General features: G+C 42.2%; 1 protein-coding gene and 1 long non-coding RNA gene across 5 annotated transcripts; both read left to right on the plus strand.

Annotated features, from left to right (window-relative positions):
* Nucleotides 1-228: 228 nt before the first annotated feature.
* On the plus strand, nucleotides 229-22,941 carry LOC141492578 (uncharacterized). 4 transcript variants are annotated; one of them, XR_012469963.1, is made up of 8 exons: nucleotides 4,888-4,913; nucleotides 5,322-5,344; nucleotides 8,125-8,359; nucleotides 11,078-11,207; nucleotides 18,209-18,301; nucleotides 19,625-19,896; nucleotides 21,623-21,810; nucleotides 22,636-22,941. It is a non-coding gene; the product is annotated as an uncharacterized LOC141492578 (long non-coding RNA). The 4 variants fall into 4 exon arrangements; XR_012469966.1 differs by lacking the exons at nucleotides 4,888-4,913; nucleotides 5,322-5,344 and adding an exon at nucleotides 229-316; XR_012469965.1 differs by lacking the exon at nucleotides 18,209-18,301 and having other exon boundaries at nucleotides 19,825-19,896.
* Nucleotides 22,942-46,305: 23,364 nt separating this feature from the next.
* On the plus strand, nucleotides 46,306-48,196 carry LOC141493690 (pancreas transcription factor 1 subunit alpha-like). Its single transcript, XM_074195069.1, has 2 exons — nucleotides 46,306-47,101; nucleotides 47,912-48,196. Exons 1-2 carry the CDS (start codon nucleotides 46,306-46,308, stop codon nucleotides 48,112-48,114), a joined length of 999 nt encoding a protein of 332 aa, XP_074051170.1. The 3' UTR covers nucleotides 48,115-48,196.
* Nucleotides 48,197-56,947: the final 8,751 nt, after the last annotated feature.

A 56,947-nucleotide genomic window follows, 5' to 3' on the forward strand; every position in this document is an offset into this window, starting at 1 on the left:
TTCCTCATCTGTCAAAAAAAGGATAAAATGTAAAAGCCCATGTAAGCCTTAAAGTACTATATACAAATGTGAGCTACTGCTTTTATAATTCCATGATACTGGGCTATTTTTCACAGAATGCTTAAAGCATTTAAAAATATTTCTTATTTTCTTTCCAGCTAGAGACTCCTTGCCTCTGCCTCCCAATTCCATCCCAACCAAACCCTTCAACTGAAAGGCAGCTGAATCAGGTTATCTTCTTACGTCTACTGCCCTGAATACTGTAACTCCCCAGACCTTCATCTAGGAATTCTGATGCTGCTTATGATCTATTAAGGTGAATGTTCCACAGAACCAAAACCAGAGTTTTAAATATCATCTATATCCTTTATGACTAATTTTATTTTGACGTTGACCCAATTTGTTTAATGGTTTGATGAGATACAAATAATTTCTGATGATTCCCGTACCAGAAAGAAGCTGTTTCCTGTCTCTCGAGGTTTATTTAATTTTATATTTTGTGAAATTGACTATTTTGGAAAGCAGTCTGGCTCTGGCATCAGAAGACCTAGTTTTAGAGCTTACATTTGACACTTGCCAAGAGACACTGTCTTAGTGTCTCTCTCTCTCTCTCTCTCTCTCTCCCTCCTCTTTCTCCTTTCCCTTTTTCTGTCTCTACCTTCCCCCTTCCCCCTCTACTCTTTCATATATACCTTAAAAAAATATAAAGTAGGTGAAATTGTTAGGAGCCTAGATTTAGAGCTTAAAAGAATCTTATACGGTCAGATCATCTGAACGAATAGCCCCAATATGCAAAAAATAAAATTGAGTCACATAAAGGTCAAGTGATTTGCCCTAAAGATAATAAAGGAATTGATGGTCCTAGAGTCAATTTCTTTATTCTTTGGGACTAACTTATCTATACTTAAGTGATAATAGGGCCTATTGACTAATATATTATTTCCCAGGGAATAAATTTTCATTAAAACATTGGTTTTGGGCAATGTCTTATTTCAAAGAAATAAACCAAAAAGGCTAGAATTTCAGGATAGGAGAGGGGGATTAGTCCAACAGTCCAACATTCTGTTACTGAGCAGTTGTGAGAATTTTTTCCCCCAATTTGCTGTTTTTCTTTCAATTTTTATCATTATTTTCAGTTTTAAATTCTCTCCCTCCTTCTATCCCTTTCCCAGTCACTAAGAAGGCAACAAAAGGTAGGGAGTATGGTAGGCTGCTCTTCACAAATTCTATGTCAAAAAGTATGATAGGCCACCCTTCACAAATTCTATGTCAAAAAGTTAGGAATATACTATGTCCTGAACATCGTACATTCCAATAGTTACTTGCTGTGGTTTTAAAACTGCATGCCTTGATCTCATCCCCCAAATTATAAGCAAATACATACTCACAAGGCCAAATTCAGAATAAAAGAAAGCCTTGCTTTGGAAAGAGTGACTTTACAAGATGATCATTTTCCTTTTACCTGCACCTGCTCTGTTCCTCCTTATTAGGTATTGGTTCACTGATTCCATTTTTTCTTTCTTCATTTCCTCTTTCTCTTCCAGGGTAACTACTGGTTTACACAGCTACAAAAATAAAATGAGTATATGGGAACCTGAGAAAATATGAAAGAGTAAACTCAGAAAAATACTCATCATCGCCCTGACAGAGTATTGCCATTAGGCCTCTGGTGTGGCTGTAACTTAAGACCAGGGTGGGTTTCCCCAAAAGAAAGGAATGTGTTGACAAGCCCTGATATCAATATCATTGGGGTGGTTCATGCCAGTGTTACTCCTTTCTCCCTCCCACCTTGATCTCCACCATCTACCTATATATTTCAGTTTAAATGCTTTTTTCCCTCACACACTGTCGCTTTTTTCCTGATGCTTTTACATAAATTAATTTGCACAGTATTTTGCTTTATTTTTTTAAATTTTCATGGAAGTTCTCTTAGAGCAGTGCCTCCCAGTTTTATCTCTTACTTCTGTATGATCCAATTTATTTTAATAATATTTTATTTTTCCAAATTATAATTTTAACAAAGTTTTGAGTTCCAAATTCTGTACATCCCTCTCTCCCCTTCCCCTCAATGGTAAGCAATCCAACATAGATTATACATTAAAATATTTTCATATTAGTCATTTTGGACAAGAGAGAAAGAAAGGAAAGGAAGCAGGAAAGGAAGAGGGAAGTGAAGAAAGAAAAAAAGAAAGTATGATTCAGAATTTTTAAGACAATATCAGTTCTTTCTCTGGAGGCAGATAGCATGTATAAATCATGAGTCCTTTGAGATTGTCTTTGATCGTTATATTTCTGAGAATAGCTAAGTCATTCACAATTCTTCACTGAACAATATTGCTGATACTATGTATACAATGTTCTTTGGGTTCTGCTAACTTCACTTTGTAACAATTCTTGTTAGTCTTTCCAGATTTTTTAGAAGTCATCCTGACTGTTATTTCTTGTAGTACAATTGTGCTATAAGATTTTATTTTAAAAATGACTATCAGGGCAGCTAAGTAGTGCAGTGGATAGAGCACTGGCCCTGGAGTCGGGAGGATCTGAGTTCAAATCTGAATTCAGACACTTAATAAATCTGACTTCAGACACTTAATAATTACCTATCTGTGTGACCCTGGGCAAGTCACCTAACCCCAATGCCTTGCTAAAAAAAAGAAAACAAAACAAAAAATGACTATCATATACCATGACTTTTTCAGCCATTGCCAGACAGATGAGCATCCCCTCAATTTCCAGTTCTTAGCCAAGATATTGTGATTCAGAACAAAAGGGATAAAATATGAAAGGGGAAAAAACAAAACCTATAACAAATTTTGAAAATTGAAAATAATATGCTTTGATCTGTATTCAGACTCCATAGTTCCTTCTCTGAATGTGGATGGTATTTTCTATCACAAATCCTTTAGAACTGTCATTGTTCAATGTACTGCTGAGAAGAGCAAGTTCATCATAACTGATCACCTAACAAAGTTATTGTTAATGTTCTGGTTCTGCTTATTTCACTCAGCATTAGTTCCTGTAACTCTTTTCAGGTTTTTCTGAAGTCTAATCTCTCCTAATTTCTTACAAAACAATACAGAACATTCACATACTGCAATTTGTTCAAACATTTTCTAATTGATTGACATCCCCTCAATTTCCAATTCTTTGCCACTACAAAAAAAAGTTACAAAAATATTTTTGTTCATGTGGTTTTTTTTCTTATGATCTTTTTGGGATATAGGTCTAGCAGTAGTATTGCTGGATCAAAGAGTATATATATATATAATTTTATTGTGTTTGGGGCATAGTTCCAAATTGTTCTCCAGAAAAGTTTGGTCAGTTCACAACTCCATCAAAAATGCATTAGTACCCCAGTTTTCCCACATTCCTTCCAACATTGATATTTTTCTTTCTTGTCAAATTGGCCAATCTGATGTATGTTTGGTGTGAAGTGGTGACATAGAGTTGTTTTAATTTTCATTTCTCAAATAATGATTTAGAGCATTTTTCATATGACTATTGATAAGCTTTAATTTCTTCATCTGAAAAAACAGCCTGTTCATATCCTTTGACTATAGATCAATTGTGGAATGACTTATATTCTTATAAATTTGACTTACTTCTCTATATATTTTAGAAATGAATCCTTTATCAGAATCACTAACTGTAAAAATTGTTTTCCAACTTACTGCATTCCTTTTAATTTTGGTTGCATTGGTTTTATTTGTAAGAAAAACTTTTTTAATTTAATGTAACTCAAATGATATTTTTTGCATTTTATAAATGTTCTCTATCTCTTATTTGGTCATAAACTCCTCTACTTTACATATATCTGACAGCTAAACCATTTCTTGTTCTAATTGGCTTATGGTATCACCTTTTATGTCTAAATCCTATACCCATATTTCAACCTTATTTTGGTATAATTGGGATCTTTGGGTTTATCAAACAATAAGTCAGTATAGTCATTTACTTCTGGTTCTTTTGTACCTAATCTATTCCATTGATCCTACAACTCCGTTTCTTAGGATTACCAGTTTTGATAACTATTCCTACTTGATAAATAAAAAATAATTTTAGAACTAGTAGCTAGATCATCTTCCTTTTGCATTTTTTCCTATTGTCTTAATGTACCCCCAAACAGTGCTGGACACACACACACACACACACACACACACCCACACACTCTTGAATTTTTTGATCCCAGAATAATAATTGAAGAAACAAAGAACTTACAAAATCTTTTTCTTGATGACATCGAGGTAAAGTCTTGGCTGTAAAATAATTAACTAGGTGTTGGTCCTTGTGAGCATGGTAAGGAGGAATGACACTATTCGGTCTTGGCAAGAAATTGTGGGGCCCTTTTGCTAAGTTGTCCACTGCTATACAATCCAGAATGAATCCTTTTTCCTTATGCCACAAGTCAGAGGAAATAGAAGGTGTGATATGAATATCTTTGACAGATTTCATTTCTCTCCTTTAGATATCAGCTCAGCTTTCCAAGGAATTGAGGTTGGGATGAGTTGGGTCTGTGAGGGGATAAAATTAAAAGTCTGGAAGTTGAGGCTGGGCCAGCATAAGTGTGTCACTTGCCTCCCTGCTGCACTGGACAGTCTGCACGGGTGACAACAAAAGGAATGGTCGGTGTGTTAACAAGCATGTTTCCTGAGTCGAATGCTCTTCACCCATGAAAGAGGTTCATCTAGACCCAGCAGTTGGTATGATGGATAGGATAATGGACATCCCTCAGTGGGTCCTGCCAACCTCATCTCCCCTTCCTTTTGACCTTTGTTCTCCCAACAAAGGGGGCCTCACATGACTTCAAAACTGAGCCAATAATGTTCCTGTCCGATGTCACTAGGGGCCTGGGAAACAGCCAACCTGAAAGAGTAGGGTATAAGATGGTGATAGGTTAAGGAGGTCTGATGTGGGTAAGAGTCTGCTGTTGAATTACCACATGGAATTAGTTGGATCTAGTATCATTCTGTGGGGAGAATTGCAAAGAAGGGGAATTTATATTTTTCCCCTTATGATGACCCAGATTTTCCCTTACTGGGTAGATTGGCAGGGGGGGCTTTTCTGAGACCTTTAGTTCCAAACTTCTATGAACTCATGACCTTCCTGAGTGACCTTGAGCAAGTCACTCCAAAATATTCCCCTGCTTCTGGATTGCAGATAATCACCACTTTCAAAGCTGCTTCATTGAGATATTATTTAAATAGCACTGTGTTCTCTAGTTTAAAAAAAAGGCACTGTGGAGTTCAAAGTATTAGTTATTGGTTAAATCAGCAGGCTCCTTCTGTTCCCTTTCTAAAGATAAAACCTAGTTATCTTCTAAGGAGATCAGCTAAACTTTTTTCAGGTGTGTTCCTTCAGTGGTACTTCCTCAATAAGTTCCCTTTTCCTTTCTTAGCTTTCAGAAACATTTGGTTTTAATGCTTGGCTCAGTTCTGGCCATTGTAACAGGCTGGTAGCCCCTCTCTGAGAGAGAAGGTGAAAGTTAGACCTTACCTGCAGGATCTTCCCCCCTGCTATGAGTCATGGTGGAAAGAGTATTGGATGTGGGAAGACAACAGTCAGGAGGAGAGGACCCTTCCACTCATAATAACTTCTGTAGACCTGGTGAATACCAGAAGTCCAGAGAAATCTAAAGTCTCAGGGCTAGAATGACAGACAGTGTCACAATGTGAGAACATTGGATCAAAACTGACCTCAGACATTTTACAAGTTGGGTGAGTGATTCTGGGCACCTCTCAATCTCTCAGAGCCCCAATTTCCATATTTATAAAATGGGGATAATGAGTATGTTGCTGTTGCTTCCTATAAGAAGAGAGATTGTTACAGGGCGAAAAAAGTGACCCTGATACTAAGCCCTGGATCTGGTTCAAATCCATCACTAACCTTATCCATCTGTGTAATCTTGGACCAGTTGCTTAGCCTCCATGGATCCCTCACTGGATAAAATGAGGGTTGTACTAGATACATTTAAGGTCCCTTCTAATGCCAGATCTGTGATCTTTCATGGGGGTGGGGAAAGAACATTATGTATACAAATGGGAACATTAATTATTCTCTCCAGTTGACCATCAACAATTCTCAAACAAACACAAACATGAAATAATCCATGTTTCTTTAGCTTGATCATTACCTAATTATGCCACTCTGCCATTGTTGTACACTGAGCTTTTGTGGCTAATGCTGGTTTCTAGTAGAAAGGTCTGGGTTTTGTCCCAGAATAAACATTACCCAAGGACTCCTTAAAGGAAGGGTCTATTGCATTTTTTTCTTCACATTCCCATGGTCTAGCTCAGTCCCTAGCACACAGTGGAATTTAATAAAATACTTGTTGGTTGGTTGATTAGCATATTGTTAAAAAACCATCAGCCACATTTCTCATTTCCTCCTTAGGAAATGGTAGCCTTTGCTACAGAAGCAGCTGAAGTCTCTTCATTTTTCTTTAGAGACTTTGGTCTGTGTCTGGGGTTACTAATAAATCAAAAGCTCTAATTGTCTGTCAGAGATTGGTGGGGGGGAGGGGAGAGTGGGTATTTTTCAAGGATGCGAGTTGCTTGACGGCATTTAACCCTTTCTGACCTCTTACATCTTTTCACTGTTCATATTATTTGTTATCTCGCCTCCCTGCATGCTGGGGGCCCAGCTATTCTCCTCCAGCCTACATGGGTGATGGTGGGTAAATGAATCCTGCAGGGCTGTACAGAGCAGGCTTTCAAGCATATAAGATAGACCCAGAGATAATCCCAATGGGCACCAAGAACTGCTCTTTATTTCAAATTGTAACTAGAGCCTTGTCATACTTGGAGGTTGTCCATTTCTCCCTTTCCAATGATGAAAACCTGGGCACCCTGAAACTATTTATGAAATTTGGACTAATTACTTGAGAAAAGGAAAATTTTACTAGCACATTCAAGTATGAACTTGCTTAAGGTGATGATTCCTGTGACTTTTGAACCGATGCGGAGTGAAGTGAGCAGAACCAGGAAATCAATGAAAATGCAAATAGTAAAAACAGGAAGCTTAAGAGGACTTAAGAATTCTGATCAATGCTCTGAGACCATCCATAGTTTCAAAGGTTCTCTAAAGAGCTAGGCTAACTACTGGGGTAGGTCAAGAAATAGAATGGAGCCATGTTCAATATTAGAATTTAGTTGTTTTATTTTATTCTGATGTTACTAATTTCTTGCCATTTTTTAATGAGAGTGGAGCTGGAAAGGAAAATAATTTTTTTGTTCATCCAAAAAAAGTCACCTAGCCTTCCTTGGCTTTAGTTCACATATATAAAATGAGAAAGTTGGAATAAATGAACTCCAAGAACCCATATGTAGCTCTCCATCTTTAATTATGGCATTTCAAGGTAGCCTTGTTGAACTCATGTAATCTGCTCATCTGCTATAAGGCTCCACAGAGATGGTGCTTCAATGTTTCTTAAAAACCAATGATAAAAATAAATAAAAATTAAAATTAAAATTAAATTTAAAAATTAAATTAAAAAATTAAAAAAATAATAATAATCTGATTGCCCTCAAATTCTTTTTTAAATTATATAATCCCAGGGGCAGCTAGGTGGTACAGTAGGTAGAGCACCAGCCCTGGCTTCAAATCTGGCTTCAGACACTTAATAATTACCTGTGTGACCTTTGGCAAGTCACTTAACCCCATTACCTTGCAAAAAACCTAAAAAAACCAAAACAAATAAATTATAAACTATTCCTTGTTTTTTTCTTTTGTATTTTGTATTCCACCTGTCTCTCCCCATCCCTACACAATGTTCTTATAAAAGGTACTTAATAATCACTTACTGAATTCAATTTTATATTGGTATCTCTCCTTCATGACCTAATTCTCCTCCAACTGAAGTACAACTCTGATTATCATTCTTTTTTTTTTTTTTTAGCTTTGGCAAGGCAATGGGATTAAGTTGCTTACTCAATTTACATAGTTTATGCAGCTGGGTAATTATTAAGTGTCTGAGATCGGATTTGAACCCAGGTACTCCTGACTCCAAGTCAGTGCTTTATCCATTATGCCACCTAGCTGCCCCAATCTGATTATCATTCTTGTTAGAAAGCATGGGTTCCAAAGATAGGATACCTTGAGAATTATTCATTTTTATATTTTCTTCAGCTATTGAAGATGGGACCTGACAGTGTGCCAGTGGGAAGAGGGCACTAGGAGTCATCTTCAGAGGACTGTATTAGCATTGTAAGATTTGGAGTAGGAAGAGATCCCCAAAATCATCTCATCCAAATTCCTTGTTTTATAATGTGAAAAGACTCGAAAAGTTAGATGATGATTAAAGTGTAGTAATTTTCACAGATACTGATTCTTATTTTCATCCTCTCACTACAGTCAATAATCAGTAAGTATGTATTAATTTCCTACTATGTGCTAAAGTGCTGTGGTCTTTCCACAACATATGATGCCTATCTTTTCAATCGATAATCAATCAATCAATAAACATTAAGGGTCTTATTAACTTTAGAATGGGAAAATAATATCTGCTTTGAGTCTTCTCCTGAATAAAGAGAAATGAATGGTCCATTCTGGTCTGTCTATCATGTAATAGTCACTTAACCCCATTGCCTTAAATAGTCTATATATAGGTGTTACCAGATGTCAATGAGACCATGTTACAAAAATTAATTATCCTTGGTAAAGTTAAGAATGATTATAGAATCTGATAATTATTTAATACAATCATTCACAGCTACAACAAAGGAAAAGGGGATATGAAAAAATGCCATCACCTGGACCCCTGGATAGAAAAAAAAGTCTATTAATTACACCTGTATTTTTTTTCAATTCATTTCCTCTCTCCCAATAAAATTTTTTTTCAGTGATGAGTAAAATCCAACAGATTGTGACTTCATAGACCTAATGGAAGATCCAATTCATTCTTGTGCCTTATAGAACACTTACATTTATGATTCGACACAGTAGAACATGGTAGTTAGAGAGTGAGTCAAAGTCCATATAGACCTGGGTTCAAAAGCAGCCTCTGATACATTTAGGCTGTGTCATTTTGGGCAAACCACTTCATCTCTTGGTGCCTCCGGGTAACTAAGACTATATGTTACAGAAGAGTTGTTATTCTGTTTGGGGGGAGAGAATTTCCTCCTTGGGACATCCCTCTACCAATGAAATTGCAAGTCTTATTATCTAAAATTTTAATGATGTGCTTATTGCAAAGCCCTGAATCCAAAAGGAAACCAAAAAATGGCAGCCACCTAAGACAAAGATGTCAAACTCCCAATCAGTAGACTGCATGCTATCTGAAAAGTGATCCTGAGAGACTCCTCAGTGAGGTAGAATCAGATTAAAATAGAATTAGGAAATGTTTGCCAAAATAAAAAAAAGCATAATAAAGATAATGTTAATGGTCTTCTAAGTCAATCTATGGCTTTTTATTGAGTTTGACACCACCATATTGGAATATATGTGGCAAAAGAAGGGGTATAGAGATTTTTTCAAATGCAAATATTTTTAATGCAAGTAGAGTGAAACTCTGGATCTATTCCACTAACTCACAGTGTAGTAGGTTAGGCCTTCCAAGCTCAATTATCAACAACCCCACTTCAGAGTTCAGGGGAGGCGGTATTCCTGAGATACAATGGAATGATATTCTAATGTTATTTCCTAGAGTCCTTATTTTCCATTGTGTGTCCTTCCAATTTCAATAACCTGGGATAAATGTATCCTAATATCATATAACCAGTTAACATCAATTAGCTTTTAGAAAGGGAAATTTACTGAAAAGATATAAGAAGAATCTAAGGACAAAAACATTCCCTGCTATGGGGGTTTACCCTCCCCTCCATACATCTATACATCAGCCTCTAGATAGAGTGGATGTATTTAAAGTGATCACTAAAAAGCATTGCTCCTAACAGAATAATTCCTCTTACATAGATGGATGGATTCCAGATGGACAAGTGGCTCAATTTTTCAGGTCAAAGTCTATCTACCCTTCTAGGTGGACATTATCAGGTCAATCATCTCTTGGCTCCTTCCCAAGTTTGACCATTAGATTTCTGACTTTTTGAGATCTCAAAAGGCCTTGCATCAAACAAAAGAACTCAAGAACCAGACTCATCCTTTCCACAGGCTAGCCTAGGTAGCTATGGGCTCAAGAGCTAGCCTGTAGGGAAGACTCCCCCATAAAAGGCCCTTTAGAAGCTGGCATCTTATACTTTATGGCTAGTAAGAAGATGAAAAGATTGGGTCTATTTGTGAGTTTTGTATGTACCTGCAGTTACAACTGATCGGACAAATAAAATACTTTTGTTTATTATCCTCCAAGTCAGGAGTGAGAAACCTTTTTCCTGCCAAAGATCATTTGGATATTTATGAAATTGTAAATAATAATAATAATAATAATGATGATGATGATGATGATAATAATAAATTGTATTAGATACAAATTATCAACTTAAAAATTAGCCTGCTCTATTTGGGCAAACATTTAATCAATTCATCCCTAGAGCTCTAGATTTATTGGATTTTGAGTCCTGCCTGTGGTTGCTATGGCAGCAGGAGATCAGATGATTTTGAGGACCATTATACTACCTGCAGGCTGGATGTTTCCTGCTCTAAGTGGATGGTAAAGAATCATAAAAACCTCTGTTTGCTCTAAATGGAAAGGCAGAGATCATCTTGCAAGCATGTTTCTCTAAGATCATCTCTCTCTAAGACACAAGACAGAGCAGAATGCACATGGTCTGGAGGAGGAAGAGACTCTCATTAACCAGAAAATTTTTAGCTCTTTGCCACAAGTCACATGTGTAAAGGCTCGAATACTCCAAAGGACAGTAATATCATGGTGGGTTTGGGGGGTGAGGGAGTCTGCTTTCAAAACTTTGACTCAGTGCAAGTCTGTTGTGAAATGCCAGTTTGTAGTTTGCTTTTCATCAACCAACTTCACTTTATTTTTAAATATTGGTTTATATTACAATATTTATTTAACATATTATTAAGTAAATAGATTTATATATTAGTGGTACCATAGTGACTTCTCCCCAGCTAGTGTCAGACACAAGTGAACCACACAGTTGATGACGCTTCCTTTACTCCTCTACAGAGTAAAATTCAATCAGTAGACTTTTGCTGTGGTTTATTTTGGACACATTACCCTAGATGTTTGAAGATGAAGAGAAAACATTGGAGGGACACCAGAAGTTTCTGACAGCCAGATTGCTTCTCATGCTAAGGTATTTTATTAGCATTTTCTTTCCACACTAATATTGCATGGACTGATGAAATCATGGCAAAATTTCCCATCCTGGAGAATGGTGCTTCTGAAGGTAACAAGTATCCTGAATCCCAGTATTCCCATGAATTTGAAACCAGATGAATCACAGAAGTTTCTATAACACTTTCTAGATTAGGAGTGAGTTGAATGCATGAATATTCTTCCTCTTCCTCCCTCTTCCTTTATGGGAAAGAGATGTCTTTAAAAGAGAGAGACTGAATTTCTAGGTTCTCAATCTCATTTCAATGACAAGGTGGGGATAGGGGGCAGAGAGGAGGAGAGGAATGAAGGAAAAGAGAAGAGAGACTATAAAGGAGGAGGAAAGAGGAAATGTTTGTATTTTAGGGGTGGGGAGTTTGGGTTAGACAAAATGGAATAATAATGTTACACACAAGTAACTTCTGCTCTCATTACTTTTTATTCTAATTAAACTGCTTACTAGGATAATGATGCTGGAATATGATTATATGATTGATATCTTGAAAGTAAAGTTATTGGTTTATGGATGGAAGGATTAACTGAGTGAGACAATTGGTGAACATACAAATACAAATAGTCTGAATTCAATATCAGAACCTTAACCTAACACAGGAGAGATTGGAGCCAGAAGATGAATGACAGCAGGTAGACCTTAGGGGGTCCGACTGAGGAGATTGGCCAATAGCGGCGGTATCCCTTGGTAGCTACATTTATAAATTACCATGCTTTGAATGCTTGCATTGCTTTATTAATACTTCAAAAATTGGTATTTTTCATGAAGACCACAAAGTAATTTTGAATGAATTTAGGAAAAAGTGCCCAAATATGTTAGTTAACATTAGTAGACATGAGATTTGGCTATTATCTTCAGTCTAATTGTATGCTTAATTTTCAGTTCATTCTCCCCATTCTTCCCATCCTCCCTCACCTCCCATCCTATGCTGTCTAGGGGACAGAAAACATTGGCTATCTCCTCCCTTCCTCATTTCAAGAATAGTTTTAATCCTATATTATCTTTTATTCTCAAATCTCAGCATCCTTTTTCTATCCCAATTATCACTCCTTACCAAATCCCCAATCCAATCAACATCTATTAAGTACCCATTAGGCATGGTGCCAAACTCTGGGAATATAAACTTTTTTTAGACAATTGGAGTTTTGCCCAGGGTCACCAGTAGGTGTCTGAGGTTGAATTTGAACTCAAGGCTTCTGGACTCCATGACTGGTGGGTGTCACCTGGCTGCCCCTGGGGACACAATAATAAGAAAGTCAGTCACTTTCCTAAATCTATACTTACAATCTAATTTTGGGGGGGGAGGTAATGGACTCAGGAAAGAAATGGGGGGGGGGTGACTTATTCTGTGACGTTCAAACCAGGATGAGCAGCAGATGCAAAATGGAATGAGCAAGCCCAATTTCTGCTCTCTATAGTTGTTGGTCAGTTTTATCCAAATCTTCACAACCCCATTTGGGGTTTTCATGACAAAGACACTGGAACAGTCTGCTATTTCCTTCACCAGCTCATTTTAAGATATGAGAAAACTGAGGCAAAAGGGGGTTTGCAAGTGACCAGCCTGCGGTCAAATAGCTAGTAAGCATCTAAGATTAGATTTGAATTCAGTCTTCCTGGCTCCAGGCCCAGTACCTATCCTTGCCATCTGGCTGCTCTCTTTTGAAGTGTCATAGATGGTAGTAGTTAGAAGCACATCTCACAAACCTGAGTCTTCTGATTCCAAATCCAGTATTGTTTTCAGGACATTATATTGTCTTTTACTAAGAAATTGGGGGGAGGAGTTTAATAAAAGCAACAATAGCAACAATTGCTATTATCACTACAACTACTACTACTAATAATAATCAAAAGAATAAAATCATTCGGTATTCAAAGTGGCAAAGAAATTCCTTAGTTAACCTTCTCTGATCTGTCAAGGGGAATTCTATTCTTAGGCATACTACATATCCACATCAAAACATAAAATGGCTTTTTTCCTTAGATGAAATAAACTTCTTTAACTCTTACCTATGTCCAACAGACATCATTTAGTTCTAGTCTACCTGGGTACTCAATAGCTATACTCTTTTAAGCCATGGACTTCTCTCCTGATTGTTTTTTCTTCTTTCATTCTGTCTGACTTCAAAGAACAGAACCAGGCCCAATCGCTGAACAGTTTAATGAGGTTTTTCTTCTTCATTTTTGAAGAAGACCAATGACATCTTGGGGTGACATCTTGACTCATGCATGAATTGGATGTGAGGTCTGATTCACAAAGTCACCAGCCTCATTCTCTCTTCCAGAATCAACAAAGTCCAGTGGCCAGATAAAACTAAAGGGCTCTGTCAATGCCCAGGATACTGTGGCTTACCTTGGTGTCTTTGTATCTGATCAAGCTTTAAGCAGATAATACCTGTTTTAGCCACCTTCATGACCAAAGGAACAAATTGTTCTCATCCACCCATTCCAGCAAGGGAAGACTTGGGATAGACATTCTCCTAACTCACCAATAGTTTAGGGCCTGTTGGTTACCTTAGCTGCTGAAATGGTTTTACTAGGGTGCATCTTCTCTGAATGCTACAGCTTCTTGTATCCATAGGTGAGGACAGAGGAGTGTAATAAAGAAAATTTAGAGATGATATCAGGAAAAACTTCTGACAATTAATTAGGGTTATTTGAAAGAAGAGTGGTGTGAGGTGATGAAGGCTGTGCCAGAGAGGTGACAGTGTCAGAGGAGAGGATGGACCACATATAAAAGATGATAAAGTGAAGTTAACAGACCTTGACAACAGTTTGACTTTGGGATAACAGATGGTGAAGAATTCAGGATGAATACCAGGTTGTGAGTCTGAGGGTCTAGGAGGATGGTGTTGCCCTCTATAGAAGTAGGGAAGGTAGGCAAGGAGGAAGGGTTAGGGGGAGGAAGAATGAGTTCTGTTTTGAATATATTGAGTTTAATATGTCTATTGGAATCAAATCTGGCCTGTGAGACTTCAGGCAAGTCATATATCTATAAATTAAGACCAAAGTAGCACTTACATCACAAAGTTCAAATGATATCACTAATAAAGACTTGTTCCCTTTCAGCACCAAAATCTTGCAATACTTGGGTTGATGACTAATTTTGAGGTTGCTGAACCCTAAGGAAATGGTCATCCCAACGACTAAATCCTTGTCTAATATTAGACAAGATCCAGAACAAGAGAAGATAGGGATTATAGATTTACCATTGAAGTTGCCATTTTACAGTTGAAGAAACTGAATCCCAGGAATTTGCTATGGTCACAAAAGACGAAAGAAACAAAACTGAGAATTGAACCCAGGTCATCTGACTTCAAATTCTGTGCTCTACCATAACAAGTCAGGTGACAATACCCCTGTGCTCTGCTCAGGTAAAGTCACACCTGGAGTTTCTGTCTAGGGACAACATTTTGTGAGCACTTGCAGAGAAGGATGACCAAACTGATGAAGGTCCTGAAGATAATGTGAAATTATGAGCATTTGATCCTCAAAAGATATCCAATAATGCTTAGCCTGGATTAGAGAAACTATTAAAAGAGGTTGGGTTCAAGGATTTGAAGTGCTATCAAGCAGAAGCTGCAGATACCCTTGTTCTGCTTGGTCCTTAGAAAGAAGACCTTTTCTGAAATTGTTTCAGAATCAGTGTAAGAAAACACTTCCTAAAAGCTAGAGTTGTCCTAAAAATTGGAGTGATATGGGCAACTCAATGGATAACTGACTCCCTGTCACTAAAGGACAATAAATTGAAGCCCATTGGCAGGATATACTAGAAAGGACCCTACTTGGGTATGAGTTAGACTAGGCAGGCTTTCAGTTATCTTCCAAGTATGAGATTATTATTCTGTGATTGGGTATAGCCAATTCTAGGACTAAGCAAGCAGATCAAATGATGTTCTCACTTTCTAAATCAAGAAGTCATTGCTAGTTTTATTTTAGAAAAAAAGTTCCATAGAGTATTTTGCTTAGTGCTTTTAAATAACATGCATTATTATGTATAGATGTATATCACATATGTGTGAATGTTTTTTATATAGGACCATGGCTGGTAGGTGGTGCAGTGGATAGAGCATGGGCCCTGGAGTCAGGAGTAGCTGAGTCCAAATCTGGCCTCAGACACTTCGTAATTACTTAGTTGTACAGCCTTGGCCTTGGGCAAACCACTTAACCCCATTGCCTTGCAAAAATCTAATATTAGTATATATATATATATATGTATAACCATGTTTTACTATTTATCTGTATCAGGAACCATTATATGACAGTAATTCCTAAGTAGTCCTTATAATTTTACCATTATTCCTCTTCATGTACTACACAGTCTAAGCCAAATGATCTTATTCTTTCTTACATACTCTTCCCAGTCAAATGTTCTTATTGTTTCTTGCATCCTCTATCTCCTGTCTCACCCCTCCTTTGCCTTAGTCATCACCCATGTGTAGAATGCCTTTCCCATTCACTCCACCTCTTAGAAATCTTTACTACTCTCAACACTCTATGAAAGCATCACTTCTATATGAGACCTTTTTTTTTCTTTTTTAGATTTTTTTGCAAGGCAGTGGGGTTAAGTGACTTGCCCAAGGCCACACAGCTAGGTCATTATTAAGTGTCTGAGGCCGGATCTGAACTTAGGTACTCCTGACTCCAGGGCCAGTGCTCTATTCACTGCGCCACCTAGCCTCCCCCATGAAACCTTTCTTGATCCACTCCCCTCCCCCAATAGCTAGTGCTTCTCCCAGTCAAATAACTGTATATTTTGTCTCTATATATTTCTTACATGTTGTCTCCATGGATAGAAAGTAAACTTCAGCAGCTCAGGGACCATATCATTTGTTATTTTTGTATACTCAGTACCTACAGATCTTAAAGGCTTAAAAAATGATTAATGATTAATTATCCTTTTTTCTGACCCGGACCCCTCAACTTCATTATCTGTTAAGATGGGGATGAGGAGCTGGATTGGATAATCTTTCTTCCAGATCCGAATGCCACAATTTTATGAGCAAAGAAGCAGGTAGGAGGAAGGAGAATGAGGATGCAGAGGTGAATGACTGTCATTCTTTAACTGAACACCAGAGGGAGCCAAAGGACTTCTTTAGTACCCTTAAAGGCAAGTGTCCCTTTGCTTAAGACAAGTCCTTTGATAATTTTTATTGAATGCTCACAAAAGGCAACCAGATAAAAAAAAGCAAATATAATTAAATTACCATATTGTAACATTTCTAATTCTCTTTCCAACGTGTACTGTAAAATGACTTGGAAACACAGAAAATGTTAAAGAAACAGGAAATGTAGTCATCTTAATATAATTCCAAGTAACTTCATCTTTAGTGAAATTGACTGTCCTTTTTAACAAGATTTCAGATGGAGAAACATTAAAATGAATCTCCTAGATCAAAGAGTTCACAAATGGAAAGTTCTTATCTTACTGTATAACATCATCATTAACCTCCAATACTTTTCAGGGCAAAGGGAACTAGATTCAAATTCATTAATTCATCTTTGCATAGAAACATTTAGTAGATTTATTAGGCTTCAAAGGCCATAATAAGATGATTAGTTTTAATTATGCTGTTACTTGTCGTCATAAAGACTGCCATGGCCTCCCATCCTCATTGTTTCTTTTTGAATATCAAACTCCTAGGATATAAATGATCAGCACTTAGAAAGAAAATAGCTAATATGGGGGCGGCTAGGTGGCACAGTGAATAGATCACCGGCCTTGGAGTCAGGAGTACCTGGGTTCAAATTCGGTCTCAGACACTTAATAATTACCTAGCTGTGTGGCCTTGGGCAAGCCACTTAAACCCATTGCCTTGAAAAAAAAATTAAAAAAAAAAAGAAAATAGCTAATATGAACAGCTAGGCGGTATATGATGCTGAGCCTGGAGCCAAGTAGACTTGAGTTCAAATGTGGTCAAGCAGGCCTGAGTCCAAAGCTGACTTTAAGACACTTACAAGCTATGTCATTCTGGACAAATCACTTAACCACTGCTTGCCTCAGTTTCCTCAACAGTAAAATGGGAATAATAATAGTACTTATCTACCAGAGTTGTTGTGAAATTTCAATGGCACAATGTTTGTAGAGTACTTTGCGCAGTAAATGTTTCCTCCCCTCCTTCCTAGTGCTTTGCTGCAAAAAGTGATTTAGGTTCATTTCGATCCTCCTCTCTGAGATGTGAGAGAATCAGAATTTCACTCAAGGGCTGAGCTCTTCCTTTCCTTCAGTTTAGTGTAAATTATGATTATCTTGCCTGAGATAAGGTTTTTGGTTCCTGATAAGCCTAAAATCTACTTTTATCAGCATTTGCCTTGGCATGTTTAAAATATAAACTCACTTGTAAATGCAAATAGAAAAAGAAAAAGGACAATTATAAGTATATACTGAAAAATAAGAAGCAGTGGAGGGAGAAACGAGTTTTCAGAAAACATTTCAAGAAATGCAAGTAGGAAGTCCCAATCTCAACTACATACTTATTCCTAAACTATTCTCTTTGTAGAAAAAAAGCCAAATCACAGATTTTTAAAAAATCTTTGACCTTGAATTTAGTATTGGATTCACTGTGGGTATTCCCATTACATAGAAATACTATGAAATGAAGGCCACGGAATAAATATTACCTATGTAACTCTCCTCTGATCTAGGTAAGGCAAACCTGAGAGTAAGAAAAATTCTGTTTTCTTTCTGGCTCTATGTGAAATGGACTCTAAGAAATAATAAAGGAAAAGGGAAAATATGAATATGATCAGGGATTCAGACTTGCCCCCTGGGTGGCGGAGCCTGGGAACCTCATGCCTACCCTGAGGCTATTGCAATCTGAACTTAAGCCCTAGGATGAGGAGGGGGGAAAAAAACCCTTTTTTTGGAGGCAGAAGTTTGGGGTTCATATACTCTAGTATTCTGGTTTAGAGACATTGAGCAAGTCATCTTCTCTTTGGACTTCAGTTTACTTATCTCTATATCTTCTAAGGCTGGATTAGATTATCTACTGCTCAAACCTCCAAAGGGAAAGCAAGCGGTTATCTTTTTGTTAAGACTTTGTTGGGTACAGGAATTAATGAAGGTGAATTATGAATGCACTTTACTTTTAACCTTTTTATACACCTTCATAAAACAGTCCACTTGTTACTATGGACCCCTCTGCTAGACTCTCTCTAACCTCGTCTAATTAGGAAACACCCTATAGAGAAGGGAACTAGTAAAGGTTGTCACTAGCATAGGACAGGAGAGACTGAACAGGAACAAAGCATTGAATCAAAACTTGATAGTGCCATATGAAGCCCCTCGCTGAGCTGAGCACACTCTCAACACTGAGGACTCTTATCATGACTCAGATGATGCCCACCTCTGTGACCCTTGATCACCAATAGGGTCTATTGATCCGTTTTCTCTTCTGTGAAATGTGGACTACATAAGCAATCGTACTCTTCCTTACAAACCTGGAGAAGGGACAATAAGAAGAAAATAATTTGACTATCTTGTAGAAAGAAAAACAAGAAAATCATTTGCCAGATTCACTGCTGATTCTGAATTGACCTTGCAAGCTGAAAAGACTGTTTCCCCTGGGAATTAGTTTAAGTATTAGTCGATATATTTAATTATTGCACAGTTAGAAGAATTGTTTTGTGAACATACATGACAAACACTACTACTACTACTACTACTACTACTACTACTGCTGCTGCTGCTGCTGCTACTACTACTACTACAGAGTTACTGATAGAGACTTTTCTGTCTTCCATTAGAATCTATCACCTTAGAGTAAATGGACATGAGTCTTTATCAGACTCCCAAGTTTCTCCATACCAGAAATGACGTAACTATAGCTTTAAAAAATACTTTGTATTTTCTGAATTGCCTAATGTCCTCTTAAAAAGAGTTAGGACTTATCCTTCTTCTGTTCTAGCCCCAAAGAACATGAGGTCTATTTGAGGCTATCCACATATAAGAGAGCCCTAGAAAATTTGGAAAGGGTTAAAATTAAGACCATATTTTATACCTGAAATCTGATTCCCAAATTTTCCCTGCTAATTTCCAAGAAAAGATACATAGCTGAAAAGAACCTTACATTTTTATTAGCAATCTGTACAGAAGCAGAAACAGAAAACACATATTTTAATAGACTCTAATCACTTCTTTATTTGATAATAGTGGGTTTTACAGCAATGACTCATTAGAAAACAAATGACAAAGGAAAAAATCTTAGGCTAAAATATTACTGTAGAGGAGGTGAGAGACAAAAAACTGAAATCACAACTAACTGGCATTTGATATTAAGGATCTTAAGTATCAGAGGAAATAAATCGATAGATTTTTATCTAGATATTCATTGTTTCAATTATATCTGATTCTTTGTGACCCATTTGGATTTTTCTTGGTAATCCAGGCTAGAGAAACACAAATCAAGAGAGCATTGGGCCTGTGAAAAGGCTGCTGTTGAGGTGGATAAGTCAAGAGAATGAGATAAGTTGGAAATGAAATGAGCATGACTGGGGCCCCTCATGAAAGGCAGAGTGTTGATAGGCTTAAGGATAGAACTTAAACTTGTTTTCTTTTTTCCCCTCCAACAATTAACTTTGATGAAAGCTCATCAACTCTGGCATTTTATGTATTCAAATCTCTGAAGAAGAAGCAGCTTGATGCCCTTTCTTCTGAAAGGTAAATAGGCATCATATGCTGGGGGTGGAATGAGGTGGGGGGGGTAGGTATCAGATGGACTTTTACAAACAAGGCTAATATAACTTTTCTGAATGAAGTTAAGAATAGAATCACAGTAAAACAATTCATTCCAGAGTAAACAAGTTCATTCCTTGAGGATAATGTGTACCTAATAATTCATTCATTCATTGGTGTCATAGTGAGTTCATTGATATGCATATTCCCTCAACAATGAAAATTCTAATCCATCCTTGCCTCCTTTACTGTGGGACTCTCATCAATATTTTTAGAGATTCACCCAAAAGGATCCACTCAATGAGTTGGATCCTTCCTCAAGCTCTCTTGATGCTTGGGTACCAGTTGCTCACATAGGCTGCCCCTTAATTATCATAACTATTCCATATTTTCTCCAAGTATACATTTCTCTGGGGGTATCCTTTACACAGCTTTTCCTAAGTAATTCCCTAATGTAAAGTCTACTTACACTTGTATTGTGCCTCCCCATGGTAGCTTATGCAAATCTCATTTAGGAAAATGTGTAAACATCATTGTTAGTCATAAGCAAGGCACTATGCTAGAGGTATAAAAATGAAGGAGACCTCAGAGTACCAAGAAACCTATAATCTAGGAAGGAGAGCTAAGACCAGTACACAAGACAGAGCATGTAAGTAAGTGCTATTAGTGAGGTATAAATAGCTGGCTATAACATGGTTCAGAGGACAACAGAAACACAACCTCTTGGAGAAATCAAGGAAGGCATCACAAAGATGAGATCAAAATCAAACCCAGGGGCAGCTTGATAGAGCAGTGGATAGAGCCTGGGCCCTGGAGTCAGGAGGACTTGAGTTCAAATGCGAACTCGGACACTTAATAATTAACTAGCTGTGTGACCTTGGACAAGTCACTTGACCCCATTGCCTTAAATAAAAAAAATTTAAATCAATCCCAATTCAAGCAGTGAAAATTATAAATACTTTGAACAATAAAATAAGAACTGATATTTGAATGAGAAAAACTAAGGAGTCAAAAATTAAAGATGAAAAAATTAGATAAAAGACAAGAATTTTTGTAACATAATATGAAGAAAAATAGAGGTTGTCACATCTTTTGAAACATCCTTTCTCTAGGAGGTCAACGATACCTTCCCCTCCCCCCATTCAAGCAATGAAAATCATAACTAGAGAGTTTGAATAAAAAATGAATAATCCCTTAAGGGTTCAGAAGGAAGGAATAGAGACTATTACTCTGTTGACTTTGTTAAATAACCAGCTCCAGGCAATGGATGGTCAATATTTAAATTCATCAATTGGAATATTTCTTTCCCTTCAATCTACATCTGCTATCTTGAACCTCTGCTGCTTTGTGTAATGAATTCCGGATATGCCAGTAATTGTTTTCAAGCACCATATTTCTTATTATCATTCAGCTGAGGTAAGTTAATGAACCAACAGTATCCTATTTAGCACTTTTTATATATGCCCAACACAATGCTGAAAGTTATAGAATTTAAATAGAAAATCAGACAATACGTGTTTTCTGCCTTCAGGAAACTTATAACATAGCTAAAGAGACTATCACATTATATATACATATATATATATGTGTGTGTGTGTGTATTATCACATATATATGTATACATATATTATCACATATATATATGCATATAGCCTTTATATAGCTCTTGAGAGAGAGCAAAACAATTTTACCATATATTATCTCACAATAGATCTATGAAGCAGATGCAATTATGATGTGCATTTTGCAGATGAGGACACCAGCATTTAAGGAGGCAAAGACTTGCCTAAGATCACATTGACAGTAAAATTTGAATTCAGATCTTCCAGATCCAAAATCCACCCCAGCTACTATACTTCTGCTCAATATATGAAATAGTTATAGAGCAATGAGAAACAGGTAAACAAAATGTTTGTATTAAAACTTTTAAGTATTTCAGAGGTAATATATGGGATGGGGGAGCACAGGTCATGGATGGCTGAAGCCATTAGAGAAATAACAAACATGAAATCAATGGGAAGACAGGGATTCTTAAATCTAGGGTCTATGAACTTTATTTTCATGTTTTAATAACTGTATTTCAATACAGTTAATTGGTGTTGTTTTGTTGGGGGGGGTTACAATCCTACATATTTTTACTGTATTCATTCAAAAATATTTTTCCGAGGAGTCCATGACCCTCCCCCCAAAAACAATTATGTAAGCACCTAGTAGAACCCAATTTTTCTACTGACTCCCACATCCAAAAAAAAAGAGCTGATTCTGTGATACCTCATCGAATGCTATGGATGACATCACATTGTAACTGCTTCAATTTCAGGAATTCCCAATGAACAGGTGTAGCCCCACCCAAATAATAGCATGCAGAGACAAAAGAAGAGCCCCAAGAACTAAATTCAAGAATGGGACCAGGTGGCCTCTAGGCAATTCTGCCTGAAGTTCCTGGGAACTGCCATTTTTAAAATCAACTCACTTAAAAACCCAATTTTGTCTGGCCAACACTGAAAATTGGGGGGAATAGGACAAATGTATGCAAAGCACCAATGCCCCTATATTGTTTAGTCAATAAAGAGGAGGCATGATTGCAAATGTTGGTGAATCTCCCTTGTAAATGTAGGTGAAGTACTAGTAGAAGTCATCACCTTCCCAACTCTCCTTTCAGACTCTCTTTTTTTTTTTGGTTATAATTAATATGTTAATTTCCGGTATCTTCCATGCCCCTAGCTGAAACCAAGCACTTCTGGACTGCTGCCAAGAACACTCAGGAAGAATGAGCATTCAACAACAACCTTTATCTCAGGCAATGAGATAAGCTGGTATTTTTTTAATAGAAAGAGATGGTGGGACCATTCCCACTATAGAGTCAGTGTGTTCCCAATAGAATGGAATAAAGATTAGGTGTCACAGCACTAATGTCATTAGCTATGATCTAAGGCAGATCTGCCTTAGGTTCCCTTCAAGGGTGTTTAATTACTGAAGTACTAGAGGAATATTTTTAATGGATTTCATTTTATAAGATTACTACCATTGTAGGATCTGAATATTGTAAGGGACCACAGTGCCATCTTGTCCAACCTCCAGAAAGACCTGACAAGTTCTTATCCAGTCTTTTCTTGACCAAGTTCAATGAGGAACCATTGGGTCGCCAAGTGAGACCATTTGGTAAAACTCGAATTTGCCTTTATGATTTCCACAACTGTTTTTCACTCAGCCCTCTTCAGAGCAATATAAATCTAATCTCTCTTCCCTGTGACAGTGTCCACCTTAATTAGTTGGAATTAAAAATGAAATTAACAAAAAGTTATGTTATACATATTTTTTCTCTAAGATTTACTGAACCTATAGATGGAAGACATTAAATATGTCTACCAGAGTTTAATGAGATAAGAATATTTATAGAAATAAAAATTTATAGAAACAAAGATATAAAATTCTGGTAGTCAACCAATCAGGTTACACATTGGCGCATAAAATTGTCATTGATTACTTTATGATCCTCTTACTCATCCAAAATGTCTGTACTATGTGAGAACTGACAGAGATCAAAATAGTAGCATGGCCAGTCCTTTCTGACTTGATATTTTATGTTGTTATCAGATATATTATTATACAACTATAAAAGTCAAGCTTGTAGAGGCAATTAGAGGAAGACCAGGCTAATTCACACAGACAGAGCCCAGTCTTCAGACTGATAGGAGAGACATAGATCTTGAGAAAGGCTAAAGCTTAAAAACTTTAGAGAGAAGTTTTTTATCAGAAATATAAGATTTAGAGATTTAATTTTCACACCAGATTTACAAAAATATGAAAATAAGAGTTATGTCCATTCCCTCAACCTCAAGGGCTCTCATGGATCATTAATTTAGGAGTAATTTTTTCATTGGCAGGCAATGCATATATTCAACAGATTATGAGCTTTGTTGTCAGATACAATATTTTTTCACCTGAATCTCATATGATATGATCTTCAGGTTCATTCACATCCTGAGTGCTTTCTTCTGCATTTTCAGAGTGTATTGATGCTATTGCTCTGAAGATTCAACATCCAAGAAAACTAAACACAATGTTCCAGATGTTATCTGACCAGGGTGATCAGCTCTCCAATTTAAAATATGAAACCTCTCTTAATAATTACACTGGCATTTTTGTGATTTTTCCAAATCACATTACCTAATCATTTTGAACTTCCAATATACTAAGACCTTAGAATATTTTCAAATCAATTATCATCTAGCCATGTCTTCTCCCAATTTTGTACTTGTGAGTTTGGATTTTTTAGCTTAAATGTAAAAACTTACCCCTATTGAATTTCTTAATCCTTTATTCTAGTTTGACAATATGATTTTAGAACCTATTTTTGTCATGTAGCATGCTATTTCCCTTCCATTTTTATATCAGTCAAATTTTAAAAGTATGCCAGCTACCCTTTAATATAATTCATTATTAAAAATATTTAACCACAAATACACCACTCAATGTGATCTCAGAGATTTTCTTCCAATTGATATTAAATCATTAATCACTCCTTAATTTTGATTATTCAAATAGTTGGGTATCAGAATGCTGTAACATCACCAATAAAGAGAACTATAAGAGAGAACAATAATAAAATGGATATTTATGTAGCTCTTAAAGGCTTATAAGACCCTTTACTTACCATATCTCATTTGATCCTCACAATATCTTTTTCAAATAGGTGTTATTATTATTTCCAAACTCCAAGTCTAAGGATTGATTCACTATGCTACCTGGGTGCCTTAAGGATAACTGGAAAAGGAATATCATGAGAGAGACATTATAACTGGAAAAGGCAGTAGATTATTCCTACAGTGAGAGCATAGATCGAATGCTCTATTTGATGCCTATGTAATGCCAAGAGAACCAAAGGAGAGCTATCAACACATGCATGAATCTTCAACAATAGAATTGTGGGAGGACAAGGAGAGATTTTCAAGATGAAAAGATGTGTCTAGGTGGTGATCCTGAAAGGAATGCCTACAATAATGAAATCACATCAAAGTATCAGAATTTTTTTATTTGAAATCTGAGTCTAACCCCAGAATTGTCAATTGTGTAAAATTGAGAAAATTTCTACTCCTCTCAAAGGAGGAAACAATGGAATCTTCTTAGATAGTCTATATGTGCCATCATGAGGCCACTTCTCCAGATCTTCCCACCATTCCTAGGTCATAGGGGGTCATAAAGCTTGAATCTGGGCAAGTTATTACATATAAAGAAAGTGTCTTGGACATACTTTGTAATATGTAATTTGTGGCAGGCTTCTTACTACATGGCGAATGGCAGTCTCTTTAATTGACTTTACAGGCATACCTCATTTTATTGCACTTTGTAGATAATTGTTTTTTTTTTAATTAACAAATTGAAGATTTAACTCAGCTTTGCATATGGAGCTAGTCAAAGAGTGCCATTTTCCCAGCAATGTACTCATATCATGTCTGTCACATTTTGGTAAATCTAACAATGTTTCAAACTTTTTTTTGGAGGGGTTGCAAGGCAAGGATGCTAAGTAACTTTGTCCCAAGGTCACACAGCTAAGTAATTATTAAATATCTGAGGTCTGATTTGAATTCAGGTCCTCCTGACTCCAGGGCTGGTGCTCTATCCACTGTACCACCTAGCCACCCCAATGTTTCAAACTTTTCCCCTTTGCTATTACATTTCTTATGGTGATATGTAATCAGGAATTTTTGATGTTAATGTTGTAATTCACTTGAGATGCTATGAACTGTGCCCAGATAAGATATGGGACTTAATAAATGTTATTTGTGCCTTTACTGACACACCTACCAATATTTCCCATCTATTTCCCTCTCTTCAGACCTCCCTATTCCCTGAGGCAAAACAATATCCAAAGTAAACCAATTAATAACCCTATAATGACATCTAAGTGAAAGGATGATTCAATAAATGTGGAAAATGTCATTGTTTTCTAATTTTAAGAAACTGTCACAGCCACCCCCAACCTTCAGCAATTACCACCCTGAACTGTCAGCAGCCACCAACACTGAAGCAAGATCTTTCACTGGCAAAAAAGATTACAACTCTCTGAAAGATCAGATGATGGTCACCATTTTTTTAAGCAATGAAGTATTTTTAATTAAGGTACATATGTTGTTTTAGACATCCTACTGCATACTTAATGATTAACTTTTAATTTTAATATGCACTGGAAACACCCCCCCCAATTTGTACAACTCATTCTATTGTGTTAATTGCTTTATTGTGATAGTCCAGAACTGAATCCATAATATCTCCAAGTTATGCCTGTAGTTATAGAATGAGGGTACCTTAAGTCAGTTTAGTCCTTTGTCTATTGTTTGGAGTTCTTCTCTTGGTTTTCTCTCTTTCCTTGATGCTACATTATGAGACCCAATGATGCAAGAAGTTACACCTTGGACCCTTCTCCTTCCAGGTCAACATCTGATCCCATAAAAATGAACCTTGGTCCCTTTCCTTAATAATTGTTTTTTCACTCTAAGGGAAAGAAGCTGAGGGCTGTAACCTCATTAATTTTAAAAAGTCAGAAGGACAAGCCACCCAAGTATGGCAGACTCAAATTCTTGATAGGTTTTGTAGTCAGCCCAACATCAATGTCTTGAGAAGGAAGTTTCTTGATATTGATTTGTTAATTTTCTAAATGAAATTGGAGTGTTGGTCATCGGTGGTTTAAAATTGAGAAGATACAAATGGTGGAGAATTGAGCTGATAACATTAGGGAGACATGCCAATCCCTCACAATCCTCCTAAAACCCTTAAAGGGAGTGATAACTACCTATCTCTGGGATAGTGAATACAGAAATACTTGCTTTAAAGATATAAAACTGAAGACCAGAAGTAAATTTGGATTGAGAATTTTCCCCTTTTTAATTCAAGAAGGGGACCAGAGGGTACTTCTATTTGTCCCTGAATGTGGACTGGAGTGGTATACCAGGGATTTAATATGACTTAGTGTGGCATTCTATGCTTTCCCCTATTGTCTCCTCCCTACCTACCAAAGTTTCTCAAAAATTGGGGGAAATGGCAGTCTCAGTTTCTTTTGCTAAATAGAAGTTGCAACCTACCCAAGAGAGGATGGCCTGATGAAACTCTGGAAAAGAGGGATTTTCCTGGAAGTTGTAGTCTTCATTTCTGTATGAAATTTCATGTATCTTCTCTTTCATACCCTATACTTGTGAGACCCATGAGAAAGGGACTGTTGAAATTTCTATTTGTATCCCCAGGGCTTAGGAAGCACTTTATGCTTTTTTTTCATCCATTCTGTCTGCCTGCAGGAAGAGTAATAAGCTTGGATTGTGCATCAAAGCAGGACATGGATCATTCCATTCCACATGTTCTGTCTTACTAAGCAAAACTCCCAAGGTGATAGGCACAAACCAAGGCTGGTGAACAAGAACATGATAGTATTTAAAAGGAAGAACCCTTCCAAAGTCAAATATAAGATAGAACTCAATGAATGGCAGTCTTCAAAGGAAGTCCCATCTTAAGGCTCAACATTTCTGCTTGATCTGATGTACAATAGAGCTGAAATATCCCCTTGATCTATAAGTTAGGAGAGCAATAATCACTCTCTCTCTCTCAGAAGTAAAAGGTAGAATAAAAGTTAGCATCAGTGGAAATCTAGGAGGTGGGAACAGTGGAGTGAAACTAAAGTGTGGCAAGAAGACACTCAAAAATGTAAAAAATTTAAAAACATAGCTGTCATAGAAGATCAGAGAACTGGCAAAAGTCAGTGCACCATAGATGATAATCACGCACAGTGGTATTAGATGTAACCCAGTGTGAGCTTGCAATGCTCCTGAGTGTTGCTTTGATCAGATTAAAATGTAATTGGGAAATATATAACCAAATTAAATAAAAATACAACAAGATATAAATAATATTGTGTTAATGTTAATTGAGTTATTATGTAGTTTGCAGGGATCTTTATGCATGGTTTATTGTTCTTTAGGGTTTTTTGAGCATAGACACTAGTAAGAGCAGAAGACACTAGTAACTTGTGGCACTGTGTCTGCATCAGAAGCAAAGAGTATTCCCCACCGGGACATAGTCCTAGGAGTTTGAGTTCTCTCTCTTCCATGTTTGTTCCCTACAACATGTTTCTTCTCTACCATGATTCATCTGTGAATTTTCAGGAAATTTCTCCTCTGTGCACGGGCAAGTTTTTCTTGTTATTTATCTTTCTGTGATGTTTAATTAAATGACTTTTTTCTTTTTTTTCTAATATGTTCTATGGTTGATCTTGTAAAAGAGCAATGTCAGTGGGCCTTTGTGACTTGAATAGATGTTGACTCAAATTGTGCCTTGAACCTGGGTTAGCTTTTGTGGTGCTCACATGTAAAGGAGTGTTGAGCATTTTGTTCAGTCCTTCAGTCGCAAAGGAAGGCATAAATGTGATTCAAGCCCAAGGATCTCCATCATATGCAAAATAAAATTGTATATTTAAGGTGTATACAATGCAAATAGAAGTTGATCTCAGAGCAAAGACACTAGCAGGGTAGAGAATGATGGGGAAGGACCAGGAAAGGTCTCCTGAGGGTGACATTTGAATTAAGTCTTGAAGGGATACAGAGGAATCAAGAGGTAAAAATGAGGAGGGAGAGCATTCTAGTATGGAGATAGTCAATGAAAATGCACAGAGAGGAGAAGCAGTGTCACACTTGAGAAATAGAAAGCTCAGTTTTGCTGGATTGTAGATTTGTGAAGATAGAACATAAAAAGATTAAAAAGGTAAGTAGGACTAGATTGTAAATGGCTTTAAACGGTAATAGAGGATTTTAAATTTTATGCTGGTGGTAATAGAAGCCACCAGTTTTATTGAATAGGGGGTGGAATGACATATCAAGTAAAAAAATATACCTTCCAGAGGCTCAGAAGATCCAGATCCAGGAAAAGTTTTTCAGGGGGCTGTAAGAAAGTACTGAAGACCTAAGACAAAAGGTAGAAGTGAAACAAGGATGTATTTTATCAAAGGCATTATCAGTAAATTTTGACTATTTTGCAATTTTTTTCATTCTCACTGACCTCCTCTGACCTGCTTCCCCTAACAGGTTATCTCCCAAAGTTCAGATTCAGAGCCAGTTTTTGCTCTAAATGCTATGGGATATCAGGTTATATTATACAATCCAGTTCTCAGTTCCAATTACTTTAGATTTTGAAAAGATCTTAGAGATCATCTATGCAAGCACCTTATGTTAACAGGTAAATGAAATGAGGCCCATCGAAGTTATATGATTTAACCAAGATAACAACTAGTAAGTAGTCTAACCTAGATTCTGAAACTGGGCTGCTGCTTTGATAAATAGTAATTTGTCTTCTCACATTAATATAAAAATATTTCACATATAATTATATCTCTTTAGTTCCCAAAAATAAGCTTGTGAGGTAGACAAAGAAAGTACTACTAGCTCCATTTTATAAATGAGCAAACTGAGGTTTGCCCAAGATTGCAAATTTAGTCAGTGTTAGAGTGGATGTTAGAAGCCAGGTTTTTCAAATAACAGTTGAATACTTTCCCCACAAATCCACCTGCTGACATTTTGTCACTTACAAATGGCTAAATATGAAACTTAATGGAAAGGGACCCCCAAAATGAGAAGACCAGAAAGGTACCAGTTTGCCAAAGATATAAAGGTAGGTCATTTTATTCTCTTTCCATAATGTCAAAATGTTATTATGATTCTAGATTGCAGCCTCTACAGTTTTCTTCACCCTCAGGAATCTTACCTTCAGCACCATGGCCAGAGCACCTGGAAGCACTACACAGGAGGATTTCTCATAGAAAAGTTTACCCAATGAGATTATGAGTATATATACTTTGTCCCCTGTTCCAGTCAAAGATGAAAATGTGTATGAAAAGTTTGTACTGTAGTTTCCTGGTATTGTTCAGGTTCTGAATGCCTCACTCAGAAATCTAATCTATTTTACCAAGAGCTTTTAAATGAAATGAGTGAAAAGAACTGCAGGCCTTTAAGTCAACTGTTGGCTGCTCTTCATATTGATCCTCAGTGATCATACCTGGATCTCAGATCTCAGGCACTTAACTAGGGAAGAAAGGCTGGCAATAATTCAATTTTTGTAGCCATATTAATAAGTTATATCTGACATAGGATCATAGATAAAGATATGAAAGAGACCTCAGAAACCACCTAGTCCAACTCTCTCTTTTTACAGATGAGGAAACTGAGGTCATGAGAAATTTACAAATTCACAGCCATATAAGTGAGAATAAGCATTATTTGAGCCCATTTCTTTTAACTACAAATTCAGAACTCATTCCAATATACAATACTTTCATATTCAGTTTCCTTTTTTATTTATAATGTTTTTTTGATCTCTACATATATCAGGTTTGTTTTTAAACTATCCTAGATTCTACTTCCTTAGGATTCCGTTTGCTCTAGAATGTCAACAGATCTTTTTATAGCGTAACTACTGAAAGACCCAAAGAGAATATGGTATTGAATTATCAGACTATCTGATTGGACGAATTTAGATTAATTGTATATCCCTCTCCCCTCCTCCATTAATGTGTAACTCTTCCTCAATAGTATTTGGTTTTAAAAAAATCTGTCCCCCCATAAAATGTCTTCATTAACCTTGGGAAGCTGCAAAGTCATATTATTGCAGATACCCATAAATTTCCTTGTGGATAAATTAGGGTAGATTTTTAAAATCTGTCTGGTTTTCCTATGGTTTCTGTCTTCTGACCGCTTGCCCTCTAGAAGAGACCTTTGTTCTTGCATAGCTGGGAAGCTTTCTCTCCTGGCCCCATAACAAAACAATGAGGAAATGGAGAACTGTAGGCAAGAAGGGAAAAAGAAGCAGAGCCCAACTTGCCTGGATTGTTGACTTTCCAGGAAAAGGGACAGATCTATCTTTTACACGTGGTTAGTTGATGACTGGGCTTTAAAGATCTTCAAACTACCCTAAAAAAACACCTATAGCAATAAATTACTAAATGTTTACAATCCAAATCTTGGGAATTCTCATTGACTACTCGCAACAATCCTTTCTTTATTGAGACATAGAAAGGTTCAATGACTTGCCCACAATAACGTTGAAAGTTAGGGGCAAAGCACGAACTAAAACCCAATTTCCTTCCATTCTAAGCTGTTGTTTCTTCCTTTAAACCTACATTTTCCAATACCACAAAACGTTTCTCTCCTTTCCACCACCCCAAACTATTTTCGATACTAGGGTATAATATATGCAGGACTCGGGGTTTTGTTGATTTGTTTGTTACATGCTACACACACACACACACACACACACACAGAACCCAAAACAAAACCCCAATCAGCTTGCACGTTTCTCTAGTGGCAGCTTCTTGCCTCCTGCCCGGCTTCTGGTCTCAGCAGGGGCCGGCGCGACTCCAGTGATTCCAGCTGCAGCATCTCTCCAGAGGGAAGCGCAGACCCAGGAGCGCTAGACTGTCTCACTGTGGGAGCCGAACGTGTCCACGGCCGCAGCCCTGTTGGCCTCCCTCCCCCCCCCCCCCCCCCCCCCCCGCCCCTCGAAGCGTCTCCTCCTGGAGGAAAGAGCCAGCCTGCTTTTCCTCCCTCGGACACAGCATCCTTCCGAGGGACAAGAAGCTCTTTCCGAAGTGGCTTTCCTCTGTTTCTCCAAGAGTCTTGAAGCGCTCACCAGGAGCTTCCAAAACATCCGGCCTCCCTTTCTCTAGTTCTTTCATGGAGGCCAGGAAGAGCCTAGAGAAAGGAGAGGGCTTCTCCAGCTCCAGCCTCAGTCGTGGCTGGGAGCCCAGGAGAGACCCTGACCCTTTCCCACCCACCCACCCCATAGAACAAATTGGAGAGCCGAGTCCAAAGCTCTCAGTCCTGGCCCAGGATCCCTGGTCGAGCTGATCAGAAGGACTGTAGATTTCAGTCCACGTATTATAAGAAAACTGTTAGCGTCTTTAATGCTAGGAGGCAGAGGGACTCCCAGAAGGGAGAGTCCCACAGTCATTGTGAATGGTAATAGATGCAAACTTCTGGTGAGGCTAGCGCGGCGCCTTCTTCTGCAGTTTATAAGACAGTAAAAAATGTGTCTTCGATGCCCATTGTGAAATTCAGTAGCTAACAAAAGGAGACATGTGAATATTCAACACGGCCTCTTTCAGCGGCACTTTCCAGGGTCTCTGGACGCCCTCGGGTCTTTATTTATTTTTTTTTTAAGAATCTGCAAATACCTGTTTAAGTTCTAAAAGCACATGGAAATCGTCCTCGAGGAACCATATAATTTGATTTGCCAGGCAATCTCCAGAGCGATTGCACATCATTTATAATGTTCATTGAGCATTTTGCTTAATTGTGTCTCTTTCTGAAAGGGAAGTACAGCCCCCTCCTGACTCGGAGGAGCACAAGTGGCGAGATTCCCATGGATTGCCCCGGACTGCAGCTTGGAGCATTCAGACAAACGCCTAGCTGCCGGGTCTGTTCGGTGGGGTGGCCTCCCCCCCCCCCCCGCCCCGTTCTCCTGCTCCCCGCCTGCCCCCGCCCCTCCTTTTCCCAAGCAGGGTGACCTGAGAGATCCTGTCACTAATGTCTCCCGGCAGAGAAAAGCGCTCAGGTACTGGCCCGCTCGCCTCTTGAAGCCATTCAATTCGCAACCGGCAGCTCTTGCAGGTGTCGCCTTTGGAACCCCCTCCCCGCCCCTCCCCCCCGCCCCATTCAGGGGATGCCGTTCACTTCTTGCGGTGCTTCGGTGTCTGGAAAAGGCGCAAGAATGGGGCTCATTATTCCGCGGGATCACGGGCGACACCCCCTCTTTGGATGGATGGCTTCCCGTCTCTTAGAAAGGCAGGACTTGCATTCACTGGTCAGGGGACCCGGGGATCCCCTGTACAAAAGCCAAACTTCTCCCAGGTAACTCAGCACAATGCCGACGCCTAGAGGGGGAGCCCTGCACCAGCGAACCGGAGCTTAGGGAGCCGGGGCCAAGCGCACGGCCGCCTAGCCCACGCAGCCGCCCCGAGGGCCCCTCCCCAAACGGGGGGGGCCCCCCTTTCTCCCAAGCCCCCTCCCGCTGCGGCTCCGCGCGGCCTGCGTGTGGAGTAGCGGGGAGAGGTCTTCTAGTACCCCCAGTCCTTAGCAAGTCCCCGTGTTCGAGGGCTGGCGCCGCCGTGCTTCTGGGGCCCCGGGGCCCTGGATTCGAATCTGGATTCTCCGAGCACTTACTAACCCGGGGGGCTTTGGGGAAGTTGACACTGTGAAGCCGCGCGGGGAGGTGGAGCAGGTGGCCCCCATAGAGTCTCCTAGTTCTGACACTCAGCCTCAATGTCAGTGACTATGAAGGGATTTAAATTCAGGTCCGAGCCAAGCTGGCCTGCGCCCCCTTTCTAAACCGGCGGTCTCATTGGCCGAAGGAAGACAGCGGCCTTGAGCCCCTAGGTTTTCCACATCTCTGGGATTGCCCCCTCCGCAAGGGGACGGCCCTGTCCTGATGGGTGCCAACTCCAAATCCCAGCCTCTCTCTTCCTCTCTTCCCCCACTTGGAGATGAGTTGTTGGCTTTACCCACCGCAGTCCCAGGGCTAGCACCCATAAATGGAAATTCAAGAACAGGTGATCGTAGTGTCTGACTCTGTCTCCGTATCTCTTTCTTTCTCCCTCCCTCTGCCTTCCGTCCCTCTCTTTCTCTATTTCTATCTCTGGCTGTTTCTCGGTCTTTCTGTGCCCCTGCGCACTGTACCGTGCGCCTTTTCCAGTCGGGAGACTTGGAGCCAAGCTTCCTTCAGCGGACCGACACTTTTCCCCAAGTGAATGCCCACATGGCATACGGTCGGTTCCGGAACCGCCTTGCTCCTCCCACTTCTCAGCTGCTTCTTGGGTCTATGTGCCACCTATTGGCTAGCTCTCTGCCATCTGGATCCCACCAGGGCTGCCTCAGACGCCCACGCTCGGTTCCATGCCTTCTGTGCCAACCTAGCTCCGCCACCCAGGGCCCACGTGAGGCGCCCATTCGTTCCCCTTGAGCGAAAGGCTCCCTTCCTGCCTTGAGAAAATAAACTTGTCTATGAAGACGGACGCGATGAGCACAGGCCCAGGCGCGCGGTCCCTCACCCCCGCCAGTCCCGGGGGAGCACAACCTGGGGGCGGGGGTGGGGGGTGGGGGAGGGACGGCGGTTGGTGTGGGTCCAGATGTCTAAGGACACCTTTTGGGAGAGGTGGGAGGCGGCATCTCCGCGAGATCATTTGACTTGCCCGTGTCTGGAGGGCGTTGGCACCTCATTTGTTCCACTTACTGGCGCTTTCTCTGCCTAAGAGAGCGGAGCAGGCGGGAGCGAGGAGGGGTGAGGGAGGTGGGAGGGCCGGGGCTGGTCCCCCCCGTTCTGCCCCCGATGCCCAGCCCGGGCTTCTTCAGCCCCCCTCTCCCTCCTCCCCCGCCCCGCCAGAGCACAAGTGCTAAGATTCCCATGGACTGGCGTGCTCTGCAGCTTGCTGCCCGGGCACCCGGGGCCCGGGGAGACGTGGCGGACACAGAGGGGTTTGTACACGCGGTGACCTCCGCGATCTCGATATGAAAGGGCCTGAAAGGAGCCTGTTTATGGTGCATTACCAGTCAAGGGCTCAGGTACCAGCGCCTTGTGTCGGGGGAGCTTCGGCGGCTGCCCGTGCTGCAGGTGCCTCCCATACAAGCGCCCCCGGGGGTGGGGGGAGGGGGGAGGAAGGGGGAAAGAAAGGGGAGGGAGGGAGAGGGGCCGGGGAGCCAAGCAGCAACCGCCGCCCCGACTCACTCCTGCCGCGATTTATTCCCCTCTTTTCTCCCCCACACTCCCTTGGCTTGCTCGAGACTTGCTCCGCTAGAGCCAGACTGAGGAAAGCTGCGGGAGGAAAGCACGGGGGGCTGGGGCGGGGGCGGGGGGCACTGGCAAGGGCTGGGGGGGGGGATAATTAGGACATTAATTACAGACCCGACGTGACCTAAGGGGGCGTCTGAGGGGAAGGCCTTTAGGGCATAGTTAAGGGAAGAAGGGGCTCCGAGAAGGCTGGAACCTGCCCCAGTAGCACTCCTTGGTCCACTGAGGGCTGGGAACCGGCAAAGGGGAATTTTGCATAGGTTTGCAAGGAGCTCCCAGAGGAGTGACTGGGGAACCTCCCAGGACTCTAGCCGGCCCCTCTCAACCCAACTCTCCTCTCTTGTGATGATGCCCAGCCTCCCAAAACATTGGTTTGGGTTTAGGCTAGAACCTATTCCAGATGCACTCCAACTTCCATAGAGGACCGGGAACTGGCAAAGGGGAATCTTCCTGGAAATTTGTTAGGGTTGCAGGTAAGGCCAGGTGGCGCAGGGCTGACTGGGGACTCCAGGACTCCAGCCTATCCCTCTCAGCTCCACGCTTCTCTCATGATGATGCACAATCTTCCTGAAACGTTGGTTTGGGATACTCAGTAGAACCTACCCCAGAAGCATTCTTTGTTCCACGGAGGGCTAGGAACTGTCAAAAGAAGGAGGTTTGCTTAGGGGTGCAAGGAACTATTAGAGCAGAGGTGACCAGGGAGCCTTCCAGAACTCTGTCCCTGTTCCTTTCTATGCAACTCTTCTCTCTTGTGATGATTCACACTCTTCCTAAAACATTGGTTTGGGTTTGGGCTACACAGTCTTGCAGAAACCAGAATTTAAAATCACATCTGAGGCCATCCAATCCAACTTGATGTATCTGCAGAATTTCCCCATCAACCACAAATGCTCCTCTGATGGTCCCAAAGATGGGGAGCCTATTATCATTCTTCCCCCACTCTGGCAAAAAAGGTTGGGCCTGGAGAGAAGGGTTCCCTCTTCATACCATCATAACATTGGAAGTGGGGCAGCATGGTAGCCCAGTGGATAGAGCATGAGCCTTGGAGTCAGAACAACAGAAGTTTGGATCCAGTCTTGGATACTTGAAACACACTAGCTTTGTATGATCCTGGTCAAATCACTTAACCCTGATTGCCTCACATCTAGGGCCATCTCCAATCTCCAGTCACCCTGTTCCATATCTGAACTCTGGACCCTGATGTCTCTGGTGAGGGTGGTGATTGAGTCAACCTCACCTCACTTAAATCCAGTTCACATACTTGTCATGGCATCACCTCCCTGATGTTGTAGTCATCTTCTAGAATGAAGGATAAACATCATCATCATCATATCCACACTGGCAGCAATGTTGAAGTCACTATCTCCATTGTTTGGTCAATCAGAGAAATTCCAGAATCTCACTTTTGGAGATAAAATTACAAAAATGCTTTGATTTTCTAAGAATGCAAGTGCCTTCTCAAACCCAACTTTGAGTCATTGCATATTAGACCTGAGGCAACATTTTAACCTTGAAGTCAAGTACCCAAAACAAACCACACAAGGATAAGTGACCTGTACCTGATGCTTGGTGGGGCACAGTACATAGAGAACCTGAGTTCAAATCCGGTTTCAGACACTTGACACTTACTAGCTATGTGACCTTGGACAAGTCACTTAATCCCATTGCCAGACAAGACAAACAAAAAAAACCACATTTATTAAGCAACTTCTCTGTGATAAACTGGGAGTATAATTAAGAAAAAGAAAGACAATCCCTGCTCCCAAGAGCTTCCTTACATTTTAAAAGTGGAAGATTATATACAAAAGAAAACTGAAAAGCCTGGGTTTGGGGTGGGGTGAACCAAAGGGTTTAGATATGACCAGGATTCTGAGAGTTAGAGTTTTCAAACTATGAGGAAATTCAGGCATCATATAATCCAACTACATTCTACTACTTATCTACTACATAGATAAGAAGCTCAGAACGGTTTTGACTGTTCTCTGGTTACTAGCAGTAGTAGTAGTAGTAGTAGTCATCATTTGATATTGAAGAGGACCACACCAAGCAACCAAATGACTGGAGGTGTGAGTTGCACAATTATGTTTATTATAGTGAGGGGTCTCTTGTTCAAGGCATCCTTCTCACTTGTCTTTACCAGAATCCTTCCATCCCAGGGCCTGATTTATAGGAAGCAGCAGGACTATTGGAGTTAGTCTGGTCATTTCAGGAGTCTCTTAGCTTTAAATGATTTTGATTCTATATCATCAGCATCATGGCTTACCATCAATTTGCTCCAATTCTCTTTTCCTAACATAAGGTTTCTCTATCTAAATGTATCTGCATAACTACTGATCAAAGCTCTCTCATTGATCCAAGACTACTTATTTAATGTTCAAAACATCTTTTGGGGGGGAAAAAAGTCACTTGGTCAGAAACAGTACATTCATTCCCAAAGGTCCTATTTCCATATTCAATGTTGGATGATTCTAAAAATGTAAAGCAATTATTTTTAATATAATAAAACCTAGGTCCAATAACTGAAAGGCAATAAATTATCTCCACAAATTAAAACAAAGAGAAAAGGAAGAGCCAAATAATGTCCCAGAGAGAGGATGGTAGTATATTTTAAGTTAAGGAAATAATTAAGGAGAAATTTGATCTTTGCAAAGATACAGTGAAATATATCAGAGGTCCATGCACAGGTTATGGTATTATCTTCCTTAGGGAGCTGAATGGGGAAGGGGAGTACCTACTTGGGAATCAGTGCTAGAGAATAGCCTTCTGATTTTAGCCATATTTCACCACAGAGTTTGTTGATAGGAAAATGTTGGCCCTAATAACCAGATCTCAATTTAGGTGCCTGAGTCTTAGAATCTCTAGAATCCCAAATGAAAAAGAGAACCTAGACCCCAATGATAATGTATCACGCTTTCAAACTGGATCTATGTGCATGTAGGATCATAGGATTCTACATGTAGAGTTAAATGAGACCTTAGAACTTTTTAAATCCAACAAGCTCATTTTACAGATAAGGAAAATGAAATAGAGCACCTAAAATCCCCTGATCTAACCAAAACTTTCTTTCCTTACATCTCTCCCTGCATCTCACTTCTAATAAATCTAAATTCCATCCTCACTATAGGTGAGACAGAGGATAGAGTATTATACCTGGAGTCAGAAATACATACATATACATATACATATATTCATAAATACATGTCTTTTTCATATGTGTGTGTGTGTGTGTGTATAAACACTTTCCAAACTTGGTTAAGTTTCCACAATCCCTTAAAAAACAAAACCTTCCTATGAGAGAATTAGCATTCCTTCTACCTATCTGAGGTCAATATGTGACTGATGACTATTCTTTGCCTTTTTCCATCCCACTTTTACGTAAGAGATTTTGAAGATGAATATGACTTTGTGATCTTTAAAAGGTCAGAATGGGGAGCCACTAGAGGATCAGAAGATTTTATAGCCAGCAGTGCATTTGAAATAAACTTCAGGACTCATCTCAAGAGTAGCTGAGTGAAGACTCAGACCACAGCTATGCTGTTTTTGCTAGGGCAAAAGTTATGCTGAAATTAGGTTAAGTTTGAGGATACTATCACTAGAAATCAAGGTAGCATAAGGGAACGTGTTACCAAGTGATGAGGAATATTTGGTCAAAATATGTCTCCTGTAGGGGAGACATAGTGGAGATATTGTAGGGTCTAGGGTTAGGAAGACCTGAGATAAAAATCTGGCCTTAGACACTTATGGACCATGTGACCCTGGGCCAAGGCATTTACCCTTGCTATGTCTTAATTCCCTGAAGAAGGAAAAGGCAAATCAGTACTTTGCCAAGAGTTAGACACAATGGAACGACAACAAACATCAAAGCTAAGAAACTAAAAATAAAAACCCTTGAATCCCCTCAAAATATATCTCTATTAACTTTCATAATCAAACTTTTGGGGAGAAAAAAGGCTATCAGTTATTACTTCCATTTCCTCTCCTCTGGGTTAACAACAACCTCTTGATTGCAAAAGTGTTTGACACTATCCTAGTTCAAGCTCTTAACACTTCTTTCCTGGATTATTATGAGAGTCTAGATAGAACTCTTGTCTTCCAGTTTCTTCCTTCCTAAATCTTTCTTCAAAATAACCCCCCCCCCATATAATGATCAGAATGATTTTCCTAAGGTTGCAGTCTGAATTGTATCACTCTTCTCATCAACCATTCTCAGAACCTTCCACTTCCCTGTAGGATAAGCTATCTTTGGCATTTTGTGTTCTGAAAACAAGTGTTCTGAATGCCAGTCTACTTTCTACTTGGTAGCATTATTTCCCTTTGTTCATTCAAAATTCTAGTCAAATTAGCCTAATCTTCAAATTCAGTATTTATTTTCCACCTAAATTCTTAATTGAATGTCAGCATCTTCAGAAGCTTAGAATTCTGCAAGATGAAATCAGCTCAGAAGTCCACACTTTCCCAGATTATTTCCTATTCTGACAGAAGGAATTAATCATCTAATAAATTAAGACTCCCTACCCCCACCCCTGAAATCGCATTTCATGAATTGTCTCCCTCATTAGACTGTCAACTCTTGAGGGCAGAGTCTTTCTGTATCTGAAACAATCACTGGTATTTTTAAGTAACTATCTATTGTCTGACTCAATATTTCAGCTTCTAACTCTAAGTCAAGTCTTAGGCTCCCTTCATATTGACTTCTTAGAATCCCTTTAAGAGGAAACTTCTGTGCTACCTATCATGAGAAGCTTTTCCTTCTCTGTATTTCTTAGAGCACTCTTTCTCTTAATCATGTAAACATTTACCTTTTATATATATTGTAACTCTGTGGTGGAGAGTAAGCTCTTTGAGGGCAAGGATTTTCGGGTTGTTAGTAGTGATGGTGTACGTTTCCCAGCTACCACCTCTTGAACATAATTAATAATTAATAAATGTTTATTGGATTGAATTGGATTGGATTTAGATAAAAGTGACCTGTATTCAAATTCTAGTTTTACCAGTTATTTGGTACATGAACTGTGTAATTCATTTCCTGAGCCTCAGTTTCTTCCTCTATAAGATGAGAATAAGAATATTCATATTACTTGCTTCAAAGAGTTGTGACAATCACAACAGATTGGTTTATGTTAAGTGCTTCACAAACCTTAATATTTATAACAATATGCAAACTACTATTAAAATGTGGAATGTAAAATGAAATTTTCTTTTCAATTAATTGTTTCCTTGCAACTTCACATTGAAATTATCACCATGGGGCAGCTAGGTGGCGAAGTGGATAGAGCACCGGCCCTGGAGTTAGGAGTACCTGAGTTCAAATCCAGTTTCAGACACTTAATAATTACCTAGCTGTGTGGCCTTTGGCAAGCCACTTAAACCCATTGCCTTGCAAAAACAGAAAGAAAGAAAGAAAGAAAGAAAGAAAGAAAGAAAGAAAGAAAGAAAGAAAGAAAGGAAGGAAGGAAGGAAGGAAGGAAGGAAGGAAGGAAGGAAGGAAGGAAGGAAGGAAGGAAGGAAGGAAGAAAGAAAGAAAGAAAGAAAGAAAGAAAGAAAGAAAGAAAGAAAGAAAGAAAGAAAGAAAGAAAGAAAAGAGAGGAAAGAGAGGAAGAAAAGAGAGGAAGAAAAGAAAGGAAGAAAAGAAAGGAAGAAAAGAAAGGAAGAAAGAAATTGTCACCATGGCCAAGAAACAGTGGTTGGATTGCTTGCAGTACTCCAGTACTAGTCCTCCTATTAACAGATCATAACCTGTTCATACTCTCTCACCCTGTGTTTGCTTAATTGAGTCTCCATAGAGCTACCCAATGTGTCAGATGATTTCCTCTGTTATTCATAATTTATTGTGTTGACGTTACAGGAGTTCAAATACCTTCCCTAATAACAAGATTGAAGGACAAACTCTAGAAACCTTTGCTCTTTATCAAATAAACCTTGGAATGACAGAGCATGAGTATTTGAAGAATTATATCAGCATGAGTCTTTCTTTAACAAAGATTAATATTTAACAGTTTGGAGATGGAAAGAAGACAAGAGTGTACAGGAAAACTGGAGACCATTCAATGTTCTGGAGAAGGTGCTAAAATTTTTCTTTTATATTTATCTTTTCTAAACAGGACCATTCTCTTTCTTTTTTCTTCCTTCCTTTCTTCCATCCTTCCCTTCTTTATTTTGAAATCAAATATAAAGAGTGGTCTTTAGGGGTAGAGATCTCAAAATATTATCTATTTCATAAATCTGGGAAACCATTTTTCTTCTTCCAAAATATATCTTAGACAGAGGACAGTGAAGGATCTTGTAGCAAATGTTATAGCTATAAGATTAGTCTAATTCTTTTACTTTACAGATGGCAAAAATAATACCAACAAAGGAAAAAAAACAGACAAGACATTCACTCCATCCCCCCCACCCAGCCCCAGCATACCTTTCCCATTATCTTTGGTTAATACCTGAAATGTCATTTTTACTGATTCTGTCTTTAGCATGATATGTTACTTGGTTACAAATGTAAATTTCTCAATGAAGGGTGAATGCTTTAAATTGTTATAGACCATTTACATCTTAGTATTAATTCATTTTCCCATGATAGGGGTTTTTGTTTTGTTTTATATTATTATAATAATAATAACAATTATTATTATTATTATTTTGTACTTTTTTGATGAGCAATGAAAGAGGAAACTAAGAAAGTATATTGAAAAAATGAAGAAAAAAGAAGTTAGATTGGGGCAAGCCATTTTATGAGTGTTCCTAGGATAAATTCTGCATAGGAGGAGATGGGAGGTGACAGGGTAGGTATTATTTAGGGAGATTAAAGGTGGGCAGATGGGAGGTGGGGCTGAGAATAATTTGTTATCTGTTGTCTTACTTCAAGAGGTAAAGAAAGTAGGAGGCCTTTAGTTGGAAATACCTGAGTTAGATGGAGTAAGAAGGAAAGACAGTGATTGAGAAGAAACCAGAAACCCTGTGTGGGTTTCCCTCCTATTTTGTACTCCCAAACACCCCAATTCATCTTTCCCAAATCTATCTAATACTAAGAGTTCTAAGGATAGGATTAATGTAAGTCTGGGACAGTTGAAATTTGAAGCCAATCAGACCTAGGGACTGGGAGGAAGTGTGGTACAGTATAAAGAGCTGGACTTGAATCTTTCATGTGATGTTTACTATCAATATGATCGTGGGCAATTCATCTAACCTCCCTAGACCTCAGCTTCCTCATTTGTAAAATTAAAGATCTGCTCTAGCTGACCTCCAATGTCCCTTCCAATACTAGATCTACTATCCTGTGACCATTTGTTCTGTGAGAAGCCTAACTTAGAGGGTGGGGTGGACTTCAGAGGACTTCAAAAGAAAAAAAAAGTCTCTAAAAACTAGCAGGTAGGGATTGGAAGAACAATGACCACCTTCCCCTCACAAATATCTGAATAAGGAGTCGGACACTTTTGAATGGACACCTCTCTGACATCACTCTTCTCTAGAATCACCTTGTATCTGGGCCGATTCTCCCCTCACCCCTTTGACAGTCTTGGAGCCTAGGTTGTGGGGTTGAGAAACTGACTGGGGCTGGTGTCAGACTCGGTGCGCTACTAGGGGCTGGGGTGTCAAAGAAAGAAGAGAGACTGCTAAGATGAGAAGTAATCAAGGCCTAGGCCTTCAAGCAGAAGATGCAGGATGAGGCCCAGTCACAGATTTTTATCTAACCAGTCAGGCTAGTGGGGCAGGGAGGATGGGCGTCTGCAATGTAGTGACCTCCAGTGACCCATAAAAAATCCTTTTTAGTGGAAGGGAATCCTCTCTCCTTTTTTTTTTAACCAGATAAAGGGCAGATCACATCTTACTTAAATCCCTGCTTGTGTAACCCTATGTACCCAAAGACCAACATCAATGATTAGGGTCTCTAGATGCTTGGGTGTTCCTAGTGGTACCTCCTCCTCTCAGCACTTGCTTGGTGGGAGGCCTTTCAGAACTTGACCCCTTTGTGACTGGAAGGCAGTGAGTGTCCCCGCCCCTTTTTCCCTCCTTCCAATTTCACTATCTCAGTGTCTGAAAACTTCATCCTCCTTCTTCCATCTATTTGGAATCCAGGAAAGGATCAGGAAAGGAGAGCTTTCTATTAGAAGAGTTCAGATGTGTACACACTATGCAAATGTAACTCACTCCCAAACAAGTCAACAGTAATTTGGGGGGCAATTGTTGATTCTAGAAGGAATACTGGAAAGTGAGTGGTCATCCCCCCCCAAAGAAATATGACCTTTTCTTTAGTCTTCTGTCTCTTCTCCCCTCCTCAAGGACCTCACCTCATCAATACCCAATTGTACCAGATTACTGGAAGCAAGACTTCCTGGTTCCTATCTGAGATTCTTTGTTGACTGTTACTCAATCATGTTAGGTTGGTTTTATCAGCATTTTATGAAATGTCTAGAAACCTGGTTGTTTACTAGAGTTTCTGCATGTTTGTACTCGCCAGGTACATTCCCACTTTTTTTTTTGCAAGGAAGTGACTTGCCCAAGGTCACACAGTTAGGTAGTTATTAAGTGTCTGAGGCCAGATTTGAACTTAGCTCCTCCTGACTCCAGGATTGGTTCTCTATCCACTTTGCCACCTATCTGCCCCAATTCCCACTTTTTAATACAAAGAAAGTTGGTTGCTATTAAATCCAGGAGGAATTTCTTTCCCTGTGTAATGATCAGAACACTAAAATAGATGTCCATCTCATTGATTCAAATCAAGGCTTGACTCCCCAACCACTTCTGGGCCACAGGGTTAAAAAGACATTGGAATGAATGGACCAGAACTAAAGTAAACTGAGAAAGAGTCTTCCACGTTTGCATCATTTAAAAAATACATTATAAGATAGTGGAAGGGGGAAACTAAAGGAAAAGGGGAAGTTTTCATTAATATGTCCACATGAACTACATCCTCCTGTAGCTCATGTGGTTGTTGAGTATCTTGCTATTAGTGATCTCTGAAAAGATCCTGGGGATCAGGAGAGATGAAGAACTATCTCTCCTCCAGAATGCTTTCTATTTACATCCTATATATTTTTGAATTGACTTATCTGAGTAATCGTTCTTTCCCTCCAATAGAAGAAAAATTCTTCTAAGGAGCTGATTTTCATTTTTGGCTTTTTATTTCCATTGTACAGGCACATTAAGAGACTTTTTTTATATTATTATATTATATATATGTTATTTATATTTTTATATTTTTGCAAGGCAAGGGGTTAAGTGGCTTGCCCAAGGCCACACAGCTAGGTCATTATTAAGTGTCTGAGACCAGATTGAACCCAGATACTCCTGACTCCAGAGCCGGTGCTTTATCCACTGCGCCACCTAGCCGCCCCTACATTAAGAGACTTTAAAAATAGATGCTTATGGGATAGATGGGTGGACTTTAACATGAGATAACCTTCAGCTATAGTGCCTTCCCCATAAAAAACAATTTCTCATTTGTAAATTTTTACAGCTCTACTGTAGCTGATGACCAAGGTCCCTTCCAATATTAGATCTATTATCCTGTGACTATTTATTCTGTAAGAAGACTAATTTTGTGGGTGGGATAGACCTGCTTCAAAGACCTTCAAGGGAAAAAATTGGATACCTTTAGAGATTTATTTCACATCTTAATCCCAAATTTGGAGCGTTATTATCACCCTTCCCCATATTTGAAGAAATGAATTCTGCTAACTTTAGAAGTCCCCCCCCCCCATAAAAACCTCAATAAAATGTCTAACACCAGTCAATGTTTTCAAGCCACAGTTCAGTTTAGCGGGCTCTAGTTTTCTAAAGGGAGTCTGTAAGGCCCCAAGAACTTCAGGGAGGGCAAATGTCTGAGAAAAGAAAGCACCAATATGCTTCCTCGGTTTCTTACTGTATCTCTGGCCTCTTTTGAATGAACACGTGCCTGCCGGCTGAAGTTCATAAATGTCCCCGAGGGGAGCCTGCAACTTTATTTCCAAAAGTGTTTTGATGAAGAGACAATCAAGCAATTGTCTCCAACTATAAAGGATTCCTTTCCTGCCCTTGAACTGGGGGGAAGCCTAGCCCATCGAAATCTGTGCTCGAATGGCCACATTGGAGCCTCCGCACAAAGAGCAGGCCGTGGTTTGCTTTTAGAGGAGGCCTGGTGAGGCCAGAAAGGTGAGCCGGTTTAACTTGGACTTTCCCTTTACCTTCCCTGAAGAAACACAAGGCCAGAAGTTTCAAATGATCCTTTTTGAATCAGCTTTCATTGCTTGGAGCTCTTGGATCCCTACTTGCTCTCAGAAGGAGCCTTCCCTGCTGAGCGATCCTGAGAGACACCCTCTTACCTACCTTCTTTTCTTGTGTCTCTGTCTGCATCTCCCTCCCCCAGCTCCTTTCCTGCGGTTCCCCCCCGGGCCCATCGGCGCTGGGGCTTGTCCCAGAGAAGCAGATACGCAGAGAAAACCAGAACAAACCCTCCGCGGAACGACCCCATTTTCCCATCTCCCCAGGCACCCTCAGTTTGCCCAGAAAGGCCACCGGGAGCACGGTGAGAGGAACTTCCCAACTAGATATGGGTGGCACTGGGGGAACTGGTTTTTACGATTTTAAGAAATCGATCCAATGGGTCACGATCCCATGGGTGCAGTGAAGACCGGTCTGGTGCTGGATGTCATTACCGATTACTGCGACTGGGAGGGGAAAGTTCCTCCAGAGAGACAGAGAGAGAGACACCAAAACAGAGGGAGGGATGGAGACACATACAGAGAGAGAGAGAGAGAGAGAGAGAGAGAGAGAGAGAGAGAGAGAGAGAGAGAGACAGAGAGAGAGAGACAGAGAGAGACAGAGAGAGAGAGAGAGAGAGAGAGAGAGAGAGAGAGAGAGAGAGAGAGAGAGAGAGAGAGAGAGAGAGAGAGCTGCTCCCGGGCTCCCCAGGCTTCTATTTATGGAACATCCTGTAGCTTCTCCAGCTCCTGTCGGATGTTCCGAGGAGTCTTGGGTGGGGTGTGGGGGGAGAGTTGATCGGGGGGCTCTGTGTTTCTCCCTGGGACGAGAGGACGCGCTCTCCTCCTCTCCTGCTCGGGGACCCCCAAGCCAAGCCACAGGTGCCCTAGTGGGGCCGCGCGCGCAGGTGCAAAAGCTGGTAGCTTTGAGAAGGGGAGGCCTTTATGGCCCCCCGCCCCAGCTCCCCTCCCACCCCGGAGGGCCCCGCCCCTCCTTTCCCCCAGGCCTTCGGAGCAGCAGAGGGGAGGGGACTAGCCAGCCGTCACGTCAGCTCTCCAGGTCCCCTCTCCGTCCTCCCCACCCACCCTCCGCCGCATCTCCCCCCCCCTTGCCCCCCGCAAGCACCCCTCGCCCTCTGATTGGCTGGCACGGCCGGGCCATGGCACGCGCCTGTGGATGTAGTTATAAGAATCCTCGCGTGCCGGTCCTCAGCCCGAGCAGGTCCCCGACAGCCCTCCGGAGCGCCCGGCTCCGCCGCCGCCGCCGCAGCCCCGCAGCCCCAGCGTCAGCCCCGGTGCCCGCGGGCCGGGGGGGCGCGGCTGGAGCGGGCGGTCCTCGGCTCCCCTCGGTGCCCCGAGTCTCCGAGCCAGAGGGGCGGCAGCGCCGAGCCGGGAGGCGGCGAGCATGGACGCCGTGCTGCTGGAGCACTTCCCGGGGGGGGCTGGACGCCTTCCCCCCTCGCCCTACTTCGACGAGGAGGACTTCTTCACGGACCAGTCCTCCCGGGACCCCCTGGAGGACGGCGACGAGCTGCTGGCCGACGAGCAGGCCGAGGTGGACTTCCTCAGCCGCCAGCTCCACGAGTACTACTCCCGGGACGGAGCGCGGCTGCCGCTGCCCCCCGGCCAGTCCGGCCAGCCCCCCGCGGCGCCGCGGCCCGGGGGCCCCGAGGAGGCGGCGGCCGCCGGCGGCTTCTGCGGCGGGGCCCGGGCGCCCCCCGGCGGCGGCTACCCGGACTCCCCGGGCCCCCAGTCTCCCGCGCCCGGCCTCGCCTACCCGTGCGCGGGGGGCGCCGCCGGCCTGAGCCCCGGGGGGCGGCTGCGGGGGGTCCGGGCGGCGCGGCGGCCGCGGTGGCGGCGGCGCGGCGGGCGGCGGCGGGTGCGCTCCGAGGCCGAGCTGCAGCAGCTGCGGCAGGCGGCCAACGTGCGGGAGCGGCGGCGCATGCAGTCCATCAACGACGCCTTCGAGGGGCTGCGCTCGCACATCCCCACGCTGCCCTACGAGAAGCGGCTGTCCAAGGTGGACACGCTGCGCCTCGCCATCGGCTACATCAACTTCCTGAGCGAGCTGGTCCAGGCCGACCTGCCCCTGCGGGGGGGCGCCGGCGCCGGCTACGCCAGAGCCGGGGCCGGAGGCGGCCTGGGAGGGGACGGCCTCGGGAGCCAGGCCAAGAAGGTCATCATCTGCCACCGGGGCACCCGTAAGTGGCTCCCGCAGCCCGGGGCGGGGGGGAGGGGGGCGCCCAGAGCCGAGAAAGACCTCGGTCAGAGGAGAGCTTCCAGATCCCAAGGCGGACCACCCCCGACCTGCCCGACCTGCCCGACCTCCCAGCCCACGCTGGCACTCGTCAGGAACGGACACACGGAGGGACACAGACACAGACAGACAGACAGAGACAGGGACAGAGAGACAGAGACAGAGAGAGAGACAGAGACAGAGAGAGACAGACAGACAGACAGACAGAGAGACAAAGAGAGACAGAGGGAGAGAGACAGACAGAAACAGAGAGACAGAGACAGAGACAGAGGGAGAGAGGGAGAGAGGGAGAGAGAGAGAGAGAGAGAGAGAGAGAGAGAGAGAGAGAGAGAGAGAGAGAGAGAGAGAGAGAGAGAGAGCCCACTCGGACAAGCGCAAAGCCAAGACAGCTAACTTTCACTAGCGGCTGTGCCCCCGCCCCCGCCTCCGTCCCGGTCCCTCCCCTCTTTTCAGTAACTAGAAAAACTCTCTCCCCTCTGACCTCAGCTTAAAAAGGGCGTGCGCCAGGCGGCCGCTGAAGGCTTTGGAACCCGACAGACTTGCTCTAGACAGGGCAAGGGAAAGGGGGATCTAGAAAAACCCCAAGGAAGGGTAGAGGAGCCTGGGGAGAGGCTCATTTCCGAGGTACATTAGACACCTGCTCTAATGAACTGGATAAGAAGGGGAATGCGAAGGGACAAGAAGGGAACACTAAGGGTTTGATTTGATAATTACAGTCTCTCTCTCTCTCTTTCTTTTGCCCTTATCTGCTTAGGATCCCCATCCCCCAGCGATCCAGATTATGGACTTCCGCCCCTGGCAGGGCATTCTCTCTCGTGGACAGATGAAAAGCAACTCAAAGAGCAAAACATTATTCGAACAGCGAAAGTGTGGACTCCAGAAGACCCCAGGAAACTAAACAACAAATCCTCCCTCAACAACATAGAAAATGAACCTCCCTTTGATTTTGTGTCCTAAGGACACCACTCTCCCACTGATTGTGCCTCTGTGCACAGGCAGGTGTAAATATCTCTTGTAAATTTAATTTAAGAATCACATTTTCCTAATGGCAATCAAACAGTTTGTTATTTATCTATTTATTACTCAGAACGGTTAATGAAGTAGACTGTCTTTTTTTAAAAAGCATAATTTATATAATTTATCTTGATTTTTTAAAAAAATATGCAATAGTATATAATCTTCACAGCACCTTTGGCAGAACTCTACAAGACTGGGAAAAACTCTCGACAGAACAAATGATAATTTATTACCAGATATGGTTTTTATGTTGTTAATAAATGTGATTTACACTCTCCTCTCACCTACATCATTTACTTAAGTCAGGAGGATCCAGGAGGCCAAAGAGACTTCTGAAAGAAGGATCAATCCACTTTGGGAAGTTAAACCAAGTCAGAGGGAGAAAAAATATGAATGTGAATGTTTGTTTGCATTTATATCCTTTCTGGATATATTCTTTTAGGAAGAAATGTAAAGGAGAGAAGAAAACTAATCTTACTTCCATGGAGTACTTTACTATTTACAGTATTTTCACCTATTGGTCTCACAGAAGTCCTGGGAGGTAAGTAAGGACAAGTGTTGGGGCAAGACACGTTCTGTGCCTCTCCTGGGCCTCATTTTGTGTATCTATAAGATGATAAAGATTGAACTATTTGGAGTTGTACTAGATAACTAAAGTCCCTTCCAGCTCTAAATTCTCTGAGCTTGGGAGTAGAGGTGGTGTCAGAGAATCTGGATTCTAATCCTGACTCAACTACTTATTTCCAAGTTGAACCTAAAGGGTCAGTTGCTTGACCAACAGAGCACTATCATTGAAATCCAGGAGCAAAGACTTGAAATCTTACTTCAGTCACATATTAACCATGTCATCCTTGGCAAATCACTTTACCCCTCTCAACCATACTTGTAGAATGGAAGGGTTTTACTGGAATCACCTCTAAATCTATATTCCTGTCTGAGATATGAAATGTTCCCCTAAGGGATAATGCCCCTCCATATCTCCAGCCTGAATGTTTGCACTAGGGATTCTCTCTATTATTCTTCTCAGGTCACACAATCTATTTGCTTCCAAAAGACATTTACTTTCTCAATCCCTATTTAAAATCTTAGCAATCGTTGTGTTGGTTCATTTCAGTGAGCTTGCATCCTATGTCAAGTCCTATGTCTAAAATTTTCATGGGCTAATTCAAGTGGAGCCCACCAACTGTACAGGCATTCACAGATACCCTGGGTCAGTTAGAGGACTGGAGATAAGAATGACCTGCTATAGACAGGGGAAGCATTGGAGGAGAGGCTGGCTTAGAACACAAGAAAGGATTATCTCAGTAATGAACAAAAACTGACAGTGGGGAAGTCTGATCATAGTTCTCAGGAAAATGGAAAGTAATTTAGGAAATCGGAGATCCGGGACCAAGAGGAACAAGAAAAAGTTCATGTGGTATGAATGGGGAGAGAGAAAGATTAGATAAATAAATTCCATTTTATTAGTTTCCTCCCTGTTTTTCATTCATCTGACTGCAACAGAATCTTTTTTTTTGCAGGTCAGCAATTTAGAGGTCCACCTGGGGATTGGAGGGATTGGAAAGGATCTTTAGACATTAGGAGACAGAAGAGATGATGGGGGGTTGAAAGCTGGTAAAACTGCCACCTAGCCTGGGATGTGGGGGGAGGATGAAGAGGGGGAAGATTTATGGCTGAAATGGAGGTCAAGGGGAAGCTGCTGCCCACGGGCAGCCCTGAAGCCCTGCTTGCCTGCCTGCCTCCCTTAACTCTGACTTGAGTGACTGAGGCAGTGATTCTCTCCATAATCCTGCCAACTCACCTCCGATGTACTTCTAAAGACCCTGGAATTCAGGACCAGACACTGCAGGGACCAACAGGGCAAATGCAAGAGGGAACAATGAGCTAGAGATTTGAGTGGAAAAAGTAGAATCCGCTGGGCCCCTGCTTAGGGATAAGGGTGAGGAATGGAGAGGGGAGTGATGAGCAGAGGGAGAAGAGGGGGGCATGTGCTGGCCCTGGAATTACAAGTTGCTGCAGCTTCTGCTGCTGGCCAGCACCGCAGGTGCTGATTTTCCCGTGGTACCCGGGGCTCCAGGCCGTGGACTCTAATGCTTCCGAGCTGACCTGATGAGCAGAAGCGAAGTGATGCCTGGCCAGCCAAGGTATAATTAGTCATTTCCCCCCAATACTCACTTTCTTCTAGAACTGGCAAAGCGGAAGCAATATGTCGCCAGGATGCTAATCGCTTTAACCTACTTACAGACACATTTAGTGTTCCCCTATGCTCCCATGGATGCTTATGGACCTCATCCAACAGTAATTAAAGGGGAAATCCCCTCTAGTCATCCTCATGCAGAGAAGGCTGCCCAGATACACTTGCAAACCCTCCTCTGCCCTTAAATTCTTCCTTATCATATATCCCACCAGTTTTGTCCATTCTCAGAGTATTCTGCCTTCTCTGAAAGATTGGGAAGGTTTTACAATCAAGGTTGAATTGTAGGAGGGAGGGAGAGGTGGAGAGACAGAAAGAGAAGACAGAGACCTAGAGACTGATAGGAACAGAAGTAGACAGAAAAAAAAGAGATAAAACAAGGAGAGACATTGAGATTCAAGAGAGGCTGAGAGACACAGAAATTGGAAGCTATAAGAGACAGAGACAGAGATCGACAGAAAGGAAGAGAGAACAGAGAGACAGAGATTGATACACAGAGAGGTGGAGAGGAAAGGGGAAAGAGACAGAGACAGCAAAGACAGAGATCTTGAGACTGGCAAAAACAGATAGAAAAATAGTCAAAAACAAGGAGAGACATTGAGACTTGAGAGATTCAGAGACACAAAAATTGAAAGATACAAGAGACAGAGACAGAGACGACAGAAAGGAGAGAGGAGGTAGAGAGATCAGAGAGGGAGAGATGGAGACACAGACAGGGAGGGAGGAAGGAAAGGGAAAGAAGAGGCAGGAAAAGGAGAAAAGGTAATAGGGAAAATGAGAAGAGAGAAAATAATTCGATTTTGTCCTGAGTATTAGGCCCTCGTTAAACACAGAAAGTCGCTTTTGCACAAATGCTTCTAGCAGGCATGTAATCTCATTACACTCATTAGAAAGTCAAATTGTTATTCGTACTCCAACTTAATTATAAGTTATGGAAGTGTTGCCCCGTTTTCTGTGTGTGTGTGTGTGTGTGTAGACCTTCATTTTAATTGGCTGTAGCAATTCGGCACTCCGGAGTCAAAACACTACAATCATTGTGAGGTGGCACCTTTTCTTTTGGAGCCCCCCCTTTTTCTGGGGGGGGGGGAGGTGATTCAATGCTTCAACACATCCTTTAGTATGGTGCAGATCAAGCGGAAGAGCCAGGCTTCGCATGTAAAACACCAGGGTCTCTATCTTGTCACTCTCCTGTCCTGACTTGGCAAGTCCCTTTAAACACAACCTTCAAAGAGACTGACAGTTTCTTTTTATTTACTCATAATCCATTCATTCTAGTGCTTCGGTCCCTAAAAAAAAAAATGCTGCAGGAAAAGCAGAACGAAAGTATCATTTCAGGGTCTCTCTCTCTCTCTCTCTCTCTCCCCCTTTTGGAGGAAGCAGGGGAGAGCTGCCCTGGTGTAACTGATTCCCCGGGCTCTCCCTTCCAGTTGCACAGTCTGACTTGGAGATTTGCTCCGGCTGGAAGGCTTTACTGGTCAGTAAATATTGCTTGGCACTGTAGGGACCAGCGGTGTGGGCAGATTGAGTGACAGGTATTCAACCTTTTTTCTAAGTCGCCTGCCTCTTTTCTTTCCAAGTTCTCCCCCCCCCCCAACACACACACACACACATACACACACACACACACACACACACACACACACACACACACACACATACACACACTTTTTTTTTTTGGGATAAGTGATTATAAAAGCAGTTTTCCAAATTCGACTTCTGGAAAGCCTGTGTGACCCAAAACCCTCCCAACCTCAGAACACCCATGGTGCCCATTGAAGCTCTGAGCACCGCACCACGGCCAAGTATCATGGGGCAGGCGGTTTCTAAAGTCCGCCTTTAGTCCCCCGAGACCATTTAGCATAATAAAGAAGCAACAAATCCAGTGTAAGGTGCATTTTATGATCTCTCTACTGGAAAGTTGGCGAGATCTTTTTTCCAAGAAGCCTAGATCCAACCAGGAGTTGATTTGGACTGTGCGGGAGGTGGAGAGGGATTGGGGGGGGGGGGGGGGGACAGTTTAAGGAAACATCCTAAAAATAGGAAACGAGAGTCAGAAGTCTCTTTCTCCTCCTTCTCCGCCTCCCCCACATGTAGGTCATCCCCACCCCCTCCCCCTCTTCAGTCCACTGGGTTCCGGTGTCTGTCTCTGCCTCTAAGTCAGAGTAGGAGTGACTCGGCAGAAGGGACCCAGACTGTCCCTCCTCTCCTCCCTCCTCCCCCTCCTCCCCCTCTCGTCCCCCCCCCCCCCATGGACAGAAACCCAGAACTCTGGTGTCTTTATTTCTATCAAAACAGAAAAAGGACATTTCAAAGAGGTGGATTTCCGTTTTCCCCCAAAGAGCTTTCAGAACGAAGCTTCACCCCTGCTCTTCCCTAATTTTTTTTTCCATCACAATTTTTTTGCCCACTGAGGTTAGGGTGGGCAAAAAGATGAAATGTGGAAGGGAGAGGAGAGGAGATCCAGCTATGGACAAAGCAAGTGCCGACTGCCACCCAGATTCGTTTGGGAAGTACCCTGCTTTCCGGCCAGGATTCAATGTGGGCTTCTGAAAAAAAAGGCCCCAGAAAAAGTTGGAAGGCCCAATCTTTGCGTTCTGCGAGGCAGAGAGGGGGACAGAAGATCATGACAGCAGCAAGCCCACCAAAGAGGACCCCAGAGCAGGACGCAGAAAGAGCCGGTCTGGTCCAGGCCACTGTGAATCGGCCTCCCCTGTGATTCCCAGGCTTGCTCATCTGCCAATATTAGGATTAATGCCCCCTTCAATGGAGAGGGTGTGAAACCTCTTCAATCCGTGAACTCATCCCATTTCCATTAATGTGTCTTTGCGGTGGTACCGAGTACCAGCTGCGAGGTTGAACAAACACCAGTTGAGTGTTCCCCTGGTAAACCCTCGTGGGTAAAGCCCTCTCCCTCCCTTACTTTCTCTCTCTCTCCCCTCCCTCCCTCCCTCTTGCCTTTCCAAAGCATGCTGCAGCCTGTGGGAATGGTCCTAAATAATTCCACAACAAATTACATTTTAGAGATCTGGAATCACTGGTAGGAAACGATTCCCACGATGGGATGTGAGGGCCTGGCCAACAGGTGTTCGGATTTGGCTGAGGGAGATAGGGAAACCCAGGGAGGGAGAGCTGGGCTGCCAGAAAAGAGACTTCTCAGGCGCCTCTTTGCTTGACATGCCGTGGAAGCGGCAAACAATCGGAATGATATCTTTATTGCTAGGTTTCATGTCCTGGGCTATAACATATCAATCCCTGTCGTGGTTCTCTAGGATGCACCTGGTATTTCAAACTTCTTTTTTTGTGTTTCTAGGTCCTGGACTGCAGCTGCCTAAAACAAGCAAAGAGAGAGGCCCTTACAATGTCTCCAAGACGTGTTGGCATGGTTTGCTTGTCTTTAATGTACCATTAACCATTGTCTTTACACAATATGGGAACTGTAAAGCATGACATGTGTTATAAATAAAACACATTTTCAATGATACACTTGGACTCGAAGCTGGGATGCAAGCAAACAAACAGGCCCAAATCTTGTTTTGTCTCCCTTGCTAAGCCTACTGGCAATTAAACCTTAAGGACCACTGTTTTCCCCCTCCCCCCCTGATCAGCCAATTAAATTTTATGTCTCCTAATTTTTCACATAGAAGAAAAAAAGTCTCAGGGCTGGCCCCTAAAGACATTGATTTTCTTGCTATCACCTGGCGTTCAGACCTTAGTTCCATTTATCAAGAAGGGGAACGTCAGACGTTACATAAAGTGACTCTGTTACCATAAGGCTCTCACCATCCTGGCCTATTGTTTTCCCTTGTTAATAACTCATTACCAGGATTTAACAAATCCCACCATTACATATGTTTTGTGTCTCCCATATTTTGATCCGTACGATTAAGCAGATGTTACGATTGAAAATTGAAAAGTCCAAGGCTACTCTAGCCCTGAAAGAAAGAGGGCAGCCTCAAACAAACGAGCTAACAATGAGATTCAGAAGATCTTCAGAAAAACATTTACCACCAATAAAACAGACTCCAACCTGCTCCATTTCAACCATTGTGTGCTTTGGGGGAATAATTAAGTTTAATAGAAATAGGTCTGGAGGGTTTTCAATGCCAAGACCACAGGTGCGGGGTGGCATGATGAATGATTTGTCTGATTTTTGCCAAGCTCAAGGGCTCTTCTCTTGGACTTTCAAGCCGATAGAAAATATTGTCATTTCTTTGAATTCACAGCATTACTTTCAGGGCGAACAAAAGCGGGTGCAGGGGGGCGGCGGGGGAAGGGCTCCGGCGCTAAAGAAACGCCTCTGGGGCCGGGGTGCAGCCCGGGAGGCGGCGGCGGCGCGCGCCTCTGCGTTTGTGCGCAAGGGGCCTCTCCTGTGGCACACACAAAAGGGCTCCCGAGCCCTACCTTCTGGCGCCTCTCGGGCCTCGGGGGCCCCTCCCGAGCCCAGCGCTGGGGAGTCCCAGGGGCTCCCAGCCTCCCCTTCCGGGAGGTCCGGCCCGCCGCGAGGCCCGGCCGCGGGCCCCTGCAAACTTCGCCAAACTTTCCCCTAAGTCGGCTAGCTGGGGAGGGGAGTCGAGCCTGAGGCGCGCATGCGCCCCGCCCGCTGCTCCTCGGCCCCCAGGGCCCCGGGGAACCCGAGGGGGAGTCGGGGGCGAAGGCCCCGGGGTCCAGGCCGTTCCCTGCTGCCGCCTCAGTCCCCGGCCCAGACGCCCCCTGGGCTTCCCCAGAGCCTGGGAAAAGCGGGGCCCCCGACGGGGCTGACCAAGGCCAGGCTGTCTTTGCGCATGGAGGTCTCCAAAGAGGGGCTCCGGGAAGCAGCCCTCGGGCTGGGGAGTGAGGGGCCCCGCGGAGGTCCCGAGCGGGGCACCTGGGCCTGCCAGCAGGAGGCGCTGGGGCACGACCCCCCCAGCTCCACCGGGGGCCCTGGGGAGGCCTCCTCCCCAAGACGGAGACGAACCCCCAGCGCCCGCTCCCCTCTGCAGTCGGCGGAGAGCAGTTGGCGGACGCCCGCGCTGTCCGTGGTGGTGCGGGGAGCCGCGAGCCACCCGCTGATCTCCACCCCTCTCGCCCTCTAGGGGGGTCTGTCCCTGCTCGGCGAGAGGCCTCGGGCTCTCTGGCCGGGCTAGCAGCTGGGCGCCCCGACTCCCCAGGCGCATGCACCTGTTCCAGACAACTTGTTGCTCTGAAGCCACTTGGAGAGCCCCGGAAGGTTTGGCCAGCCGTGAGGCCCGGCTCCCCCTCCGCACCCACGGAGCCGGGACCCTGCGGGCTCTGAATCCAGACGGGGGGGGGGGGGCTCCGCAGCCCCCTCCCTACGTTCACTTCCGAGCCCTGGCCTCTACAGATCCCTGCCCTTTTTTCTGGGAACTCACATTGGGCCCACGAGTCCAGTCACTTCTTCCACGCAGGAGCTTCATCTTTAAGCTCCTCGAAGTCTAAGGTGACGGATCGATCGCTCAAGGATCAGGGGGAGCCACGCATCAGGAGTCCTTTACCTCTTCGGGGGTGGGCAGAAGGAAAATTCTATAAGCTCTCCCAGCCCCCACTCCCTCTCGCTTTCGGGTCCCTAGACAAAAGCTGCTGGAGGAAGCTGGTCTCCTTCCCGCTGGTCTTGTTCCTGAGCAAGAGTGGTGTGTGAGCAGTGTCACTTTTAAGGTGCACCTTTCTGAGAGACCCCCCCCCTCCCCCATTTTGGGAAACGTTCTCTCCTGATTCTTCTATTTGGCTTCTTATCGGGGCTGCACTCCAAATCTCCAGTCAAACTCGAAACTGGTTTGGGTTTTTTTTTTTTGAGGCTTCTTGTCATTTCAAATTTCCTAATAATTAGAGCTGTTGGAATGGGCTACTTGGAGAAGTAGTGAGTTCCCTGTCACGGAAGGTCTCCAAGGATTGACCAGAGGATTTTGGGGGAAAAGTTACACAGGGGTTCCTTCTCCAGCAGTGGCTGTCCTAAATAGCCTGAGACCCCACTGCCTCTCAGATTCTATCGCCTTCGAGTTCTAATTATGATACCCTCATGCTTTTTCCCCCCCTCGAAGACATTCAAATTGGGGGCAGTAGGAAGAAAGTACAGCATCTGGGCGCTGGGGGATGAATGTGTTGGGGTGTTTTAAATGTATGTATATACTCAATGGAAAGATGAAGAAGTGCTCGCGGGGGCCTTGATCGTTGCCATATTAAAATGCAAATAAAGCGAAAAACAAAAAAACCCCAAATGAGCCACTTAGAAATGAAGGACGTTTGGCTACAGCCCCAAGCCTAACGCCTGCGCGCATAATTAAATATTAGGGTTCAGCAAATAGCACTTGAGCCGCAACAAATGTGTGACGCCTCGACGTAATTACTTGCAAGTTTCTCATACTTCAAACCCCCACCATACTTGAAGTCCCTTTGATAGCAGCTCAATAGACACCCACGAGACGCTTGTCAAGCCTCCCCCTTCCCGACGTTTCTCCAGCCCTCTGGCGCTTTCATCCCGGCCTTGAATTGTGTTGTCAAAGTTTAGAAGGCGGGAGGGGGGGGGGGCGTGTGGAATAAGAAGAGTGGGGGGAGCTTGAAAAGTCTTGGAAATCGGTATATTTT

The sequence above is a fragment of the Macrotis lagotis genome, chromosome 7 (assembly GCF_037893015.1).
Source record: "Macrotis lagotis isolate mMagLag1 chromosome 7, bilby.v1.9.chrom.fasta, whole genome shotgun sequence".
NCBI classification, from domain to species: domain Eukaryota; kingdom Metazoa; phylum Chordata; class Mammalia; order Peramelemorphia; family Peramelidae; genus Macrotis; species Macrotis lagotis.

Excerpts from the sequence above, each read along its gene's own strand:
- LOC141493690 (XM_074195069.1), top strand. The coding sequence starts at position 46,306 with ATGGACGCCGTGCTGCTGGAGCACTTCCCGGGGGGGGCTGGACGCCTT. Across the intron at positions 47,102-47,911 it reads CATCTGCCACCGGGGCACCC|GATCCCCATCCCCCAGCGAT; the intron begins GTAAGTGGCTCC and ends TTATCTGCTTAG.